This window comes from Talpa occidentalis, unplaced genomic scaffold (genome assembly GCF_014898055.3).
Source record: "Talpa occidentalis isolate TD23 unplaced genomic scaffold, MPIMG_talOcc4v2.1 talOcc4.4, whole genome shotgun sequence".
Taxonomy (NCBI): Eukaryota; Metazoa; Chordata; class Mammalia; order Eulipotyphla; family Talpidae; genus Talpa; species Talpa occidentalis.
In genome coordinates this window covers 11,679,405-11,751,493 of record NW_023604295.1, presented here as the reverse complement: position 1 = coordinate 11,751,493, position 72,089 = coordinate 11,679,405, and the positions used below count along the sequence as shown (strand labels likewise).

At 39.9% G+C, this 72,089-nt stretch overlaps 1 protein-coding gene across 1 annotated transcript; it reads right to left on the bottom strand.

Annotated features, from left to right (window-relative positions):
- Positions 1-17,649: 17,649 nt before the first annotated feature.
- ADAMTS5 (ADAM metallopeptidase with thrombospondin type 1 motif 5) lies at positions 17,650-68,179 on the bottom strand. The gene is made up of 8 exons (XM_037525056.2): positions 66,633-68,179; positions 55,358-55,490; positions 43,412-43,579; positions 34,727-35,010; positions 32,119-32,302; positions 31,591-31,766; positions 29,860-30,035; positions 17,650-24,625 (listed from the first exon to the last, which is right to left on the bottom strand). Exons 1-8 carry the CDS (start codon positions 67,740-67,742, stop codon positions 24,058-24,060), a joined length of 2,799 nt encoding a protein of 932 aa, XP_037380953.1. The 5' UTR covers positions 67,743-68,179; the 3' UTR covers positions 17,650-24,057.
- Positions 68,180-72,089: the final 3,910 nt, after the last annotated feature.

Genomic DNA, 72,089 nt, shown 5'->3' with positions numbered 1-72,089 from the left:
ACATGCCATCATTAAAACACTTTATTGCCAAAAAGTGCTAACCATTGTCTGAACCCGCAGTGAGTCTTAATCTTTTTGCTGGTAGAGGGTTTTCTAGAAAACAGTATGTGCAAAGAACAATAAATCAAAATCAAATGAGGTATACCTTTTTAATACCCATCCCCAATCTAGACAACTTTGAAGTGAGGTTAAGTGTTAGCATGATGGCCTGAGTTATTCCCGTCCGAGGGAGCTAACCCACACTGTTCCCCTCAGCAGTGTATTTCAGTAGATCTGCCTGTTCTGCTCCCCACTCTGTCTCTGGTGATTCCTCTCACCCTCTGCACCTCTGGCCTACACCTCAGATCTCCTATGCAAAAAAAAAAAAAAAAAAACAGTCAGAGTTGTGAGCTTAGGTTACACTCTGTGGGGCTGTTTCGAGACCACATCCTTCCATCACCTCCTTTTTCTGGTCCCAACTCCTCACTCCTCTACTTATATTCAAGAAATACATCAAATACGCCACTTTCTCAAACATCCTCATCTAAGGATTTCAACCATATGTCAGTAATCTTAAATACTGAAATTGGTTCTAGGAAGTGGACCCTTAGCCTGAAATTCTGGAATTTGATCACTCAATGGCCAGATGGCAACAGAGATCCTGTTGTGTGTGTTACATTAAGGGGTGATCCTTTAGTTTGCTGTAGCATTCCAGTTATTCTTTTACCTATGGTGAATTGGGCTGAAATACAAGTGAAAATGGATGGACTAAATTCACAACATCTATAGAATGGGATATTATGGTTATTATAAGAAAGATGGAGTTATTTGATTGATGCTAACTGATGAACCACAGAAAGACAATACTGCGCTTTGGTTGGCCAGTCACCACTTCATAGTGGAGGAGATCAAGAGTCCTATCTCACAGATGTTCAGTTTGTATCCAAGAGAGGATTTTAATGTGTCTACAGATGAGGTTCAAACTATGGGTATGAAATTCTACCCTTATATACATAGTATTTTACACAATTTATGTTAATCAGAGTTCTCAGTTACAAATAACAAAACATAGCAGGGAACATTTCAAGAAGAAAAGACTATTGAATGGATGTTGAGTAATTATTACCTAGTCTCAGAATGAGGCTCTGGAAATTCTTATAGACAAAGGAGGTTGATTGACAGCCAGAACTGCACAATTTTAGCGCCACGGATCCTATCCCAAGAGGACTCTGCTACTTAAGTATGACAAAACGTGGTGTCTCAGCTTATACAACTTCCACACCCAGCTCTGATTGCTGGAGGCCACTGTAGTCATTCCTGCTACTAGTGTCTGGGAAATGGATGTGGCTACAGTCAGCATTAGGAAGGATTCTCCCTGCTGTTTCCTCATCTCACAAGCTCCGAGTTTGAATATTGGTGCATTATTGTGACTGCACAAGACCACACTAGGTGACCATGTACCAGCTGCTAGTGAGACTATACCTTCTGAATCTTAGGACAATTAGACATTCAAACTTGTTGCTGTGGGTATCATGAAAGTTCATTCCTTTTTGTTGCTGAATAGTATTCCATTATGTGGCTATGCAACAAGTTATGTCTTAAAATACTCTTGCCATCATCAAGTTCTCAAAGGATTTTTCCTATTTTTCTTAATTTTTTGAGGAAGGTTTATAGCTTTGTCTGTTACAGTTAGGTTTATGATCCATTTGAGAAACATTTCTGTATGTATGAAGCAAGTGTTGAGTTTCCTTATTTTCCCCACAGAGATATCCAATTCTTCCTTCATCATTTTTGAACAAACTTCCTTCCCATTTATATTTTGTTAGCACATTTACTAAACATAAAAATGACCATATATGTGATTTCTGTTATAAGTTTTATAGGTTTGAAAATATTAAACTGTCTTGATTACTCCAGCTTTTTGGTAAGTCTTGAACTCCAAATTATAAGAAACTCCAAGCTGATTTCCAAATTCAATCTTTTTAAAATTTAATTTTAGTTATTCTGATAATTGAAATTTCAGTTTTTTTATTTTTATTAAAAAAAAAGAACCCTATTGAAATTTTGTATGTGATTATCCATACATCAATTTGAGTAAACTGATATTTCATTATTGCCTCTAATCCATGAGCACAGCTTGTCAGTCCATTTATCTTTTCTAATTATTCAGTAATGTTTTACAGTTCTTCCTATAGAAGCCTTGCATGCCTATATATTTGTATCTATATCTAAGTATTTTTTGCTTTTATGCTAGTGAAGATAGCATTTAAAGATTTATTATTTCACAGCTGCTAGTAAACAGAATTATAGATTTCTAAATATTGATTTTCAATTTTGTACCCTTTTACATCACATTATTATAAATTTATAAATGTTAATAGGTAATAATTTTGTAGATTTCTCAAGATTTTGTTTATATGTGGTATCATAATATCTTCAAGTAATATTGCTATATATTCATTGTTTGTTAAGACCATTTATCTTGAATAGATGTTGAATTTTGTCAAATGCTTTTCCACGTTTATTAAGGCAATACACTATTTCTCTTTTTATTCTATTAATAGGATGAATCACCTAGATTATTACTGAGTTATTAACTAAATTTGCATTGCTGTGTTATATGCCCAACTAGTTATGGTGTGTTAGTTTTTTAATCATTGTACTTGATTTATGAAACTTTTGCATGGATTTGTTTGTTTATGTTTATAGATAAATTGGTAACTTTCTTTTCTTATAATATCTCTGTCTACATTTTGGTATGTGATCAAAACTGAGCTCACACGAAAAATTGGAAATTGTCCTCTCCTCTAATTTCTGAGTTTGTGTAAGATTATTTTTCCTTCTTTCAATGCTTAATGGAATTCAACAAGTGATGACATTTGAACAAATTACATTCTTTTTTCTTGGATGATCCTTTTTTTCACTGGCTTTCAAGAATGTGATTAAGATATGCTTTCTTGTGGTTTTCTTTGATTTTTTCCTGTTTGTTGAGTTTCTTGGTTCTATGGATACATAGAGGTGTTAGCCAACGAGTATAAAGTTTCAATTATGTAAGAGGAATAAGTTTTTTACTGTACATCATCATGCCTTTAGTTAATAATACTGTAGTAGAATCTTGAAAACTTGCTATTAAGGCAGATCTTATGTGTTCCTATCACAAAAATAATAATAAATAACTAAGGTGGGAGAAATCTTTCCCAGGTAATGGATATGTTTATGGTATATTTTGTGGGATGGTTTCACGGTGCATACTTACTTTCAAAATCATCAGGTTGTATACATTAAATATGTACAAATCTTTGTTGGCCAATCATATCTCAAAGTAGTTTAAAATACTTTTTGAGAAATTTGGACTTTTTTTTAAATCTGCCTTCTGTTTCTTTTTTTCTGTCCATCCACTTATTCCATAGGCAATAGTATACACTATTGGTTACTATCAACCTTTTTCCCCTTAATAACTTAATTTACATTTCCATTCCATAATGAAAAAAAATCATTTATCTTTTATGGTGCAATTTCTGATCTGTTATTAAGTCCATTTAGTTCATTTTTCCTCCCAGATATTATATTTGTTGACTATATAAGTCACATTGAAAAGACTTCTATTTCCTTGTCATGTTCTTGTTTTCAGTTAAATCAGTGAGAATATTTATAATCTTGTTTTAATGAACTTGTCTGTTAATTCATGATCTCACTTTATTTCTCAGTTTATTTTCTCCCATTTTCCTGCTTACTACATTTTCCTGCTTCTCTTTATGTTCATCTACTTATATATGATTATAAATATTGTGAATGTTGTGGTGATGTGTATGGATTTTGTTGTTTTTATTTAAAGAATATATTTTGGCAGGAAATTTACCTGTGGATTAGTTTGAACTTGTCCTTCAACTTTTCTAGGGGGCATAGATTAGTTCTATGAGGAAGACCCTTCCGAGTTCTCTAGTGAATGCCTCCAGCATTCAACAAGGTTTTTCAGCTTGACTGATAAATACAAAATAGTTTCTCAACTGTGGAGTCTTGGATTATTACACTTATAACTCCCTAGTTGTTTTTATTTTTTTTTTATGCATTGCTGATTTTTTTCTCAGTTAAGGTCATATAAAGTCAGATGATCTTAAGAAGAATTAGTAATAGAAGTTTTATTTTGGAAATCCTTTGATATACTGATTAAATCATAATGTGCCTTCAATTTTGATGACCTTAAGGAATAAAGTATCTTAAAAAACAAATACCCCAAAACAGCCTCAAAGCAACCAAACATTTTGTCTATTTCAGTTGTTCATTTATAGTTTTCAGAGTAAAATTCATATTCCTTGGAATGAATTAGAACTGCTGAAATTTCATTATTCCTTAATTTTATTTTACATATTGGCATCATATTTTTTCATCAAAATCCAAACCAAAAAAACAGAAACGAGAAAATGTTAGAATATCAGCATGCAAACACCCACACACAATCTTGTATTGAATGTAAACATTTTTGCTATTTTTTCTTGAATCATTTTGCTGGTTAAGTAACCACACATAAAAGGGTGAACTAAACATTAGTGTCCCTGGCATATACTATATAAAGAGAGTATCAATATTGGATACTACAAGTAGTACTGCGTCCCCAAATACAACTTTGAAGAGGTCCCTATCTGTTCATAGTCATAACCAATAATCAACAGAGATATATATATAACCAATGTGTCTAACATCATCTTCCTTTATTCATTTATCTGCTTTCACATCTTTTGTCCCATCTACTCTTCCCCTACACCAGACTGGCACATTCCAAAGGCAGCACAGAAATTTCTTGTAGATGAGACAATTCTAGTGAGAACTAGGAGTCTTTATGTCCTTGCAGATTTTCTGATGCTCAAAGAGGTGTTGATTTTGGACAGTGTTTGCAGTGGGAAAGAAGGCAGCAAGAGAAGCTGGGCATGGCACCACACTTGCCACCGAAGACTATGCTGAAGCCACGTGGAAATGTGAAGTGTTGTGAGGACACGGACATGGACTGGGTGCCTTTGAATCAACAGATGAAAGGCTGCTGTTTACAGCACTGGCAGGTAATTTGACTTCTAGTCATGAATTATTGATCCCTTCTCATAAAAATGGAACAGGGCAGGTGACCACACATTTCTAATTAGCTTTGGCATCATTGGCCTTTGGTCATCTCTGTGTGTATGTGTTTTCTTTCACAGGTAAATAAACTGACTCTAGTTCTTCTGTTGTGCCCAACTCTTCCAATAAGTTTGGCACTTAGCTCTGAGTTGGCTTACTAAAAACCAAGCACTGTCTCTAACCTAGCATTTAGTGGCCCCAAGTCCATAATACTCATGGGAGTATCTCACATGCTTTCAATAAGTTTTTATCTAATTGAATAAGCATCAAGTCAGCAGCTAGAATGAATCAGTCAGACAAAATACCATGCAGTATTTGAAAACATTTGTTTAAAAAATACATGGTATATGTTTATATGGAAGAAATGATTATCATTTATCTGCTAATGAGGCTTTAGGAGTATCTTAAGGTATTAGTTGATATCATTGTCCAAGCTCAGGGCATATACCTGAATCATCTTCTTAAGCCTTCCCAGACTCAATGAAATTCAGAAAAATTTAACGAAAGTCAGTGAAATTAATGTAAGTGTTGGCAGGTTGAGCCAAGATGTGAAATTGGAGTTTAGAGGATGGAGAGGTGACCATTTTCCAGTTGTTCTACTTTGAAGACAGTATTTCTGTTTGGCTGTTTATTTTCCAATTGCTATGAAGTTATTCATCTTAGTTCAAAAATCTAACAGGTTGGTACATTTTGAAAAGTTCATAAGAAAGACACAGAGAAATTCAATTAAAAAAGGTTAAATGAAAGGACAGAGTGCAAGACCAGAGCTAAAGGAGTGAGTGTAGCTGAAGCTCAGGAATGTTTTAGAAGTAAGAAAGTCTCCACTCCATTTTGATTGATGTTTCGGGTAAGGTGGTGTCACAGTGTTGACACACCTGGATGTGTCTACTTAGAATTGAATTCAATTAATTGTAGTCGCATATTCATTTGTGACTTTTAGCACTACATTAGCAAAACATCAATTTGAAGCCATCAGAGGGGATCAATAGTTATGGAACAGACATACATGGAAATAAAATAAGAGCTTAACTTCTTAAATTAATTACCATGGATTTTTTTACACATTCATATTAAATTCATGGAAAACAATATTTTTGATTTTTTTTCCCCCACAGTCATCACAGAAGTCAACAGTCACTCTTGCTCCCAGTTTCTCCTTCTCACATTCTTTCTGTTTTACTCCCTGTCTCTCTGGCTCTCTGCATTCTTACTTACAGCTTGAATTTGTTGGTATATTCAGTTTGTCATTCATTCATTAAATGTGACTGGAAATGAAGTTCCATTAGACGTTTAATACAAACATGACTGGTTTATTTCAGTGTAAGCCCATCAACCAGAAGTGGAAAAAATTCCAAAACTTTCTATTTGCTGGAAAATTTGCTAATAAGTTTTTGGTTACTCAAAGGCTTGCTCACAATGTGGGGTTTAAGAGTGGGGGCCTGGGTGGGGAGAAGACAAAATAGAATAAACACAACAGAAACTCACTGGCATCAAACTGATTGGAGAGCATTAGGAAAACAAGTTATGAGAGAACTATGAAAACAGGCTTTGTAGTTTGGAGAGTAGAACATTTCAGACATGCTGATTATAAGATTGGAACTTATGGCAGTGCTCCCCAAGGGGGCTGCTCTTTCAGGCCTGCGTGTATGCACATTTTGTTCTTCATTCATAAAGAAACTTTAGCTTGCAAACAGGTTATATACCAGACCTCTCAAGGATCTAAGAAATTCACCAACACAGAAAATTACTGTAAATACATGGCCATCTTTTGAGTGAGAAAAGGTTAAACTAAAATGAAACCAGTGGTGTTCTGCTTATCTGAGTTTTTAAAATTAGAAAGACAAATGTATGAACGAGGATTTATATTTCTTATTACAAACATGTTTTAGAAGGTTTTCTTTTTTCAGGCATATTTATTTTCTTCCATTTGTTGACTCCACTGAATTTAAGTAAGTTCTTCGTGTGTTCTTGGTTTATTTGGCTTTTGATTTTAAAAAGCAAGAGATGCATTGTAATGTCTCAATTTGAAAGAATTGCTGTGAAGTGAGACCCTCCTAGCCCCCAGGAGGAAAGGACAATTAAATTGGACCTTAACAAAAGGACATAATTTCAATATCAAAAGCATGGAGCAGACACACTGCCCTCACAGAGGGTGTGGGCTCTTGAATCCTAGGATATGGGGAGAAAGCACTGTCATTCTCTATGTCTATGAGTGGCCTCCTGGTGTAAGGCATAGGCAAAGGGGCAGATTAATCAGGAAATGTCTTGAAATGTCAGAACAAGGAATAATATTTGAGGAATTGGCTCTTGGTAGACGTAGACAATTTAAAGCAGAGCTCCATGAAAAGAGAGTGGGTAAGTTAAAAAGGATAAATGAAGACCAAACATTTGCAGAGCTAGTCATTCTCCTGTGCTCTAGATTGTTGAATCTCAGTTCCCTCCATAAGCATTTCAAATTCCCTATTATGCAAGTGGGGAGACAAGGACCCAGATGTTGAAAACTTGCTGAGGTCTACTGATAAATGTCTGTTCAGATTCAGGTTTGTTGAATGAAGAAAACCTCAGCTTCAAAAGTCACTAAGAGCTAGAGATGCTTCAAGAACAGTATCTGGTATATGGAATAAAACCTGGAGGCTAGGAGACTGGATGGAAACCTCTACCTGAATCCAGGTTTAGCCTATAAAATTATCTACTTTTACAGAATGTAGGGAAACACCAGGATTGTAGTTTCAGGATCTTTTTCTGATGATAAAAGTTGATAGAATTCTGGACTAGCCTACTAGACATACTTAATAGTATACCTCATCTTAAGTTCCCACAATGATACTCAGGCACAGCAGAAACACCACTACAAAATTGACACAAGAGGGGAATAAAGGTAGAGTTTCTCTAACTGCATCTCTGTTGTGGCAGATTTTTAAAGTATATTCTTGGACAACATGTTTTAGGCTCTAAGCTCTGTACTTGAACAAGAAGCCACCCAAGCAAGTAGGGAAACATGTTTACCTCTTCTTTACAGGTGCAGAATATTAGGTCCAAGATCAAAGATCAAAGGCGCTACTCTTTGAACACAGGCATCTACGTCTCAGTTGCGAGTACACTCAGATCCAAACTAACCAAATCCTGAGCCCAGTTCTTTTCCTCATTTCTTCTCCTTGCATCAGTTTCTCACTTGATATTCATTCAGAGATGACAAGCCTTGGTGTACAAAAGGGCAAGAAGTAGAGGGGTTAAAGGCAGCTAGAGACGGAGAAATCTTTCTAGTAGTACACTGAAGGTCTTAAGAAGAGCTACAGGCTGCATCTGATGCCAGGGCTGTCAGGGAAACCTACTGTCAATGTCAAGAAGATCCGAACCCAAACAGTCCACCAGGAGCGCACAAGACAGATCTTGGCCACAAGATGAGCAAGGGAAGATGAGCCTCCCCTAGGTTTTTAGGTTCACAGAAGAAAACTCCCCAATTCACATGGATCATGAGGGAGGCTAGTTATCTTCTTTATATGAAATCGTGCATAGACTTCAAAGATGGATAACTAACAACCAAACCAAAGCAAAGCATATGGCGTATCAGAAGAAGATACAGAATAAATTGCAGAAATACTTTATTCCCCTGGCTGCAAAATCAATGTCTTGAGTATATTTAAAAAGAAACACCCACACCTGGGCCTCAAGTCCAGCACTTTTGATGTAATTGGCATGGTACCACGTTAGGCCTGGGCCTGGGTATCGTTTCAAGTGTCCCCAGGTGACTCTAATACAGAAAGTTGGAGAACCACTGACAGAGCAAGAACGTCTCTCAACAAATATTTACCTCTTAGTCTTAGTTTCCTTATCTGATAGAAGCTTTCATAAGGTGATGAATCACGCTGTTCTCCTACCTTCTTGGAAATGCTATTACTTTTTTATAATGTTTATATTATAAAATCTTCCCAGGAAATTCATATCTATATTAAAGCATGAGAGCCAAATAGCAAATGAGATAAACTGAAATAGCAAATGTGATAACTGCATGTGATCTTTGCTTGGAACTTGTCCTTCCAAGATTGATAGAGAACAGTAATAATAAAGACAGGGAGCCTGACTTGGGGCCAGTGCATGGGAAAGCCTATTAGATTCTCAGATGTTTCACCTCTAGAAAAGAAGAGGGCAGGTGGATGATATGATTAAAATTTCCTTCATTCTCAATCAACATATTATGCCATTATTATTCTTTTATTCTTATTATTGAATTCTATTATATACTAATGAGTCCTGTGATTTCATCAGCATTGAGGACAATAAATAAAACAAGTCTTTTTCCGCTCACTTCTCAGTGGTTACATTAGATGCCAGGGATATTCCAGCATCAGATGTTCAATGAGGTGAGTGAAGAATGTGCCTGTGGCATCAAATTCAAGGAGAATGCCATAAAAATCAATAAACAAGAAAAAGACTATCTAGTCCCTATCTTTAAAAATCAAAGTTAGTGCAAAAAGTCCATGATGAATAAAACATCACCCATCTAAAGACATTGAACTGTGAGATTTGTATAGTATTATAATGTCTATGTTTTTCCAAGATAATAGGCAAAAACATGTTCATGCAATCAATCATACAATAAACTTGTAAGTGGTGCAAATATAAGTATCTGAACACATGGGCTTTGCCTTCAAAGAACCAGTGCTAGGTGTGGTGGCGTTGTGCAACCATCCCACACTTGGCAGCTTCATTGCTGATTAGGGTAAGAGGAAAGAGAATTTTGGAGACTTCAATATCTCTCACATGCCTCTAATGCTGTATCAGGGGATGAGACTCACAGGCAGACCAGCAGTCGGGGAGACAGGCAGGCGGCAACTGAGCCCTAGCCCTCGTGCATCTCCCCTTTAGTCCCTGCTCCTCAGCCCAGGGTCTGTATTTACATAGGTGTAGGTCCCATGTGCTCTGGCTTCTCAACCCATAATCATAGGTGTTTGTGCCTGAGCTTCCGCTCCCAAGCGCTATTTGCAATAATAAATATTTTTATTTGTAATGAAACCTGGGTGGCAAGAAAAACCAAGATGGTGGCCTGATTACTGCATGTTCCTCACAGCTGGTGAGGTCAGTGAGGTGAGAAAAACTGACTTAGGCAAGTAGTTTTGAGAAGGCAAAAATAGAAGATTCTAATGAAATAGGTAATGATAATTGGACATTTAAAAGATGAGATAATTGATTTTGACTGAATGTGTGTGTGTGTGTAGTAGATCTACGCAATCATCAGGAAAAAATGTGGGAAGTTTTATTAGAAGGGATGATGGAAAGTCAACCCGTGCTGAAGGAACAACGTGGAAAAGGCCGAGACCCAGACTCGTGGAGGAGAGTCAGGAAAGAAGCAGCTTTTGTGGCAGAGTGTAGGGCCAGGACAGGACACAGTGCAGGGTTTCTAGGATCCCATGCAGACCGGGTAAAGGAGGAGTCAGAGTCCTCAGTGGCTTTTTGCAGGTCTTTTATTGGGATTTACCCAGTACACAGCAGGCAGGGGTGCTGGGGGGCCGGGAGGCTGGCAGCCCTCCCAGCCCCCAGCAAATCCTCACTCTATCTGGGCTCTCTGGTGTTCGTTCTGCTGCTTCTTCTTGGTTTCTCTTTCGGCTTCTTTTGGCTTCTTTCTCGGCTTCTCTTTCGGCTTCTACTGGTGTCCCCGTGACGCCGCCCTTAGCCCAGGTGAATCCCATCTACCTGTGCCCACACCCTACTCCAGGTGCCCGCCATCAGGCATGCATTCAGGACCGCAAGGATCCATCCTCTATCCTGATGGCGGGAGGGCAGAAAAGCCTGACATTTTCCTTACCCTACACAGAGTCCAGACTCTACGGTCAGATATGACAGTTGAGTGTGTGGTTGGAGAAGGGAATAGGAATTTGAACGTTATGAGTAGCTATTATCAGCTGGACTGAATTCAGAGTTAGGCCCTATAGGGTAAGAGAAATAGTCAGGTTTTTATGCCACTAGCCTCTGTGGCTATCACCTGTGGCCTTGAATGCTTGGCTGCTTAGAGGCTTTTGGAAGTGGGGGCTCAGTGTGCGCGTGTCCGATGGTGGGCACCTGGAGTGTGGTGCGGGCATGCGTCGGTGGGCACACCTGAGCCCAGAGACTGAGGCTATGAGGCAGCCTCACACAGGGGATAGTATGCAGTGGAGAATGATGGAGAGAGAGCTACGAGAGGAAGAACCATGAGAGAAGGCCAGAGAGCCCAGAGTAAAGATTCGCCAGGGGCTGGGAGGCCTGCCAGCCTCCCGGCCCCCTGCCTGCCTGCACCTGGTTGCCTCACTACAAGTGGTGTAGAAAGAGCATTAAAGGCCTGAAAAAGCCACTGAGGGCTCTGGACTCTCCTTTACGTGTCTGCCAGAATTGATAAAGAAACTGCCCCGTCCTTGCTGGTACAACAGGCCCTCTTGGGTGAAGTGGGGAGTTGTAAATACTCTTCCAATTGTGGAATCTCCACAAGTGAGAGCCAACGGTGTCTCTAAATGCAGCATGTCTTGGAAGTCTGTAGCTCTGCCCTAGTAAACATAGCCATGAAGATTTAGTTAAATATTCAGAAAAACACACTGTCTCCACAATTTAGCTTTGAGCTGACAAAAGGAATTATTCACTCCTCCATTTATTGCACATGCCATGAATCAGAACCAAAGGAGCACATTTTGCAGACATGGCACTCAGTTTGGATGAATTCTTTGTGCTAACATACCTGTCATTTTGTGTCAGGTTTGAACTGAGCCTAGGTTGACACTTATGATTTGAAAATCATTTCTGTGAGAGAAAACAAACACATCAAAGCGCAATCATTTTTCAAGTTGTGCACTTGCTTCTGGAGATGTAATGTCCTCAGTCTTGACCTGAAAGCTGTGGTGTTGATCTTTGAGGAGGTGGAAGCCAATGGCTTTGGACAGCAGAAATAAACGAGGACCTCAGGCATCGTTCTGGTTTGACAAGATGGAATCCAGTGGTAAGTACATTGCATACACCTAAAAATAATGTAATAACACAATAACCTCTTGAAAATATAAGTGTGAAAATGTGGGCTCTGACCCTACTGGCTCTTAACCACAAACCTTATCTTCTCCTTAAATCTGTAAAATATTGTATATAATTTTAGTTTTGGACCAAATTTTCACCTATTGTGTGATTGGCCATTTAATTTCCACAGTAACCAATTGTCAAGAGAAAACCTCTTTTCCCTCTCTTTAGTCATTTAAAATGTCATTAGGACTATTTTAAATGGCCCAGTTTGAGAATCCATATTTTGGCATAAATGTATAACTTTATATTGCTATTACTTAATAATTTTTTAAATTGAGGCAATATTAAAATTCTCCCCATTAGTTATTCCCACCATAGTACCTTTCTACACCAAGTGTAGAAAGCCCAGTCACCCATAGGCCTCCACAATAGTCCAGGATGCTCCCTCTGTTTTAACCCCTCCTCTGGCCCTCCCTCCTCTGGATGCCTCATTTCTGCAGTTTTCCAGGGTTTTTAAATTTGGCTTTATCTAACGCTGAGCTTAATTTCTCTATATTCCACATATTTGTGATGCTACCTGGCATTAATCTTTCCCCTCGTGACTTATTCTTTAAGAAATTCTCATATAACAAAACAAAACAAATATCTATAGCTAATGACTCCCTGAAAACTGACTTGGGATTATTTGTTGTATCACATATGTCTGTATTTCCCAGGGTTGTGTTTCCTGAATTCCCTTGAAATTAAAAAATGCACATTTGTGCCAGTTACTATTTAAAAATATATGCTATTTGCACCTAAAATAAAATAATGTTTAAAAATGCCCTGGAAGGAACAAAACTTTCATTCTTCTGTTTTCTTTTCATTTGGTTATATGGAAAACATTCCAGTTAGCTCATTTAGAAAATGTGCAAACCTGGCTTTAGGCACAATCCTAATTTTCTGAAATGGATGGGCCAGAGCTGCTTTCCATAGATTTCTTGCAATCAGCTGCGTGTGTCTGGAAGTAAGACTGAGCGTGATTTATAGTAATTGCCTGTCATCAGTCTATGTTGTGTTCACCTGCATAATCCATCAATTGTCCCCAAAATGCCCAGGGCTCCAAACCTACCTGAGGTTGTTTCTTGTGTGAGGAAATACACACCAAAGGCCAGTGTTCCAGAACCAACTCTGGCCCCCAGATCCCGAGGCTCTAAATTTCATAGGTGCAAGGAGAGAAAAGTCATGGGTGTGTTGACTCGCATCTAATTAAAAGGGAAAAAGTGCCCCCCCCCCGGGAGTTTATCAAACAGGGGTAGATCTTCCAGGGTTATGCTTCTGAAGCTCAACACTATGAATATTTTGGGTGGAGTAATTTTTCTGTGTTGGGCTATCCTGTGCACTGCAGGGTTGCTTGATTCTATATACTAGATGCCAACACCATCTTTCCCACTGCATTATAACCATCAAAAGTATCTCCAAACATTGTGGAATATCCTGGGAGAAGGGAATTCTCCCTGAATGGAAAGCAGTGTTTCCAAAGAAAAGAAAACTAAGCTTTTGTAATTGGTCAGCTTTGCATACTGGATACATGAAGTATATAGAAGCCGCTTGTATGAAAGTTAATAAATAATAAGACAAACTTTTTAAGGATAACTAAAAGTAAAGTATATATACAGAAAACCAGTTGGCAATTTCAGAAAATTTTTCACATTTCTTTCTCACCTTGGATTTTGGAATTGCACTTTTGGAGTTTGTTTAGATTCTCAGAAATATAGAGAGTGGTATAGATCAAGGTCCTATCAACTTCACTCTTAATTTTATAGTTTTGAAGAAGACATTGGCTTCGATGTAATGGATAGCTTCATCTACAATATCTGTCTTTCCTCTCTCTAGAGGAGGCTCTTTAACTGACATCTGGCAACAATGCCATGTTCCCAGTCTGGTTTCAGGATTCATGAGAGGAGAATGCTACAACCTGGTTTTAACTGGAAGGATGATCCAGTTTCCTTGCTGGCTCATCAACGGGATGAGTTGTCCTTGACATCTAGACAATGTCTTCATTCCTTGGCTTGAGACTCCTCTCCATCTTCAATGTGATTGAGCGTGAATGGTATCCTGATAGCCTGATACTTAGAAGTCTCTGACTTCCCCTCTGCCTTTCTGTTCTGTTTTTGAGTTCCTGTGATTGCCTTACCCCTGCCAATTAATTTAGTATGATCTTCCTATTTTAAGGTTTGTTGGTTTAGCATGAATTCCATCTACAAAATACTTTCCTATCATTACCCAGATTAATGTTTCAAAGAATAATCAAGGAATGGTAACTAGGGAGTGATATTTCTGCCCCCACAATATGGAATCCTAAGATTTAAAGACCTGCCTTATAATCAAGAAGATATTCTTGCTGTCACCCACTTATCGTTGCTCCTGTGCTTCCCTGGTCTTACCCTGGCCTCCCTCCTTTTCTAAAATATCAGTATTAACTTCTTGAAAATATTTTCTTGAACATGTTTTTCTCACTTACTGAGACACCATCAACCACTTCCTGGATTCTTAATGATGATTAACTGTCTGGATTGCCATTCATTCTTGCATTCATTCACTCAACAAGTACTTATTGATTACTATATGCTTGGCCCCTTCCTAGGAGCTGGTGACATGACTGAAAAAAAAAAAGATTGCACCTTCAAAATATGTGCATCTGTGCTTGTGGGTGTTGGGGGCGGGGGGGTGGAGGAGGTGTACCAGACTTAAACAAATGAGGATTAATGAAATATCAGGTGTTAATAAATGCCATTGAGTTGGGGCTATTGTTCATTCTTGCCTCAGTGAGGAAAGAATTCACTGAAGAGAGTCCAGTGAGACAGCAAAACTTGAGATTTATTGACAGATAAGGAGGACAGGAAAGCTCTCTGAGCAAGGAGGGTCCCTGAGTGGGTGGCTTCTGAGGGTCCAAGAGTGTATGTGGGTACAGCAGGCAAGGAATGGGGGTTCAGTCATTGTGTGCCTCAGAGTTATGTCTCTTGCTGATTGGTTGGTCTCTGTGGGGTCTGTTAGCTTACCTGCCTGCCTTCCTGAAACTAGCTTTCGTCCATTGGTTTGGCATTGTATTATTGTGTGGAGGTCATGAACATTCCATTTTTAAATGGTTGGGGGGCACCCTCACTCCCATCAATTGTCTCCTATTACTTTGATAAATGGGTTTGAGATGTCTGGGTTTGCAAGGGGAGAGACACCTCCTGGTTGGTTCTCACTGATTGTTCCTTATTCACATTGATAAATGGGCAGCTTGATAAATGGGCTTGAGGCACCCTGTTCCTAACTGACTGCCTGGATCCCTTTTCTGACTTCTTCATTCACCGTGAAGAAAAATTAAGAGGGCATGGGTATTTGGTTTAGAGATTTTGGGTGGTCAAGGATTAACATCCCTGAGAGATAGCATTAAAACAGAGACTTGAAGGGAGAGAAGACTCAATTGTCTAAGTAGGAAGAACATTCTAGGGCAAAGGGATCTGGACAGGGTTCATGTTTGCTATAGTGAAGAACAAGCAGGAAAATAAAGCAATTGATGCAGTAGACCAGGAGGATGGAGACAGAAGAGGAAGTCAGAGAGGAGGTGAGGCCAGATCCCGGGGCTTTGAAGGCTGTGGAGAGGACACTGATTTTTAACTTTGAGTAAAAGAAAACATCTTTGAAAAGCCAAAGAGATAGTGAAAGCATTGAAGAGCATAGATGCATCTAGGTGAATTCTGTAGACAAAGAATTAATTTCTTTTTCACTTAAAACTAACTCAGCTGCTATGTTTCAGAGACTTTTAATAATAAATAATAGCAACAAAAAAAGATCTATCAGGGCCTCCCCTGGTGGCGCAGCAGTTGAGCACTGGGCTGTGAGGCTGCCCGCAGCCTCTGCAGCGTTAGTTCGATCCCCGGCCACTGGCGAGGGGCCACAAAAAAAAAAAAAAAAAAAAGGATCTATCAAACTGCAATGAAAGTTGAACCAGGGAGACAAATTGCTATGGGCATCTAGAAGTGGAAAGGGAAATGCGTGAGCAAAGGTGAAATCCCGTTCCAGGAAAGGACAGAGACTGCTTGTCTGCCTCCTTGCCTGGACCGGCCGCAGACGGCTAATCATTCTGGGATTTGATGTTCTTTACCCAAATCATATAGACATGGGCGGGGGAGGTGGTGGTTGCTGCTTGTGTTTATATTACAGCATATGTCTTCATGGTTGGGGAATACATGAGTATAGCTGAACAGATAAAACAATATATCGAGAAAACCTCCATGTAATCTAGGAATTAGCGATGGTTTGGATTTTTCAAACATTGGTAGTTCCATTTCTGACCATCTTTGTTCATTCTACCCCCCCCTCTAAAAGCTGCCCTGGGATCATTTTCACACCTTTGACCTTGTCTCAACCAGCTCATTATTAGCTGTGAAGGAGTTTGTAAGGTTAAATACCACAACTGTTTTTTTTTTTTTTTTAACTGCAGCAATTTACTAGTTTTCTGTCAAATTCTTTCTCTTCAGACAACACTCCTTTGTGACTGAGCGCTGGCCTTTGCTTCTGCTGCCTTTCTCACTATCCCTAATTTCCTTGTCATAGTCATTGGAATTTCAGGAGTTTTCTTGCTTTTACTCAAGGGGCACCCACATCCGGGCTTCTGAGCAGTCCCCCTATTTCACCCATCTCCCACAGTCTTCCATCCAGCCCACTACCCCTCCCTCAGACTCACAGTGCATGAGGAGTTAAGAGTCAGAGCTTCAATGGCAGCATTGGTAACAGCTACCTGCGTGCTTGTCTTGTTATGGAGTCTGGCAGTGCTGATAACTAGAAGGCCGTGAACAGTTATGGTGATCTGACAGTCATTAGAATAATGGGCTCTTCAGATCAAGCCCACAGAGGTCACTTAAGGAAACATGGGTGATTGTTTGTGAGGTGTTTGCTACAGGGCCTGACCCAAGGAGGTGTTCAAAAATCTCTGCCATGTTATCATGGCCAAGTTTATATATGGACTTTTTATTTTTTTTAACATTTTATGCATACAAGAACTGGGGTACAGACCAGAGGTGTGGGGGCTGAGAGGATTCACCAGAGACAGAGCGGGGAGCAGAACAGGTGGATTGACTGAAATCCACTGCTGAGGGGAGCAGCGGGTGAGACAGGAGAGGTCTGCTGTGCCTTGAGGGTCACCTCCCTTGCCAGGGATTGAACTTGTGCTGCAGTGGCTGCGGACAGCCTCACAGTGCTGTGCTTAACCTCTTGTGCCACCAGGGAGGCCCCTATATTATCTTGTTAAACGTAAGGTGTTTTTACTGATTTCTTTAGAGGGTACAAACTGGGAGAGGGCGCCCGCTGAGGCATAAGGGGCTGTGGGTGTATTGGCGGTGGGTGAGGTGTGCTGGTGTATATTCTGAAGAACTGAGAACCTACTTCCCTAAGTCATATATCGTGTTTTAAGCCAATGTTACTTCAATTAAAAAAAAAAGTGTACACCTTGCTAAGAAAAAGTTGTAAGTACAATTTTAATATACTGTTTTATGACAAATTCAACAGGTTTAGAAGGAATTGCTAACCTTAGAAACCTTTATGCCATATATTTTGTTAGCAAATAAATTGGCTTTTTTAGTGACTTTCAATTTTTTTAATTCCTACTCACTTTAATTTTATATCTAGAACACATTTGTCTTTAAAAAATAAAAAATGAACCAGCAAGATAATGTAGCTGTTTCTAATTTAACAGCAGAATTTTTATTCTAGAAAGATTAGTAGGTGATAGTCTGGTAAGAAGTTGCAGCAATAAATCCATAATACATTAAGCTAGAGTATTAATCATCTTTGAGGAATAGGATGAAGGATAATGCAAATGAGAGAAGGCCTAGGGCTTCCACAAGACCCGCAGCCCTTCACTGTTATCAGAAAATTCAAAAGAAAAAGACAATATTTTCCAACTCTAAAACATATTATATGCAGTGCAAACTCTGACATAGTTTGCAATTTACATTTATTATGCCCAATGAAACCACAAGACCAATGCTTCACTTTACAGTTTAAAGTCACACATCAGGAAATGCTTTACAAAAGAGGATACTGTTCCTCAGTGAAAACTATTACAGTGCTGCCCCCTAATTACTCAGTTCGAGAGGTGAACCTGGTTAACAGAGCTGCTGTAGGCTGCAGGCAACAAGACATGGCAACGCTTTCAATAGTTGATTCAGGTTTGAAATTTGCCAAAGATGTGGAGACATTTTAAACAGGACCCATCTTAATTTTCCACAATTTTTGGTTTTCGACTACATTATACCTACTGAAAAATGTTATCCCTGTTGGAAAATGGAAGGTAATCAATAGCCTACATTTTACTGCTTATATATAACATGCAAATCCTCCGTCTTCTACTTTACCTTGAAAACATTTCAATTTTACCTACTTAGGCTTATTACCTGACTTTAATTACAGATTAGTGCTGAACTCATTTGTTTGTGCTACTGCTTACGTTCAGTTGAACAAGTTTCTGCAATCTGTTTAGTTACCTGCAGTCTATTTACAAAGCATCAATATGATTTCCTCTGATGTATTAGTCATACTAAACTGTGAGCAGTATTTGTCAACTCTAGCTAGTTATGTCATGCCTGAGTGCATAATGCGAAAATAACCATCCAGAGACAATATATATATTTATTCATCAAAAGTCTAGTCTCACAAACACACACACAATATGAGCTTCTAACTAAACATACTCAGAATGGGAAACAGTGATTCTCATATGATGTGAATTGTTAACGACTGAGATACAGTTGCCAAATGCTTACTGTGGATATAAAATATTGCAAAGTTTAAAAAATGGCAGATCAAATATACACAGGAGTTTGTGTAGAGAAAAAAAAAAAAGCTTGAGAGATATTTGAAAAAAATGGTGATGGCTTAGCAAGTGATGAACATGATTTCATATCCGTCTACTACTCCAGCCTGGTGTTCTTCAAGTTTTGATGTTGGATGTGCAGAGAATTTAAATCATTATTCACTGCTGACCACAATGTCCATTAGATGCAATTTTCCAACTTGGAATATCAAGTTGTGCCCAGCCTTGACTAAATACTTAAGTTGTTTTTTTTTTTTTTTTTGCAAGCTAAAAAATCATGTGGAATAAAATAGTCACTCAGAAACACCGCATTGACAGTTGGTCACTGAAGATGGTAGCACCTTGATGAAAATTACAATTGTTCATTGGATGTGCCAAAGGAAAATGAAGAAAAGGGAGAATGCCCTGTTTTATTTACAAATCACAGTTTTGCTCACAGTGTTAGACTTTGGGTCACTTGGAAGTGGCAGTGCCTTGTAGGATGATGGGCCAATATTTATTTTTTCAATTGACCCTTGGCAGTCTACATGGACTGACTGGTGGACAATGGGATTAAAAGGACCACAGAGAGCAAACATACTGCTAAAGTGCTATATAGTAAGTGAGTACAGTGAACTGGTTTAACTAATATGTATATTTCAGTCCTATTCTCTTTTAAAACCAATATCTTGTAACAACATAGTCCTTTATTTCTTCCACACAACCTGCACTGAGAATTATGATACATCTGCCAGATTGAATTCTTTGCCAATCAGAACACTAAGTATCAATATATTCCCATTTTTGACTGCCTAATGCATGGGTTCATCTTTTAACATGTGCCCATGCATTCATTGAACAGAACACAATTATCCATTGGACTTTAGTGTTTCATGATATAACTTGAGAATTCATTTCTGTAGTTCATGCTCACAGAAACTATAAGGAAGATACTTTTTTTCCAGTGAACTATAGAGTTAAATTGACCTACCTGTTTAACAGTCTAAAACTACATGTTATTGGCAAATGAGAAAAAAATAGAAAATATACAAGTTCTTTTTCTGTGTGTCTAAATGATAGATCACCCTGGCATGGCAACTGATTCTATTGTCGCTTTGAGTGACTGTTATTATACTAATGGTCACTTCGTTTATTTTGTAGAGTTGAATTGTTTGAAAATATAAGGCATTGTATGACCTCAAGTTAGACTAGTAATATTTACCAATCATGCCAATAAAATTTCACACTCAGTCATTAACTATTAGCAAGAATTGGTCATTATTAAATTCAACATTATGTTATAAACAGTGAACTCTAAGTCATAGTACAAGCCCCAGACTTGGAATCTGGTTGCTGTTCTCACTGAAACTATTACAATGACCTTGTTAACAACACAGTGGGAGAAATATCAAATCCAGAGATGGATCTGGTCAATTGCACATCCAAGCATGCTTTTCCCTATTGCTGTAACCAGACTGTGAAGTCTTAGTCAGAGGCAAGTTGATGCTATCAGAAGTGTCCTCACCTGTCCCAAGTCCTATTATCATTTGTGAGATTCACTAGTGGTGATAGAAAGTCACACTCTATCTATCAACAGGAAAATCCCATGTTTGTAGAATTGGTTATGACTACTGACATTTGAATCATTTAAAACCAATTGTTTACTCTTAATTATAACATCCTACAAACACTACAGACTAAATGATAATTTTAAGGAGTGTTTCTAAAGCAGCAAATAACAATATTTGGGTTTATTTACATTGATGCCATTAACAACATTATATGAACGTATGCAACTTTCATATAATACATCAACAGCTTCTTGTCCAAGTTTATCAGTAAAGTGAATGGACCTGATTTTTTTTTACTGTGTTTTCACTTCTATGTGACGCGTCCAGACTATCCATGTACCCAATTTTAAAACTTGAACTTAATTCACTTGAATAAGTGTTTTCTTAGCTGTGACTCAGAGAAATGACTATTCATGGAACTGAAAAGACATAGGTACAGTAATGAACACTGCTAGTCATAGAAGATTAAATTTAAAAGCTTCCTTAGAAAGTAAAATGAAAGTATCAGAATAAGGATACATGAGGAATATATACATGTACACCTGTTTTACACAGAAAGCTTTCTGTAAAAAAAAAAAAAAATACAAAAGCAACCAGTGCTGTATATTATGTAAACTCACAAAGTGTACTTTATACACAAACATGAAGCATAAATTAAAAAGTCAGACAACAGCAAAACATTTTAAATATAGAAGAATTTGCACATATTTTTGTTAAATAAGAATAAATAATTTTATCACACAAATTCACATACCAGTTGCAAAAACAATAAATTACTTTTTTCTCAGTGCTGCAACTTTTTTTTATTGTGATTAATCCCTTAATTCTTAGTTAATGGGATAAAACTGTTTCCACAGGAAGGCAAAGGAAGTTGAAATTATTGAATAAATTCAACAATGCCCATATGCCACTGAACAACAAAGTGGGGTTTAATTTGACTTTTCTGTTCTAAAAGAAAGAAACGCTATTCCCTACTGGGGTCCCTTTGCACTTAGTGATACTTAACTTGGAGTGCTTAGTTTTGTAAGTAAGATTAGATCCTTACTAATGTGAGCATTTGCAGACACATTCTTGAGGAAATAATCCCCAGCATCCTGACTCTTAGGGTCTTTTTATTCAAGATGCAACTGTGCAAAGATGAAAAGCAGAGACCCCCATTACACTGGGTGCATTCGATTGTATTATGGAGGAGTTTCCCTTCGCTCACATTCTTTATATCTAATGGGTGCTCCATTTATCTGATTTTCAGCTTCCAGTCTATGTCATTTTTCATAGGAATTCAGACATACATTCCTCAGTCAGTCTATTGATACTTAAACAACAAACTAAAGCACTTTCTCTTGAAAGCATGGAATAGTGGTTTATTTGTTCTAAACTGTCTAGGGTTGCTTCCATGAGAAATGTAAACTTCATTATTTGGGGGGAAGGGATAATGAATCATTGATAAATCATATTAATAATCAATGGATACAGTATAGGAAAGCAGAGTAAGAGACAATCATGTTGGCTTTTAATTATGTTTTAATGTTGCAGTCCATTATAACCACAAAAGATAAAAATAATTTGTGAGAGTTGAATTACTTGTTACTTTGACAATTGGGAAAAAGAATATTGGCCTTACCTATTTATTCTCTCTGCATAGTCAAATAGTGTGACTTTTCATATTTCTGCCTGATTGGAATAGCTTTGTTCTCTGCCTGTGATAGCTGGTGACCTCCATTCAAAGGCAGGTTACCGGTGTGTCGGCTTTGTTTCTTTCATTGATAATTTATTAAGGAAAAATGACCCCATCTAAACTCAAGTCAGTCTATGAGAATCCAAAGGATGATGATCACTTTTATAAAATAGTAATTATTTGTTTTATCAGATAAATTTGTAATACTTAAATCAGTGAGATATCCATTCTCCTGGCCTACTGAAATGACTGATAGAGCAAGATCAATTACATAATTCTTTTATATTAAAAAAAACCTTAAAAACAAACTCGTAGGAGCTTAAGGGAACTCGAACAATAGTCCCCTAACATCCTCATATGCAAATCTTTAACAATAGGCACATTTGGTATGATTATTATAAAACTTTATAAAAAACAATTGGTTCTGTGATGTTTCACAAAGGAAAACAAATTCCAATGAAAAGAACCATGTTAGATTTTCTGAGCTATGGGATAGACGGAAGCAGTCTACTGTCTAAAACCAGATTTGTGTGCATGTGATTGCAAGAAATTTCCAAGTCTAACTATTAAAACTTAGAACCTACTTAGATTATGGAGATAAAAGCAATCAACTTCACAAAAATCACATTTCTTCACTCCAACACTTACTGGTACAGCTAAATCTTTCCAACTGGCAAAAATCTTAAGCACAGTATCAGTAAACTTGGGTTAAAAAAACAAGGCATAATTGCCTGTAGTGTGGAAACAGTCTTATTGGTGTTAACCACTTTTTTTTTTTTTTACTAGCCACATGAATGTCACCACTCGAGATGTGGCTAACGACGAAGCAATCTTTAATAGTCCTATTAAACTAGGTCAACCAGAAGTACAGAACATTTAGGTCTTACAGAATGCTTGAACAAAACAAACAAACAAGCAAAACAAGTACATTTTAAAGGCTTGCTGGTAAGAGGTATACCAGTGTTGAGTGTGATAGAAATTGGCTGTGTGTTTACTATGTATTTTACTCATACCCCTTGAGAGGTATGAGATACCAGCCACAGGAAGGGAAAACAGTCATGAACATACAAATGGAAAACATGGTTTTTAAAATCCAACATAAGGAAACTAATTTTTAGACTCTTGAATACTGATCACACACACATGCCAACTCTACTTCTACAGCCAAATAATGCATGGATTTGGTTTCCTGCTTGAACAAATTCAGGCAGTCAAAGATTTAAAGAAATGGACCTGGCGTAGGTATTGAAAGGATGAAATACACTGAGATCCTTCTTGTTTTCAGAATTTCTCAGAAGATGCTTGTGGTCAAAATGGTTTCTGACTAAAGTGTCATCTCCTGTAGTCTGAAAGTGTACTAAATCTTATTAAAACAGCAGCGAGTTCTTAATTTCCAGTAAAACATCCACAGCTCTTTCTGGAAAACTGGAAGGAGTTGAAATAGCTGCAGACCTACTTTGGTCAAACATTTTTTTTTATAGAAATATATATATATTTAATAGAACCAAGTGATATAAAGTGACATACCAAGGGACAATGTATTTACAAACAGTAAAAATAAGCTACTGTGTATTATGGGTGAAAATGATTACAATGCCTTTGAAGGCATTCTATAAGAGGTAGATGACAAGGAGAGACTGTACTGCCATCTTCAAATGTCCCCGGCTTCTACATTCCTCATGGTTTTTTGATTCTTGTGGGCTGGGGGATGTTCAATGGCTTCCAAGTCCTTCTGTACTCCAAGGTCACCACTGTCACATGAAGCAGCTCATCTTCATTTGGTCACAGGGAGAAGATTCTGCCCAGAATTGGACTCCTGTTGACAATGACACCGAAGTGTGACTTTCTTTGCTTGGGTGGACTTCTCTTTCACCACCATGGTGACGAATCCTCCAGTTATCTCTGCATCCGCTCATAACTACTGGCTAACATTTCTTCAGCAAACATTGCTTAAACGCTGAAGGCCTCTGAGAGAGAAGACAACCCTTGGCTAACTTCCGGTTTCCGTCCTGACACTGCACTGTCCTGGTGTGCCAGCCCGTGTCACAGGTCCTGGAGCAGGCCAGCCAGGGGCCTGTCACCCACTGCAGCTGTGCAGGGTGGGAACCCACCTTATTGCTGCCGTGGCCAGTGATGGAGTTGACTTTTTGAGTGTACTTATTGGGAACAAAAAAACTATAACGGACATCTAATGCCTTTGTCGGGTCTGTCGCAAGAATCTGCACGATTAGGATTTCCTTCGTGGCCGAGTAGCCCATGCCATGCAAGAAATCATCCCGGTGGCTCCAGCCGCTGTAGTTCATGACCGTCCCATTGATGTCCACGATTGTTTCTGAGGTGGAGATCATATACTTTCCATTGATCAGGTACTCACCGTTTTTCTTCTTCAGGGCCAAGTAGGCAGTGAATCGTGTCTGGTCTTTGGCTTTGAACTGTCGGACTTTTATGTGGGTTGCCCCTTCGGGAATCTTTACGACGTCAGTGTAACCCTTGCTAGAGGCAGGAATATCCATAGGGGTGTGGAAGGAAGGAGAGAGGAAAAGAGAAGGGGGTATGGGGCAGAGGGGAGTCAGAGGTAGAGGTAGAAGCAAGAAGAAAGAAAAGGAGGAGGAGAGAAGAGGAAATAAGTAAACATTTAAATAGAGAAACACACAGAAGTCCTCTAAAAGTCTTATTGCAACACAGTTATTATTTCAGAGATTCGTTTAAAATTGACTTTGGAAGTTGATTTTCTCAACGTAATAAAGTTGAGTGGTTACACTGTCATTCCACACATTTTTATTAGGATATTCAAAATGAGTGTGATATTAGCCACCTGTCTTTGATTGAAAAATGGATATAACTTTAATGATTTATACAAACACTGCCATCCTTATTAAATCCTGCCATCATTACAAAGTGACTTTATGTTCTTTCTGGCACAAAAATGGGATACGAAACATAAACACAAATGAACAAAAGTTTGCACTCAATCTTACAGAAATCTTTAAATTGTTTCTCAAGCGTTTTTACCTACTACAATCACACAGCGGGATTTAAAACATCAAAATCCCCGATTTCAGGCCAATTAAATCCCCATCTTTCAAGATGGGACCTAGACAGCTATACTTGTTTGTTTGTTTTTTTTTTTTTTAAAGATTTATCTATTTATTTATACAAGCGCTGGGTACAGTCAGAAGCGCGGGAGGGTGAGAGAATTCACCAGAGCCAGAGCGGGGAGCAGAGCAGGCAGAAGGACCGAAGTACACTGCTGAGGTGAGCAGCGGGCGGCAGGAGAGGTCTGCGCACCATGCGGGACCCTCCTCCGGTTGATGCTCCCCATGTTGTTCCAATCTGCAGACTACTGTCACACTGAATTAAATGTGGAGAGACTCAGATTTAACTACTATACTTGAGAGAGAGGCTCTGTTCTAATGTCTACGAGAATGTTGAATTTCCTGGGCATAGCACAAAATGGAACACAAATTCTATATTCAGGGAGCCATAGCTTACAACTCATATCTTTTTTTTTTTCATTTTCAAAAGATTAAAAAAATGTGTCTTTAATGCTGTAGCAAAATTCCCCGAGTGCTTAATATCTATGAAACATTAAGATGGATAGAGTGAGGATTGGTGGTAAATAACAAGTACGATAGGTCTAGTGATTCTTTATCTCTTCAGTAAAATGGGCAGAGACAAATATCCACAGCTTTCTGAAAATGCTAAGACAGAAATGCTAATTAAGCCCCAAGGGTCTAAACCAGAGAGTTTAGGAGTTATTTTAGCCAAAACCTTTGCCTCTATAAGAAATTTCCTAATAAGGTCCCCAATATGTATTACTTTTCTGGCTATTTAAATAGAAATAATTTGTCTGTACAGCTTGACTGATGTGAGTCAATTTTTATTATCTAATCTCAAAATTTTACTCAGGTTTGGAATTTATATGGCCACTGATTTGTACACTGAAAATCCAAGAGTGTTTCACTTGTGCAAGCATTTCCTCTGCATCCGAGAGGGAGCTGCTCCCCAAGGAAGCCCCTTGTCTATGGGATACCCGTTGTTCAGTGACTGCTGGACAACCTTAGCGCTTCCTACTGGACTGAAGTCAAATGATGCCACCCTCACCACGTGGCCTATGCATTCAATTGAATTAATTATACTTTTGTACTACATCTAGAATTAGATTCTGTTACAGGACCCTTTAGTTTGAAAAGTGAGGGGTCAAGGTTCCAGGCAGGAGAGTCTTTTCAACTTTTTAGTCCTTAATGCCTTACCCATATTCATGAGAATCTGGGCGTTTGCACATAGTCAGCAGATTTTCAAACTGAGGATTAGGGCATGGCTTTCTTAGTGCCTTTGTAAAATATGATTCCTTTTGTACTCCTTATCCATTTTTTTTTACACATTTCTTGGTATCATTTAAACTGTACATCAACCAGTTTCCCTGGCTGTCATGATGCAGGGAGGGAGGGAGCCTCATATTCATTTCATGTGCTGCTCTCCTGGGAGGTGACACTGGACAGGCATCTACAGGAATTCTAGAGAGAGCATTGCTTATGATTTGGCGAGACGAAGGCACATACACTACACTCCTATTTGCCGTGTTTGAAGAGCCTTGAGGAGTGGGGTGTGTGTGGAGCAGAGTGATAAGGGACAGTGGGGAAGGCCTGCAAAGCAGGGACAGGCCAAATCTCTGAACATGTTACAAGACAGCCTTAGACATGGACTCTGAGCAAGACAGAGGCTTTGCAGGGAGTTGAGTCAGGGAATGCCACCTTCTGACCTAGGTAATAAGATGACTGTCTGGCTTGGGTAAAAGAGCATTGGCTCCTTGTTTTATGAAGAAAACACTGAGTGGGGCAAGGGACTTGGGTGGCCAGTGGAATGGTGGCTGGGCTGGTCCACTCAGGAGATGACAACATGTGTGTGCGGGAGTGAAAGCGATTGTGGTGTTGAGGGACAACCGGATTCTGCCTGTATCTTGGCAGCAGGTCTGACAGGCTTTGCTGGAAGGTGGATGTGTGAGAAAATGGGAGTGGAAGATGACTGCAGTTTGCGTCTAAGCTGAAAAAGGATTGAGCTGCTACTTACTGGCATGAGGGACATGGAGGGAGTGATGACAAAGGCAGGGTCATAATTTGTGAATAGGTTCCAACTTGAAATTTTTTTTTTGACTTGAACACTTAGTTTTATTTTTCAATGCAATGTGATGTGTGTTTTTTTGATTTTTTATTTTTTAATTATTTTTTTAATTTTATATATTTTTTACATAATTTTTCATTTTTGCATAATATATGCATTTTCATCTTGGTTATAGTCCCCATACAATTCCCACCCCATTCTTGTTTTGATCCTACTCCTTCCTCAATCTCCTGTAGGGTGTCTCTGGTTTATAATTGCCTGTTGATTTTGAGTTTTACTTTATTATAATTAGTCTTTTTCTTGGTCCCTTATTTAGGTTTTCTAAATTCCTGCTATGAGTGAGACCATCTGGTATTTTTCTTTTTCTTTCTGGCTTATTTCGCTGAGCATGATCCCCTCCAGCACCATCCATGTTGCTGCAAACTGCATGAGTTCATCTTTTTTGATTGCTGAGTAATATTCCATTGTGTATATGTACCACATCTTTTTGTGGTCATCTATTTTTGGGTGTTTGGGTTGTTTCCATAGCTTAGCTTTTGTAAATAGTGCTGCTATAAACATAGGGGTGCAGGTGCCCTTTTGAATTAATGTTTCTGTGTCCTCTGGGTAAATACCTAGGAGTAGAATTGCTGGATTATATGGAAGCTCTTGATGAAATATTTTAATATGTATTATCTCCTTTGATCCTCACACCAGGATTAATTTGCAAGAGTTACAATTATTTCCATTCTACTCTGAAGAATGCTGAGAGGAAAGATATAGTGACTCTTCAACAATAACGTGGCTAGTGAATTACTGAGTCAGAATTTGCTGGAGAATATTTCAGCTCTAAGATCATGTGTTTTTTATAAATCTTACCAGGCCATGGTAATGTATTTGAAATAGTTAAACAGGTCATTTGTACCACATTATCAAATCTTGGTCAGATCAATCTGTAAGTGGTTATGCTGCTCCCCACTTGCTGAAATCATGTATTTCTTCATCTTTTCATGTGAGATCTAGTAAGCAGATATTTGGATCTCAACACAAAAACTTAAAATCTAAATAGAATTTTAAAAAAGTAACTGATAAGCTCATATAGGAAGTATACATAGCCTGTAAACATAAGGTATCAGGTTTAGAAAAAATTATTTTTCATTGGACTCCTAAATTATTTCTTTCCTTCCTTTTTATTTTTCCCCTTCTTTTAATTATCTATTTATCCTCTGGCCTCAGTTAGAGTCTTTGTTTTGGCACTCAGTCACTAGCTGTGTACAATTCAATGAAGTACTAAATTTTCGGACTCCTTTTGCAAACAAATACCGGGCCCTGATATACCTTTGGAACATACATAAGTGCTGAAATAATTATACATAAAGATTTTCGATGTATATGTTCCTATACAGTTCAATGAATAATTATCACATCACTAGCAAAAAAGCTTAGTAATACATTTTCTAACTCAAAATAAATTCTGCAGCCATATCATTTTGTTTATCATATCAAAGAAAATTTCCAGTTTTTCACATTATCATGGCATGCAATCATTTTCTTTCTTATTTTTTTCTTTAAATATTTTTATTAGAAGAACTGGGGTGTAGGCCAGAGGTGTGGTAGGTGAGAGGATTCACCAGAGACAGAGTGGGGAGCAGAACAGCAGACTGACTGAAATACACTGCTGAGGGGAGCAGCGGGCAGACAGGAGGGGTCTGCTGTGCCAGGTGGGTCAGCTTCCTGGCTGGGGATCCAACTCAGGCTGCAGTGGTGACAGCTCTGAGACTTAACCCGTAGGGCACAGGGAGGGCCACAAATGTTTTCATTATTAACGTAGTAGTGCTAAGTTTGATAATGTTATTTTACAGTTAAATACAACACAGTACTGTATATATATATCAAGAATACAGGTGCCCGGGACCAAAACTTCTCAGCCTGAGTAGTCTGGTAAAGAAGAAAAGCAACCTTACTTCCAACCACACTCGTCAGTAAGCTCAGTCATCATGGCTGACAGTAGAGTATTTTACGCCAGAAACTGGTACTTTATAGACTTATATATTTAAAGCAAAAGTGTAATCAAGGAATAGGAGAGGAAGCAGGAAGCAGACATTACTGCGTATATTTCTTTATAGAGTAAATGTAAACCAGGAGTGTTCACCTCAAAATGGATTGTGGTCTACACCCACTGCAATTAACTTACTTTTGCAAAGAGAAATGTTTTCTTAAGAAAAATACAGCCTAATGAGAATTCATTTGTGAAAAAACAAAAAGAAAAAAAAAAGAAGTTAGGAGGATGGAAATCAGCCATCATTTTCTAAAGTACTTTTCAGGAATAATGGATCTGCAGAGCACCATTCAAAGGAATGTCACAGGCTTTGTCTTTTCAGTTGCTGCACTTTGCAAGGTCTGGACCCTTAGCCATTGAAGTTTATCTGCTTCTAGAAGTTCCACTGCACAATCAGAGCTTTTTACTCTCCTGCCCTCCCCTTATCATATTCGTAATGTGTCACTAGAGTCCTGCTAGACCTCCTCCAGCAGATCCTTACAATGTAACACGAGACTCCCTTTATCAATTCTGTGAGAGTTTGAAGCTTTGTTCAATTCATGTAAGGGTGAATGTTCTATCACATTACCTTTTTTTATTGAAGGTTCCAACAACCTTTGTACAACTGGAGTTGTCTCCTCCACAGATTCCACACTTGTCGTACTGCAGCTTGGAGCCAATGATACCATCACAGCCAGTGCGCACACACCTCCCCCGGACACAGACCGAATTACTGTAGGGTCTACACTCGGTTCCATCAGTCACCTGTATGAGGAGAAACTCATTAGCAGTGTGAAATGCTTGTGCTTAGCTACTTGGTTTCTTTGGTTAAAAAAAAAAAAGCAAGTTCCAATTTGTAGTTTTGAGTTTGATTGGAATAACTAGTACACTGAAAAATAATCAACCAATTATAGTTTCCAGGCATAGCTAACTAAAGCATAACCTCGACACATGGACAGGAAGATCTGGGATAAATGTGGGTAAGGCACTTTCTCGATTAAGCATAATTCCAAACATGCTAGGACACCCATGGTCCTCATCTGTGTCACCATACGTGTAATACATGCCTGTGGTAGGTATAGTTCCACCTTTTTCCTTTAATGGAAAAGATCTTTCCACTGAATGTGTGAGACTTGTGTGGAGAGCAGGCTCAAGAACAGAGATCCTTCTTTGTTGCTTAAATGCTATTACAGAAATAAATTAGAAAATCTAAACCTGACATTCCAAACCTTGCAGAGGTTGGAAAGCATTCTCTATTGTGCATCAGACTGTCAGATGCTGAAATAGCCATGAATTAGGAATCTGCAAAAGTAATCTGGGAGAGTCAGACAAATGTACTTCCTGGAAGAGACTGAATATATTTTGAGCAAAGGAACTAGTATATATTTAAAAATCTAATTTTAAAATAGTATATATTGGACTGTTTGTAGTTTGCGCAGGTGAATATATATAAATCATATGAACAGTTAGATATATGCAAACTTTTCATATATGTGTGTATGGGAGTGTATGCATGTGTGTAAACTGAGCTAAGATATACTTCAACATATAACAACTCTTCAGATGCTTATATTTCCAAATGCCCTTTTTGTTTTTATTTCTCTGTACATTTAAAGAATGAAAAAGTATTATTTTACTATAAAGTATTTAAAAATATTATAAGTCAAACATTAACTTGTTTTTCAACAATGTATCATAAATATCTGAAGGCTAGTTCCAGAGGTGGTTTTGCAAATTTGCAGACTGAATTGACATATGCAAATTAGATGACAAGCCTTTTAAACAGCAGCATAGCGTTCATTGTGAGAAATAAAAGTTTATGGTAGAAAATGCCCTTCTGTGATAAACAAGGAATAATTTCATATGCATGTTTTATAATGCAAATAACTTATGAGATGTTGAGTCATATTAAAGGTGCATTTATCAGAGGTGATTATCTTGAAAACTATCTTCATGAATCACCAAAGGAATTCTTAAATAAATGACAGAAAAGTGGAAAACTGTCTAGCTTTGCAAATATGCCTAGGAAATACAAGCTGTTTTAAGAGTTATTTTGAAGCAAAGGTCATACCCCACCTCTCATGACAGAGTTAGACTTTTCAAAAATAGCTTTTAAAACATATACTGTGTTTACAAGATAATTTTCACATTGAATAGTTTGAAAATATAGAAATTAGAGTGATGAAACTCAAAACCCTCCAAAATCTAACCACCCCCCAAATAATGTCTGTTTACAGTTGGTATCTGCAGGCTCCATTCTCCCAAACACTCCCCACCAAGGACTCCTACTGCTTCTGGATCTCAGTAGGCAGTTAGTTACCTTTGGAGAAAACACCACATAGTAGCCGGTGCCCTTAGCTCGGCAGGTCAGTTTGCACACATCCCCCGGCAGGACGCCTGCATATTTAGGAACCCATTCCACAAATGTTTTGACTCCTTTTGTATCAGACTGATATCCATTTTTAGCCTCACATTGCTCATGACGAAAAGATTTGCCTAGAAAACAAGTTATTTTACATTATTTCATCTGTTCTGAAATTTAGATATATTGTGCATTATAATTAATTTTTGGAAGATGGTTTTTATTGACCATCTCTTTCCACACAAGTGTTGAGGAATTTTATTATCAGTGTTGAAAGCAGTCATTACTTTCTTCCGACTCCCCAACTACTCAATTGCTATGTATTATAATTTAAATATCACTCATGTATTTATTATTGATTTGCACATTGGTTTAACTGTGAAGCACAAGAGGAATGGGCTACTTCTCTAGTCTGCCCTATTTATTGCTGCTGGAATACAAATCACACATGCAACACAATGTTGCTGACACTTGGGAGCAGCGTACCGTTGGGCGGGCAGGGAACGACACTACAGGAGCGGTAGATTGCTCTCTTTCCTGTGCAGTAGCGGCCATTGTTTCTGGGTGCCGGGTTATTGCAGTGACGATAGGCGAACTGGACTCCTCCCCCACATGAGCGAGAACACTGCCCCCAAGACCCCCAGGACCCCCAGTTGCCGTGACTTGATGTCTGAAATAGAAAACAGAAGCGATTTTTAACACAGAAGGAAGGAGAATTTTCAAAAGGTACAATTAGAAATCACAGTGGAAAGTTCATTATGGACAGTTAAATTTTCACTGAATTTGTGAATTAGAATGTGCTTCCAGTTCTAAGAAATTCATTTCTCCACCCCCTGACTACAGGCAGCACTATAAGAATTGACCCCCCTGCTTTCCTTGGACCTTCTGATATTGTACATTTCAGTGAATAAGCACTGAACCGTGGCTACATCTTTGTTCAAACTGACCTTCTGATGTTAACTAAATGTATGGGGTAAAAAGGCTTGCACGTTCCAGGCATCACTGTGCTTATCCTTGCAACTTTTTCTCCCCGCTTTGCACTCACGTTGTGCCGGCCATTTGATGACATCACATACCATGTGTGCACTAGCCCCCTCGGCCACATGCAGAGATGTACTTGACCTGGGCGTCACTTCATGCCTCATCAAGCTAAAGTCTCACTCAGTAGATAGGAAGAGTGACAAATACTGAGGTGTGCCTTCCCACCACAGGGAATGAAGAGCCCCATTACATATAATAGCCTCAGTCTGTTATTTGAAAACTACATAGCAGGGAGTTGAGAGACTCCAACAGGAAGAGCATCATAAACTCCTTTGCAGAGGGAGTGTGTGGAGAACTTCCTCTGGCGGTGATGAGAGGGTATCTGAGAAGCATGGTCCTGAAGACAGTTAATGTGCACGTGGCAACGCTCTTCTAGGGACTTTCAAACTCTCCCACGTGAATGAACAAATACGTCTCTGGGTCTTGAAAATTAAGGTGTCAGCTGTTGGTGGGAGTGCAAACCGGTCCAACCACTATGGAAAGCTGTGTGGAGATTTCTGGACCTACTAAACATAGAGCTTCCATATGATCCAGCAATTCCACTCCTAGGTATTTACCCAAAGGACACAGAAACATTAATTCCAAAGGGCACCTGCACCCCTATGTTTATAGCAGCACTATTTACAATAGCTAAGCTATGGAAACAATCCAAATGCCCAAAAATAGATGACTGGATCAAGAAGATGTGGTCCATATACACCATGGAATATTACTCAGCAATCAAAAAAGATAAACACATGCCATTTGCAGCAACATGGATGGCCTGGAAGGGATCATGGTCAGCGAAATAAGCCAGAAAGAAAAAGAAAAATACCGGATGGTCTCACTCATAGCAGGAATCTAGAAAACTTAAATAAGGGACCAGGAAAAAGAATAACTATAAGAAAGTATAAATCAAAATCAACAAACAACTATGAACCAGAGACACTCGATGGGAGGTGGTGGGCGGGGAGGGGAAGGATTGGGGTCAAAATAAGGGGGTCGCAATGTATGGGGAATATAAAAATAAAATTTATAATAAATAAATAAAAAGAAAATTAAGGTGTCAGTTGCCAATATGAAGGTGGCCTGGGTATATGCCAAAGGAGGAAGTGTTTCCCGGGAGTGGATGTGAGTGACTTCATTAACTTGGTCTGAGGAGGAAAACCTCCACTTTGGAGATCAGCTACATGAGGGCCATGTGTCAACTTTACTGTTACTATCCTACTGAATTTAAATCAGTGTATTCTCACAGTGGAAATTACTCAGCAATCAAACAAAGATAAACTCATGTCATTCATAGCAACATGGATAGAGCTGGAAGGGATTATGCTCAGTGAAATAAGCCAGAAAGATAAAGAAAAATATCGGATGGTTTCACTTATAGGAGGAATGTAGAGGAACCAAATAAGGGATCAGGGAAAAAAAGCATAATAAATTAATAAATCAACATCAATAGGCGACTATAAATCTTAGATATTCTGCAGGGGAGGAGTAGAGAGAAAGATCAAAATGGGAGGGAAGAGCACAAGGGACTATGGTGATGGCACAGGTGTGAATGGGTGGTGAGAATTTCACTGGGACGACACCTGAGAGGAGAAAGCATTACAATGTACAAAAATGAAGAATGATGTAAAAAAAATATATATATAAAATAAAAAATAAATCAATGTATTCTGATAATTGAACTTAGAGAAATTAGAAAGTAAATACTGAAGCATGATGGGGGCAGGAGGGCAGCTTGGAGGCTCAAGGAAACAGGTCTGGTTTACACACTTATTTGTGAAAGCACTTGTACCACTGGGTGGGCCGGCCTGGCGCCGTGGTCCTTCTGAAGTGTCAGACCTGCCCGCCCAGTGGTAGCTGCTTCCAAATGTAGCGTGATCTGCATTTCCCCCAGTATGTGATGACTGAGAATCACCTTCCAGGATAAAGGAGGAAGCTGTAAATAGATCTTTAAAGGAAAACCATTTTATCTAAAAAAAGTCTCCCAGTGAGAGTCTCCGTCCTGGTCACAAGCAGGTATTTCAGATCTTGGGACTGCAGGCGTCTTAATGATAAAAGCATCACTTACTGAATAATACTTTTTCTTCGTTTTGTCCACACACTTGCCCTGCAGGCAGATCCTCCCTTTTCCACACGGGGTCCCCTCAACGGCGGGCAGCTTCTTGGTCAGACACACCATCTGGCCCTGGCGCACCACAGCGCACCACAGGCGCGCGCACACGTCCATGCCAGGGCACACCGAGTACTCAGGCCCGAACGTCAGGTTGCACTGCTGGGTGGCATCGTAGGTCTGTCCCGGCAGCTCTTCAGGGCCCAGAATCTGCTTTCTTGGTAGATCCAGCAAACAGTTCCCTAGAAAGATAACCATGATTGACCACTGAGCTATGTTTAGGTTTCAAATCAAGGATCTAAAAGTGCACTGCTGCAGCTGGTGCTAAGTTACAGTGCACCCCAAGTCTGCGGTGTGAGGTTCTGGAGAAGGGGCTTCAGGGGAGGTGAGGCTAGGCCCCTCTTCTCACTCAACAATGCCCTTCTGGATGGACAGTGGGAAATGCATTGCTCTGGGGTGTCTAGAATGCTGGAGGTGTGGCTGGCAGGGATCTAATTCATTACAATTATTGTATTTTGTAAAATTTAGTTGTGAAAATAGCCATGTGTCAAGGCACCGAAAGAAATCAGGATGGACCTAGAGGAAATCAGATAATGGAAAAGAAACAAAAATGACAACAAGCATTTACAACTTTAAGAAATAGTTTGCCCTTGGCACTCTGTTTACACTGCACTCTATACCTCCAACTTACCTCTTCCTCAAATGCCTACCCACGTCCCCTTTCCACTAATTCCATCAGGAGTAAATAAGGTGACACCTTATTCATTCTCACATTCATCAATAAGCACTTGCTTAGCACTTGTAATGTCTTTTTTTTTTATTTAAAGATTTTTATTTATTTATACAAGCACTGAGTACAGTCAGAGGCGCGGGAGGGTGAAAGAATTCACCAGAGCCAGAGCGGAGAGTAGAACAGGCAGAGTGACAAAGTACACTGCTGAGGGGAGCAGCAGGCGCAGCAGGAGAGGTCTGCGTGCCATGTGGGACCCTCGCTTGGCGGCCGGGGATCGAACCGGCACTGCAGAGGCTGCGGGCAGCTTCGCAACCCAGTGCTCAACCGCAGTGCCACCGGGGGGGCCCTGCAATGTCATAGCAAGTAAACCTGCTAGGGGGAAATACAGAAAAATTGTCCAGAGCATCCCCCAGAGCCTTCCAATTAAGTGAAAGAAGTACAGTAAGTATTTCTTATAGACTGTAAGAATTTTAACAATAAGTTTTCAAGAATAAAAGCTAAAGAAACAGCAGGAGAAAAGAAATAATTGTTCATAGTTGGGACCAGGGCCATCTTTTCACTCTTCTGCTTTTTCTACCCTTTGTACCAGTTATTTCATGCAACTGATATTTGCGAGGGGTTGGAATCGAGTCTACCACAAAAAAGTTTCTACTGACGCTGCTTTGTAATATGAGGAATAAAATGGGTGGGGATCAATAGCAGTTGGTACAAGGACGATGCAAATTCAGAAGCTGAAACACATGTTCCTCCCGCCCCCCCAAAATTCCCTAATAATCCCTGCACAGTGAGTTCACACTATTATTTTTCTCCATATGTGGCATGCATAATGCCCATTGGTTTCTGTATTTTTCTGTTTATTTTATTTATTTGATTTGATTTGAATAATAGGTATTTGTTGGATACTTATACCAGTCTCAGTTCTATGTTTATTTAATCCCCAGAAGAACTTTATGAGATCATCTTTAATTTTTTCTTAAATATATTCATAAGAAAACTAAGGCACATAAGGATAAATCTTTTACCCAGGTCACTGAGGGTTACATGATCATAACCTGTCCTTCTCATCATATACCATCCTTTCTCAGCTTACAAACGATAGATTCCTGCTTTATTGCTAAAGGGCAAGAGTGAACAGGGATCATTTAAATGGTGGATACGGTACCTCGTGGTAGAATCACCCAGTTGAAAATTCTAATTCTGGCAAAACACTAAATGGTTGAGTATTCGTGGCCAAGTTAGCTGACCTCTCCCAAATTTATTTTCAAGATCTGTGAAACGTTCCTCTTCACTGTGACACTGTGAGGGTAAAATGAGCTCACACAACTATAAGGAACAACCAGAAAATTATGAAACAATGAGACCGGCACTATACCCAACATCTTTGGCGCGATCTTTTAGATGTATTTGAGTTCTTCTTTCTATTCAAGAGAGGAAAATCATATTTAAATCCTTTCCACCGAAATAGTGAATATTCAGCATGTTTTAAATATCTGTAAATGTTTTTACAACTACACTCAAGCTTTTTCAAAGTGAATACCTTGGAATTTGTCAATCTGTGATGGAGGCATTATATTAAAATGAATAAGGAGCAAAGTTCCTATTTAACTTCTGAGCCAGAACGTTTGAAGAGGTAAAGCTTCTTAAGGCAAGCCAGAGAAAGCATTAAAAATACGTCCCTAGGGGGGTGGGGGGCGGGAGGGGAAGGATTGGGGTCAGAATGGGGCGTTTGCAATTGTATGGGGGAATATAAAAATAAAATTTAATATTTAAAAAAATAAATAAATAAAAGTAACCAAATGCAAAAAAAAAAATAAATTTCCTTGATGATGAAAAAAAAAAAAAAAAAAAAAAAAAAAAATACGTCCCTAGCCAAAGAGAACTTTGGGAGAAAAACATCAAGTTAAAAGAAAAACATCAACATCAAGTCAATGGGAAAGAATGATAGTAAAACCTCACTAAGCTTTGTTTAGAAGACAGAGCTGAGATTGGGCACTCAGACTCCTGGGGAGTGCTATCTATACACGCCACATAAAAAGCAGCATTGTGCAACCCGGTGAGTGAGCAGATGCTGATGTTCGAACACAGTCAACAAATCTCTGAGACAGCAAGAATGCTTTCCAATTCTCCAAAAGTGCTGTTTTAAGAAAATTTATTTTACTGAAAAGCACTGAGCATAAGACGAGGTCACTGAATAAATCGTGCCTGAGAAGTATTTAACATGGGGTGGGGGACACATGTATCATGTGTCTGCTGTGTTCACCTTGAGCCCAAATAACTTGCCACATCTCTCTGAACACTCAGCCACCGACATCCTTTCTACCTCACTCAGTAACAGATCAGCAAAAAGAACTGTATTATGCAAGCAATTTGAAATCAGCTCCCAACACGGAGACTCGGAGGTGTGACATCTCTTTACAAAGCTCAGTGCCATATTGCATTTCAAAAATGAGGAACACATTTGCTTCCGTATTAAAAACTATATCTCAGCTCAATGGTTTTCCATTGGAGGTCATCCTAGGTTATCCCTTTCTTGCTTAATACAACGTAACTCAGAATCACCATTAATTTATTACCCCAGTGTTCTCAGTATTAGGATTTGTGGTGGCATTAGTTTCTGTTTACCCTGAAAGGTACAGTCTATTGATTTCATCTATCCGTTGAATTATCTCATTTTGCCAAAAAAAAGACATATATAGATATCTATCAAATAGCAGTCTGCAGCCAAGGAACAATAAAGAAATCAATATATAGCCTGATTCTCAATCTCACAGTATAAAATATTTAAAATTGAAGTCGTAGTGATTGGCTCTACATTTCCCCACATTAAGAACTGTGTAGAGTTTGGATGAGGGGTAAAAGAGGAAACTGATTGATCTTTTCTTATCATTTATCCTGACCTCTAATAGCACCCATTCAATGGCTGCTTTTCTTAATCAGTTTTACTGTCATACCAACTGCTCTTCACCTCCACTGCATCTATCTTCTAATTTACCCTGTTGTGAAATTCCATCTGGGCTTTGCTGCCGACATTTTGTCTTTTCTGTTCCATATATTGCCAAATCGCTTTCCTTTCTTCCTCTCTCTCTCCTTCCCTTCTTTTTACTATTTTGTGTACATAAATGGTTAGCTTCCAAAAGAGAGACAATTGACAAGTGAACAAATTATATACTTGTTTTTACCACCCATGTTAAGCTAAATGCTTAGAATCAGGTGAAAATTGACGGAGTAAAACTCAACGATTTGTGATGGACAAAGAAAAGAATGTGCTCCCCTCTCCATGTCCACAAGCACAGGAGGAGTGAGGGTGGTGGATGGAACAGAAGTATATTCCATTTTTTATATATGACGTACAACACTGTCTTCCATGGTAATGATTAATGGAATTAATGAATTAAGGTTGGTTGTTCTTTATTCTTTGCGTCTTTCTCCCATTTCTAGTGCTGTTCTTATTTCCATCTTCTTTCCTTTTCAGTATTGAAAAGCCATGAAATTAAGCATTAGACCCACTATCCATGGCCTAGGAGAATCCATCAACACTCCTAGTAAAACTCATCCCGAGAAGTCTAACACAGCAATCTCTCCCCTTTTATGTCCCATCATCATCATCATTCTGGCCCCACAACTCTTCTCTTAGGTCATTGTTTGAATATCTAAAATTCAAAGAGAAACTAGTGCATTTGCCTGCTCTTGATGACTCACTATGGGCCCAGTGATTGAGGAAGTTACAAGAGCACAACAATGGCGCATGAAATTATTGCTGATCTAAAGTAATCAAGGGGCCTTTTTGTGAAGCCATCAGAGGCACTAGGGACATTGTTTAGCAAATGTAATGCCAAGGAAATTATGCCAAAGAAGAGTTTTTTGTTTTTTTTTTAAGGTATGTGCATTGCCACAGTCTTAAAATGTATGTCTGATATGCAGACTCTCTTAAAGAATCTATTTATTGTAAAAATCAAAATGACAACCATAAAGGGCTTTGCATTTTATGACTATGACCTTCAAAATAGAATGTTAAGATCACATTGTCAGCTATAGAGTCTGTATTTACAAAGGATTCAGACTGTTTCTATTATCTGCTACGTTCTAGGTTCTGAAGCAGTTATACCCTTTGCCCTTTAAATATGCTACATGTTAGTTTTTCAAAGCTGTCTATAGATCTTCCTTAGCAGCTGCGTTGAGCTGTCTCTAGTTAGATGGTGGCCTTCCTCACCCCTTGGCTTTGTGGACTTAGGGATACAGCAGACACAGCTATCTCTTTTGACTTCAAGGTTATTAAACACTTGAGAGAGGTAATTCAATAACTTGCTTTCACTGCACAATTTCTCTGCCAATGCTTACCTTTATTTTCAAGGATCACACTCTTCGCCAGCTTGCCTAGAGCTAACTTGTATAAACACTGCAGAATGTCTACAAGTATCTTGGCCAGGCCTGCAGTAGGGAAAGTTGGCGGGGTGGGTGGGGGTGGTCCCTACAAGACATAGCTTCTCCCTTTCTGAATCACAAGTCTGCAGGCATAGTAATTTTAGATTGACCTTTCAACCATAACCTAATTCTTCCATATTTCTTGTTGGAACTAAATCAGGAAACACTCAGTACTAATGAATTTAAATTTGGCAGTGGTTGAGTGCTACAAATGTTCAGCTACTTATGGCTACTAATTTTAAAAACAAATCAACTGATTTGAATTTACTTGTGCTTCTAAACCCTCATTTCTCCAGTATTGCTGGGGCTGAGAGAGAGACAATTTGAGATCTGAATGAGGAATGGAATTTTCAGATAACACATTTTAGGGTCCACCTAAAAATTATTAGATTTAAAAATATCAATTATTTTGCTGCTTTTATATTTGTGTCACTATGTGTCACCTAAATAACTAAACATCGAGAATCACTGTGATTTTAATGTTTTAGGGCTACATTTAAGCATTTTTACTATCTCCTTCATTGCCTAATGATGTCACTTCTTGATCTCAGTTTACCTATCTGAAGGCCCCCTGCACCCTAATCATGACTCCTTTAATGCTTACTATTACTGGTGATCTACAAATCTACCATGGGGCCTCCTTGGTGGCACAAGGGGTTAAGACACAGCCTATGAAGTTATCCACAGCCACTGAAGCATGAGTTCGATCCCCAACCAGGGAGCTATCCACATTATGTAGCAGACCTCTCCCGTCTCGCCCTCTGCTCCCCTCAGCAGTGCATTTCAGTCAGTCTGCCTGTTCTGTTCCCCACTCTGTCTCTGGTGAATCCTCTAACACCCCCCCCCCACACCTCTGGCCTGTACCCCAGTTCTTGTATGCATAAATAAATCTTTTAAAAAATAGAAATTTACCATGGAAAAACAGAAGAATTCTAAAATATGACTAAGCGGTCTGTAAATGGAGGTCTGAGAAGCTCTCTAGCAGCAGTGAAAATGGTATACCTTGGTTCCATCCTATCAGTTTTGTCTTCCAACAAAGATGAGCTATTTCTGTTAATGTGCTCATTTTCCCATCATCTTGGATTTGGACTTTCCTCTTGGTCGGAATTGTCAGTATCTCAAACATCTCTAGCTCCTATGGACACACTTTCACTGAAACTGATTTAAGTCAGTATTTTTGGCCCCAATTTAAAAGCAATTAAATTATTTGAACTCATATATAAATGACAGTGTAATAGAGAGTAATCTGTCTCCACCCCATATCTGTGCACACTATTTTGCAATGAATGTAACTGAGCTATGTCTTTATATCACAGAACCATTGTTTCATTCTTATTCTCCTGAATTTACTTTATATACCCATAGGCTACTGATTAAGTTTGCTATATTGTTTTTTTAGAAATCTGAGTATGGACTTTACTGAATCTAGAAATAATATTTTAAAAAAGGAAGACAATACTGAAAGACTGTTTACTATACAGAAAGTAGGATCATGAATTCCACAAACATGCGGTGAATCATTCCAAAATTATGGCAATGAGGAAAAAAAAATTGCACAGCATTGTAATTAGCTGACCTAATACTTGCACAGGAAAAAATCTGGTCCCATTTTAGCCCTAAGTATTTGCTGCCTTAGCAACTAACTCTGTTCAGTTAGTGATTCAAAGTTTAGATCAACATTTTGGAATGTGTAACATGTGATTTTGAAATAAAATATTACTATTATTTCATTTTCAGACAACCTGAAAAAAAATATTATTAATAATGGGAACTAAGATTCCACCAGAGGGGCTCCTTTCTAGACACTGTCTTGATCAATGGAGAAATTCAGATAATTAGGTAAACATTCATTTCAGGAACTTTACTGGCATTTAATCAGCATTGTAAACTGAGCTAACCAGAAAATTGCCACTTTATTATTAACATAAAGGAAAAACCTAAAACACTGACTTTTAGCATGGTTTTTAAATCTTAATAAATTGGGATGTTCTTTCAACTAACAAAAAACATTCATTTTTGTATTGAGGGAAATTTTATTTTTTACTTATATTTTTTAGTGAGTTATTGTTGGTTTACAAAACATGTATGATTTTGGTTTACAAAACATGTATGATTTTGGGGTCTAGATTGACACCTTGTCAGATGTATGCCCCATACCATACCTACTAGGTATAGGCTGTTTACATGAATAGGAATTTTAAGTAGTTACGAATAGCTAAAATATTACTGATTCATCATTATTAGCAAAAATGAGTTAATGAAACAGAACTGGTTATAAGATACAAGGAACCATGCAATGGAATTTATTTTCATCTGAAAAGAATTGAATTTATCAATTATTTCTGACAACCTTTTGCCACAGTTTAATGGCCGACTCACTAAGAAATTACAGAAATATCACACCAGGATCTTTATGGAAGTAGGAAAAAATATTTATCACAGATTTTCTTTATTGGACTTTGAGATACCTTATGGATAAGTATTATAATTAAGAATCTCTGTCACAATCAATTCAACCACCAATCTTAGAAAGAGGTAATATTCACAGGGCAAAAAGGGAATTTCTGGAATACGAAAAACTTGAACTACTTGATCTGATCATCTCTTTCAGTTGAAATGAGTTTGATGAGTCTATTCTCCTGTGTTTAAAGTTCAGGAGTATCAGGAATGCTAGTATTTAAAAGGAATTTAAGGAGCACCTCAGCTTCACCTTGAAAGGCCCAAGAGTGTGCCTCCATTTTTCTTTTCACACAGTGTGGCAAGGCATGTAATTTTGAAATAACTTGTTTCAAAGATTACTTAAGGGTGAGAATTTATTATTTCTAAAAACTGTGACTTCCTTTGTAGTTTTACAATTTACAGCACTAACCCTGGGCTTATAGAACTTAAATACACTCTCCTCCTGAATTGTATCTAAAGGATATGCCAAAGATTTTCTTTTGAAGTTCTTGCAGTGTTTTCTCACCATTCAAATGCTGTTCTATTTCTGTTCTGCAGTTTTGACTCCACTTTCAGCAGGAGAACCTGCTGTCTGGATGAAACCAAATTCATCCAGGGAATGCACACCCTTTCCTGCCTTTATGTTGCCATAAAGGGAATCTGACAGAACTGTCACCTCTGTGCTAACCACACCCCTATAATAAGCATGAAACAAATAATTCTGAGAGTCATATTAATAGCAGGGAAACAAAATGTCTGCCAGTTTCTCACAGGAAGCTAGTGGTGAAAAAGGGAGTAAGAGCCAGACTTCCAGGGCACTGACTACACATTCTGTGTGGTCTCCCACACTGCTTCTCTTTTGAACTTTTCAATTCAAAAGCAAAAATACCATGGCTATAATGCCACCAAGGACGCTGGCAATACACACCCACTGCCGGGCTAAACAACCATTGTCATGCAGGGCAAGGGGCACACCATGAGGATATAATAAAGCAGAAAAACAATAAACCCAAGTTGTGTTTCTGACTAATGTCCTCGCTGATACCTACCATGGCCATCATCCAGGAATTCTGTGATGGTGGCTGAGGTGCATTTAGACCAGGGCTTAGATGCATCGATGCTGGTTAGGATGGAAGACATTAAACGTTTATCTTCAGTGGAACCAAAGTTCTCTTCACAGAATTTGGAGTCATCATGGGAGAGACCAAGTAGATGTCCTAAGAGAGAGAATATAGGAAATGCATATAATGAGTGATTTGGTATTTCTACTCTTCCATGACAATTACGCTAGCTCTTGATTTCCAACCCACCACCCCACCCCACCGCCCCGGACTCAAGATTATTTTCACTGCCTTCTCATGCAGTGACTGGCCTCTAGAGAAATTAAAGCTGCATGTGGTTAGAGCAGTCACTCCTGGTCAATAGAAAAAAACTGAAAATTACCCAAGGCAATGGATGCTCCCCTAATCCATCTGGATCACACATGCTCACTGATACGTAGAAAAAAAGCCTTTTTTTAGAATCTAGAATGTGCAGGGCAATTGTGGGATTATGTCACAGCCCTCCCTCCATATTATTTTGATAACTTGTCTAATTTTCATTTCTCTGATCAGCCATGAGTCCCAACAAATCATAGATCCTCTCTCCTCACCCCCTTCCACTGTTGAAAACTCTGTATTATAATCAATGTTCTGCAAGTTGCAAACACTTAATACATGGTTTTTGAATGTCAGTTGTTTCTAATTTCTTGGACAAGCAAGTAGGTAGCTATCCAAGAGATGACTAGGGGAGAAAAACAATAAGTGAAGCTATGCAATGTAAACTTGCTTCACCCCTACATGTCTTTTATTTAGTGACTTAGGACCTTCCCTAGACTCACAATGGGTATCATTTTCATGTAAGAAATGTCTCAAAAAGCAAGATACTTTCATGGAATATTAGAGCTTGAAGACCAAACAAATACTGAGAAGGTAAATAATTGTACAAAACCACTCAGCTCGGTGGGTGGGGCTTGTGCTTAAGTCATCAACCATGTTCCTCGTAACTTACACACCCATTCTGCAAGCTAGGAATTATTTCACAGAGTGCATAACCACATTCTTATCATCGGACTAAATTGTTTTTACTATATAAGATTCATTTTCCTGTAGTCTAAGGTTCAAATGATATTCCCCAGTAAATCTAAAATGCTGCTTTAAAAAATCTAGTAGTGTAAAAATACTAAAGAGTCGGCAAGTCATCCTAGTAGTGTGCTCTGTAAAACTTTATAGAATAGAATACAAACCACCAAAAAGGAATGTAGCAAATTCAATAGAAAAGTGGTAGCTATAGTCTCTGGAGGGTTGAGAACCAGAGGCAGGAATGCTGGCCACATTGCCCAGGCTCTGTGTGCACGAGCAATCTTTTTCACGATGCATTCCAACTACTTTTGGTCAACTTATTAAATCACTGACACCTCATAACAAAATTGTCCACTGAGCTGTTGTTTGCTGTTGTGGCTGAAATTAAGTGGCTAGGACTCAGGGGCCTTCCAATGTTCCACACTTTTAGCCTAGTTTTGCAGATATTTATTCCAATAGTCTTTACTAGGCTAACAGGTCGTCTATGGGACACCCTCGCACGCTCCATTTGGTCAGTAGCTAGAACATACACAAAGTATGTCCCAAATGACATGCAAAAGAAAGTGGGCAGAAGCCTGTCCATTTTGGGGTGGTATGTTTTGATCCTTTTGCAGAACCCACAGCTCACAGAAAAGCAGACCCTCTTTTGAAGTCTGATTTGAAAATACCTAAATTCATTTTGTGCAAATGCTTGTTGAGAATGCACTCTGTGCTTTGTGAATTTTCCTAAGGCAGACTCTTTATCAGCTAACACCATGGGATTTGTGACTTGTGCTACTTCAGTAACGTGCTAGTCATTGGAATCCAGGTCCTATGTTTTTAAAAACTGGATTTTTACATTCTAGTCCATAAGATATCCATCCATTTAACAGAGTAACAGTCTTTCCTTCCACATTGATATAAAGAAATATCACTATCCATGTGCCAATGTGTGATTGCGTCAAGAGATTTTCACTGCATTTGCAGGAGTGCACTTAGATTCTTGATTTAAAATACAAGCTAAGTGGGCCGCCCGTGGTGGCGCAGCGGTTGAGTGCTGGGCTGAGAAGCTGCCCGCAGCCTCTGCAGTGCCAGTTCGATCCCCGGCCACCAGCGAGGGTCCCACATGGTGCACAGACCTCTCCTGCAGCGCCCACTGCTCCCCTCAGCAGTGTACTTCGTCAGTCTGTCTGTTCTGTTCCCCGCGCTGGCTCTGGTGAATTCTCTCACCCTCCTGCGCTTCTGACTGTACCCAGTGCTTGTATAAATGAATAAATAAATAAATAAATATTCAAAACAAAACAAAACAAAAAACAAGCTAAGTGGCAAACACCAAATTTTCTGAGGGACCTGGAACGGTGCCTCCATTTTTTCGTAACTTCAGAGTGGCAAGGCATGTAATTTTAAAAGATTTCAAATATGTCAACCAAGCAGTTTACTTTAAAACATGTTGGTATGCTTTTAAGACTCTCAGCATGTTAGTTGGCATAGCACTGAATTTTATGCTCCCCAAATTTACTAATTTATTAGTGTAACTTAATTATGGCTGAAGACATACGAAACATTCTTACATGGTAATAAAAAATGATTGCCATTCTAAGCATGAGCGAATTATAGTTGCACTTCAGCAAGAGCTAAAAAGTGATGTGAATTCTGTAAGATTTCCATGAGTCAGTCAGAAATGGATGGCCTGAGAGTCACCGAAAGAGACGGGCTTTTAAGAGGAGAGTGGAGTATTCTGTCCTGGAAGGAATTCCTGGCTGTAGAAGCAGGCGCTCTCAAGAGCGATGAGATTGTGAGCAATGTGAAGGGCACTAAGGCGCCCACAGACCAGACAGCCAGCTCCACAGCAGCAGGTTGCAGTGACAGACCCATGTGACTTCTCTTCAGGAGTTGGACAGGAATTGAAATGGAAGAGCGATGTGAGGAGTGCTGGATGCTCTTCAAGAAAGATGTGACAGACATACTAAAGACTGTGACCAGCACAAGGAATGGTATTTTCAAATGTGGGTGCCTAATCATTCTTGTAAAGACATCCCCGGTCAGTCTCAAATTTACCCATATTGTTTTTTTTTTTTAATTTGCTTCTTTCCACTTCTTTTTTTATTTGTTTGTTTTAACATTTTATTTTATATAATTCTTACATCATTTTTCATTTTTGCACAATGTATGCATTTTCATTTTGGTTATATTCGCCATACAATTGCACCCCCCCTTATTTTGACCCTAGTCCCTCCTCTCCCCGCAACCCCCCCATGCCCATATTGTTGGGTCCCTAATGGCAAGATATGATCACAGCATAAGGCATTTTAAAGGGGCACTCATAGCAGATGATACTATGATACTAAAAGTTAACTAATAGAGAAAAATTCAGACTCCAGGAAATTAAAATAGAATTTCACAGCTGACAGCAATGTATTTCAAGTAGATGCTGTGAAGGGGAATCAGAATTTATCATCTCATCATTGATTACCTACTACAAGCCTATGCTTTTCCATCAGTCACCTTTTCCAGTGAAAGTTTGTTCATAAATCACCCACAGAGATAGTTAAGTTTATAGATGTGGCTTGGGGGTTAAGCTTTTCTCTAAAATGCAGCCTTTTGCAGGATTAGCACAGCTTGGATTTACAAATATGTGCTTCAGAGAGTAAGGTAACAAAAAATATTAAAAAAAAAATGTAGACTATGTTTACCGAGTCCTAGACTTGGTGATCTCTTTCTGTTTTCATCAAAAGGTGTTTTTAGATGAGTTTTTAGACCAAAGCAGAGTTTGTTAAGGAGTGAAATTTTGGAGGAGGCAAGGGATGGAATCAAGAAACCCACAGAGAAAGGTAATTCTTACCCTTGGAAGGACAGAAAGCCCATTTCTATATCAAGTCAAAGTATAAGAAAAGAAGGATGCAGAGGAGTCAAAGGAATTTGGAAAGTAACTGAAGAGATCTGAAGAAGCTCAACCAATTCCTTTTGTGAAACAACCTGAAAACTTACAGTGAGGATTTGGGGTAACCATTTACTGTCAGGGTTTAAGTAAGAAGCCCTGGAGTATCAAGTAAAAGAAGAATTAATGCTTGTATTTTGAACCATTTGCAATCAGTAAACATGCAAAAGAATGGAGTGCAGTTTGTTTGCTTTAATTTAGTTAAAATATCTTGTTTATAATACTAGAATTGTTAGTGAATCTTAAATGATTGTTGTCAGTGGAAACTTCTCACCTAAAATCCAGAGGCAATTAAGGAACAAAACACACCTGTGTTGTGGGTGCACTTGTTAATAGATTTTGTATTTATAAACTCAATAAACAGAAAAGGGAAAACACATAAGTCAGAGTGAAATTTTGAGGATAACCCAACTGTCTATTATTTTCCCAAACCATGCAGATTACAGAGCTGCATTTTGATGTTTGAAATCATAAAAATCAAGGTTCAAAAACTGTATTTTTTGTATAAAATACTGATCTGTTCTTAATAGATATTAAATCCTGTTGTAAATATAATTGTCCTGCTAATGTAACATCAGGAAGAAGTTGATGTGAATGATGCTAAGGAAAGAGTTTCTTGATCAAATTATGTCCAAGTAAAACCCATTGACTTGGAGTCTTAACTATATTTTAGGCCAAATGTTATTGCAGAAATAGCAATCATCTGATAATTTTTCTAGTATTATAATCTTTTAAAATGACAAATGGATGATATTTCATGAAATAAATTTCTGACATTCATAATATAGTTTAAAAAGCATCTTATCTCTTTAAATTCACAAGGGAACTTTGGGGAAGATATGTTGGTTTAAAGGAAAATGTTGATTGAGCTTCTCTTTCAACTCAGGTATTACTGTACAACTAGGATTGAGTTATAATATTAACCTCAGGAAGGGAAGTGTCTGTTTTTCTAAACTTAGGTCGGCAAAATTTTCAAGCTCCTGTCTCCCGACTCCAAACTGACCACTGTAGAAGGGGACACAGACTACATTCTAAAAAAATGTCACCAGAAGCTTTGTAATGTGTTTATTCAAGAAGCACAGCTCAGATGAAGCATGTTTCTTAATGAGGTCATGTTTATATTTTACCTAATTTTCCAGCTGGGATTATTGAGGTACAAGAAGGTCTGGCCAGGGGTTGACTAGTGAGTCAAGAGTTCTTAAGGGATCAGAATCTAGAATCCAGGAAGAAGGAGATCCAAGAATTGCATCATAGATGTCTACACCAGTGCAAATCCTTATGTAGAAGTGATAAAATTCTTAAACTACCTTTTCAAAACATTCAATGTAAATCATAAATGTTGTAGCAACTATGTAATTTGAAGGAAGGAAGAAAAACATTTTAATTGAACTATCTGCATTATAACAAAACTCTCAGGTATGAAGCATTGAAAATCAATATGTGTTTAGTCATATTATATTCACTGCTGAAAGTGCAAATCTATTCTTCACCCAGGAAAATAACATTTTTTTCACCTTGCATTAGCTGTTTCAATGTCCTTTAGAATCAAATTCAGGATTATCTCCTTCAAAAGAAGAGTAACCGTTATCAAAATCCTGAGTTTGCAACCAGATGATGAAGTTTGAATTTCACCCTGGTAGAATACTAGTTGTTGACCTTAGAAAGGTTTAGAAACTTCTCTATGTGCTAGTCTCTTCCTCTCTTGAGTGACCTATCGATAGTTATTGTCTCATGACATTTAATGAGGATTAAATGATATAAAAGTTGCAAAGTTCTTGGAATATACACTTGACAAATATCAAATGCCCAGGAGCTGTAAATCAAACTTATTATTCTCATGACTATTCTGGATTTGTTATACTTTACTTACAGGCATCCTAATCTCTAGCAGTTTTAATACATTTTGATATTACTACATACCTGTTTAGGGAGAGAAAGGGAGATTGTCTAATCTTAAGAGGAAAAACAATCACATTCAGTGTGTGATATATTTATTTTCTTCTGCCACCTTCAACTTATTGGACTTTCATACCTGTGCAGACAATCTATAGGCCTCTGCTAAAGAATTAGTATTTGATCTAAACAACAAACCCCCTAACACTAAATACTAAGCCTCTTAGTGTCACTGGGTGATTAGCAAAGCTCTATTCACACCTTTCATCTGGGGGCCAGGAAAGAAACTGTGACATTGCTTCACACTGGACTGCAAAAATGCTCCGTTCATGTTGATTAAAGCTATGGGTTTGGGAGTAAATACCAAGTTTAATCCTAGCTTCCTTTTGCTTCACATCTCATGGCCGGTCCTGACATCTGATTCCCTGCACTTGGCTTTGGTCTATGGTGTTTCAAGGGCCTCTGCAGCTTTTCAAAACATAGCCTGTTTAATCTAATCATCTATGGGAGCAGAGTCACACGCACATCAGCATAACCAGAGAACTCCCTTAACCACAGCAAAACACGGCAGCCATGCTGTTGTGTCTCAACCGCTTCCTAAGCCTCCAGCTGAATGTTTGGCTTTGACTTTGTAAGTTGACTGACTTTAGCTTAGGAAGCATTTTGGAGTCTTTCATGGTAGAGAGGTTCACTTAACACATTTTATAATTAACTACCATAAAGCAAAGCTTCAGCATGTTTGCAAATTATGGATTTCATTAGTCTAAATAAAATCAGATTGTGCCCCCTAGCATATTAGAAGCTGGCTCAACATCAATAAAATTATTATGTCGAAGAACCATGTGTGCAGCAGGTGATGTCTTTATTATTGAAAGCTGATAATAAAAATTTGACAAGTTCAAAATATAAACTCAAAATGTAAACTTACATTCACTTGAAACTTTCTACAATTCACATTTGGGTTGTAAAATGGCTATAACCACATTTTTGCCTCCACTCAAGGCACAGGAATGGGGACTGTGTTCTTGACAGTTTAAAGCAACTTTCTTAAATATCCTAACAATTTAGTCAGTGTTTACACGTACATAACATAGCAAGGAGGAAGGCAATTTACTACTCTCTATGCAGGGTCTATGCTCATCAAAATCTATTTTCCAGAAACCTGTCTTGGCATCAGTTGACTATGTACCTCTAAAATCTAGCCATCTTATGGGAAGGAGTTAGCAGGAAAAAAGAAGTGTTGTAATTAACATCTGGCACATGAAAAGAGTGCCTTTTCAGAATTATTCATTTAACCCACTTCCTTTGGAATTTTATGCCATGGATAGAAAAGGTATGAGAGAGTGGGCCTCCCTGGTGGCTCAAGGGGTTAAGTCTCAGCATTACAAAGCTATCCACAGCCACTGAAACATGAGTTCCATCCCTGGCCAGGGAGCTGACCCACACGGCACAGCAGACCTCTACTGGCTTGCCCACTGTTCTCCTTAGCAGTGTATTTCAGTAGAACTGCTTGTTCTTCCCACTCTGTCTCTGGTGAATCCTCTTACCTCCCTGTACCTCTGGCCCAGCTCTTGTATGCATAAATTAAAAAAAAAATCTTTAAAAAATATATAGTAATTACTAAAAAATAAAAAAAGAAAAGGTATGAGATAGCAACTTCAGGTTTGCCTCCATGTATTTTACATGTTAATTCTCAATGTAGGCATTTTTTCAGCTGGAAGGGATAAAAGAACAAGGGAAATTTTGACTCAAAGTACACTTTATATTTTTCATCAGAATGTATAGAAAGAGATAAGGTTGGGACGTTCCATTCAGTCATCCACTGGAAGGCTATTCTTAATCAAAGGTATCCTTTTATAGCTTCGAGAATAAATAAAGTAGAAAAACTATGGGAATGAACTGGAAATTTTCTCCATACTTATGTTTTGAGCACAGTGACAAATTTACACTGAGCATGAAGCAAGCTGCACATTTTGAAATGGGCTCAAGCAAATTGAAAACACTCCAGTAAACCTGAAGTTTCACAGCATGATTTTTATCATCATAGAAAGCCTGTAGCGATAATCTCCAAATCTGAGAGTAGTAAATGTACAATAAAAGAGAAAGGAAAATATTACATAAGAGTGGAGTGGAATTAGAATCCAAAGCATGGTTAGAGCAAACTGATGACTTAATGCAATAATCTAAAAATAAAGAATTGGAAAGAGATCAGCGAACTACATTACCCAAGATCACACGGGCTGCAGAGGCAAAAGACTCCATAATCATATACAGATGATATGGGAATATTTTGTAAGATTATCTTCTCTAAATTTCTAATGGCTCATACTTTATAACACATGTTCACAACATTCAGACAAAAAATGAAATTAAAGAATAATAAAGCAATTAGAAATAAAGTAAATGAAATCCAGATCCCTTTATAAAAAGGGAATTAAACCCATATTCCCCTATCCTCAGATCTTAAATTTCTCAGATTAAGCCAGATGTAATACAAAAAGGGAAATTAAGTAGGCAGTAAGTGATATGAGACCTAATTATAGAGAATTTTGAAGAAGTAAATAGTGATGACTTGCCCAGGAAATTAAAGGGGACCCCAGACTATGGTCATATACCAAAGATTCAGGTGTGATTTTTCCCATAGATGCCTACATTTCTCCTACATTTTTCTCTTAATGCTTCTATTATTAAGAATGGCTCTTACTGTACAATCTAGTTTTAAAAATTCTTATCAGTATCTGGCTTCTTCCTTCTCACTGCTGAGTGTACCTGTGTGACCCCAAACCCTTGGTTTAGCAGTTCTGGAGGACCAGGAAAGGTAAGGCTGGAAGGTTCCTTATTTCAGCCAAGTTGACTTCAGAAGCAATGAAACCCCAAAGAAGCTTCATTTCTTTCCACAATGGTTCTCACTGGGAAACCCCCCAGATGCCAGCTGTGTGAGAAAGGGTCACCTCAGCGCTGAAGGAAGTCTAAGGCGCCACAACTGGTCCAGGGATGCACAAGCTTGCTTTCCCCTCTGGCTCCCGGCCACATCTGTGCAGTTCTTGTGCCCCAGAGGAATTCGGGGGGAACTTTCTGGGTCTGTGCCAAGAGTTAGGTCCCAGGTGCTGCCCACTCACTTCTGTTTAGTTGACAGCCTAATGGCTGCAATGTGGTGAGGCATGAAGCACCTACCTCCAAAGCACACCTATGTGCACGTTCTCCCCTTGCATCTGGAAGCAGCTCTGTGAAGGCCATTCAGGCTACGAGTCTCTAAGGGAAGCTCTACTTCAAGTCCGCCTGACTAACTGCCTCAACCCTCCTTTTGGCTGGCTTTCCCTCCAGATACAACTCTCCACAGAATATGTGTGCTTGCAGTGGTGGGGAAGGGTGCTGACCCTTTCCACTGTAAAGAAGAAAGCTCTGGAATAGCCTCTTTCTGCCCGTATAACAGGCCTCAAGTCCCGTAAAAAGAATTGAAGCAGGGCAGCACATCATCACAAATGGCTACCACAATAGCTGTTACCTCATTTTTTTTTTTTTTTTTTTGTGGGACCCTCGCCGGTGGCTGGGGATCGAACTGGTGCTGCAGAGGCTGCGGGCAGCCTCGCAACCCAGCGCTTGACTGCTGTGCCACCAGGGGAGGCCCAGCTGTTACCTTATTTTTAAACTGGAAAACTCAACAGGCAGAATCAGAGAGGATGGATGACAAGCCCAAAGTCATAGACTAGGAAACCACAGATGGATTTGAATCCAGAACCCAGAACCGCCTCTGGAAAGCCACCTTTGCCTCCTTTCTTAAAAAAAATGGGGGTGGGGAGGTTGAGGGGAAGGGGGGGGTTAAAGTGAAGAAGAAATAGTACTTCTTTTAAGGAATTTTTAATCTCACCTTTAGGAGTTAGGGTCTATAATCTTTTGAATGGATGATGCCGACATTCAGCTCTGTTGCTTATTCCTCACTAATTTTTCAGCCTCAAATGAACCAGCTTCAGGCTGCCCAGGGATTTAGAATCTTTCCTAAGACTTCTCTCCATCTGAATAATGGTGATTAGTTTTTGATGTACTTTCTAAATCTCCCCTGCTTAACTACAATCCTCTCAAGTATTTGGACTAATTCCCCTTAGCTTCCACTGCAAAATCAGAAAGTTGCCTTGGGCAGCTCTCGTGTATACACTCGTGCACACAGATTTGTAATAAATATTGACTATTTTATAAGGATCTCTTTTGGCCGCACTTAGTTTAATAGTTTAATAGGCAGGAATAAGAGATCTGAAGTTCAAGTGGCCTATGTATTTTTTTTTTTTAGATTTATTTATTTATTTATACAAGCACTGGATATAGTCAGAAGCGCGGGAGGGTGAGAGAATTCACCAGAGCCAGAGCGGGGAAAAGAACAGGCAGAAGGACCAAAGTACACTGCTGAGGGGAGCAGCGGGCGGCAGGAGAGGTCTGCGTGGAGTGGCCTATGTATTTTAAAAACACTTTCCACTCTCCTAGTACAGATGCCAGAGATCCATGCCTCATTATTAGTTCTCCTGATAGGGAAGAGATAGAGACTCAGAGAGGGCAAGTCACTCTCCTAAGATAAAACGGAGAACACAGACACACAGTTGCGACCCTATCTCAGATGTTGGCTACACATGCCTAGTTCATGGGGTATTCAACTGGACTGCTGTTGGATGGTATTTATATTAAGGATTAATGTTTGTGTTATTTTGCTTAGATGTAAGAAGAGTGTCAGTTAAGAAAATTCAAGTCATGACTAACACTCAAGATTTAATATTTAATGACTGATTTCTATTTTATTGTTGCAATACGCTGATATACAATTACATCTATGAAGTTATTCGAACTTCCCAGAGAAAATGGCAGTTAGAAATGGACACCTTGGGAATGGTTCTCTGCTTTCTAAGGTGAAAAAGGAGTTTTCACTGTTATGTAAAAAATATGTTTTTTTCTTTGAAAACCTAAATCTGTTAAATAAAGGACAGGGAAAATGTAAAATAATAATAAAACCGTACTTTGACCCCCAAAAGATTATGCTAAAGGTGATATATACATAGTAAAATAAATGAATAGCTAAAAAGCAAAACAGAAAGAGGTTGGTATCCATAACCTGTTGAATTTGGACCCTACGCTGACTCCACGAATAGCCGTTCTTCTTCTTATGTGTCTGATATGAAAGCAATCTTAGAGAGTTCGGGGAAGACAGGTCGAAAGTTCTTTAGTAAGAACTGAGCCCAGATGATCTAATTCTAATCTCTAAACCTGAGTACAAACTAACTTCTCAGCATCCTAGTAGCCAAGATCAGTGATTGGGAAACACAAATTCCCAATTGCTAGGGTAGTTTTCAACAATTAACTCCGCTCTACATTTCTAGCTGGAGGAGACAGCTGTGTTTCTGACGACAAGCAAATTGAGCCTGAGGTGTGTGCAAACACAGCCGCTGGCCTTTGCTGGGGTTTCATTGCCTTGGTTTTTAGAAACTTGGCAGGTTGGTGGGTATGGTGTGACAGCAGATATCTCACAAGGCGGGACCCTGTATTTCTGAATCCTATGCAGTATTTAGATCAATGTTACCTTAATAAAATAATTGTTAAAAAAAAAAAAAGAATGTTCTAAAGCAAGGCATGGATGTTTACCATAAGCACCACGATTACCTCTGACAGGAAGCGGCGGGGATCACTCACAAGCGAATAAAACATGACAAATTTCTGTGAAAACTGATTAGCCCTGGATGCGTCAATACTGTTTTGAAGAACATCGAAGAGGAACATCTCCACATTCCAGAGCCCACTGTGACCAATTTCGTCTAATTCATGGACGCTTTAAGGGACAGTAGCAGTAGCGGATTTCTCTTAAATGTTTCAAGGCCACCATCAGGCAGGAAACATCTACTGTGTGACTGACTTTGCCTTCCCTCTCCTTTATGAGTTAACCCTAAAAGTGCAAATATAAACAAATTTAATCCCCCAGGGAACATCTGAACCAGGAGAAATCTGGAATTAATTGCCAAGTATGTTGGTTCCTGTTGCAGCTGTTACAAGTGTTTGATTTGGCGAGGGAAAAGAAAGGCACTGCATACCAATTTCGTGAGCCACGGTGAAAGCTGCGTGCAGGCCATCATCTTCAATAACAGCACAGCTGCGCTCCGGAGAACATATGGTCCCCACGTCTGCCATTCCCAAGGTGTCACATGAATGATGCCCGCATAAATCCTGCCCGGGAGAAAGAAAGAAATCATTCAAATCAATTTACATCCAGAAGGAGCCACCTTGTCGAGCCACTTGCTTGCTCCAAATGGCAAGAACGGGGTATGTTTATGGTGTCACCTGTTCGGCTCTGGAAATGTTCCAAAGACTAACGAATGGCATCGACTCGCTAAGCTGGTCTGGCCCCCAGAAGCACAGAAGGCTGATGGGACTCATTACGTTTAAAGAGATGTAGGATCAGAGCGTGTCTGTTACAATTGCTGGGGCCCTCACCAGGCTGCATGCAGCGATGCAGGCCCATCCCACATGGATCCCTTTCACATATGGTCATGCTAAGGAAAGCCCTAAGACTGACATAAATTCATGCTAAATTTATCAGAAGCCTGGCCTCCTAATTCATTTTCCATCACAAAGGCAACTGTACCCACATATTTGTGGCAGAATACAAATTTCTCAGTATTTTGGATTGGAAATGATATTTTAATCCATAAGTCTAATTACTTGGAAGATGGTCTCTTCATTTTCAAATAGAATTAGAAATTCATAGGTTGTGTCTTTGGAAATATGTGCACTTTTTTATTCATAGCATTTAATATTGGGTTTCTCAACCTGATTAGTCCTCAGGAGATATATGTCATCTGTTGCATTTCTGTGTGATTGTATGTATCTTTCTGGGAAGAAGTTGCATAACTTTTGAGAGATTCTCAAACTGGATTGTGATCACACTCTGGTAAAAATGATCCATCTAGATGAAAGAGACATCAACAAGAATTTAAAGATAAGAAGCATGAAATTCTTTCTCCTTGTCTCAAAAGTCAAAATTATTAACATACAATTGCAATGATATACTTTTACCTGAATGCTATTTGAATATTAGCAGACATTAGAATTTCTTGTTCCTGCATCTGTCTTCAGTGAAAATGAACAGTATACACATTTATTGTGAAGTAAGATGGAGAAGAAATTTATTTTTAATTTTTAAAGAAAGTAATTATTTTATATTGAGGTACCTTGGTTCACACTGTTGTTTGTACTTGGAAGTATAAGACCACCCCCCGACACCCCCCCCTCATGTTACCGTAGAGCTTCCACCAACAAAGTACCCAGAGTCCATTGTGCTTCCTCCCTAGGTTGTCTCACCTTCTCATTCCCCTCCTCTGGATGTCTCACTAGAATTCTATAGTCTGCTTTCAAGGGCTACTTTTGAGTCAGGCTTTATCTGACCCTTTGTCTTGTTTCTCTAGATTCCACACATAAGTGACACCATCTAGTACATTTATATTCCCCAAAACAGGACAGTATTTTAGTAAACCATAACCAAATAACTGTAGAACAAAATGACTTTTAAAAAATATTTATTACTATAAAAGGAGACTATTTACTAGATGAAATAATGAATCATTTCTACTATAGCTACCATCTTTGTAGCTGCAACAAACACATCGTCTGGCTTATGACAGCAACACAACAAACATTTTTACTTATGGTGAAGTTTGACAGATAGGTGGTCGGACATAATGTAGACCTCATATGGCTTTAACACGCTGTGTGCAAACAGGACCTCAATAGACTCCAGGAAGCCAGGCAAGATGTTACTTGATCATAACCAGTACTACCCACGCCATGCCAGTATACTTTTCAATATACACAATGTCAGTGTCATTTTATTTTGCTGTATAAAAATCCAACTAAGGTGAAGAATATTTAAAAGATAAACCCCATGATCTTCTCTCTAGTACATTTTCAGATCCTTATTGTATTCCATTTTATGAGATCCCAGCTGTGATGAACTGCATTGTGGCCACCATGTTATTATAACTTCACACAGTGGAAATCTGGGCCCAGCAGCCCTAGTGAATGAAGTCATCAGACCAACAATATCCTCCCAAAGCTTCCTGTGTATCCTCATGTGTCATGCCGTGGGATCTTAAATTACAGTTGCTGAAAACAAACTAGTAGTTTTTAAAATTGAAACTGGAACACACTTTTGCATAATAGACTTTCAGATAATAATATAGTACAAAACATTTTTAATCCGTTTTCCTCCAATCATTTTAGTAACTTAAGACCAAATTAGGAGTTCACTCCTAGTTTGAGAGAACTGCTAGAGACTGAAGGTTATTTTTGCACACTTATTTTTTTTTAACCAAGAATTATGTCTATCCTCGCAATTTGAGATTCATTATCTTCAAATAATAAAATCCAAAAAATTGTTTTTCTTTCTTACCCCTTCCTTCATTAATAAGCTTGAAGAACCACAGCAAATGGAAATGGCCCTGCAGATGAGAAGGGAGTGGAAATTGGATTCTTAATCTCTCTCTGCTTACTGGTAATCAATTGCTCATTAGAGACCATCCATCTTCCTTGTCATCCTTGAATTGCATTAAATGCATCTGGCCCATTGCCATGGAAATGCGTGCAGTGTGAATGTCACAAAATTATGAACAGAAGCACTTGTTATATATTTTTAACCACACTGATTAAAACCCAGGGCTACACAGCCTCTCTCTATAAATTTCTTTAACTACAATTATGTAAACTGACAACTTTTTCCTTTTCATTCACTCCTTTTCAAACCTTTGTAACCCAGTTATAGTTTCATCTTCAAGATTTACAATGAACACATGAATTTCTTTGTGACCTGATGTTTATTCCCATCTATTAACACTCAAATTGTGCATCAAATTATTAAGAACACAGCAAATCGTGTTCATGTTTATTTTCTGGGGGTAATTTATAACATTTATAGGTATAAACATTATTTGAAGTTTATAGTATTTCTTTTTAATTCAGCTCAGGAAGAAGAATACTATTGATTAAGAATACTACAGAATCTAACTTTCTACCTAAGTATCTATCTTATCTACCTACCATTTATCCATCCATCCATCCATCCATCCATCCATCCATCCATCCATCCATACATACATACATACATCTATCAAATTCCAGGTCTGGAGACAAGGGATGTGAATCACCCAGAGTTCATAGGCCAGATAAATTAAAAATATTGACAAGAGTTTTCTGCTTGATCAGTGGGAAGGAAAGTTCTATATCTGTTTTATTAAAGATGATTCTTTTCACACAGGATCATTATCTTATCACCATGCCATAAACAGCAATGCAAAGGATTATTTAGTAAAACTTTAGGCTTTTAAGATTATACAGAGATTGAATTGGTGGACTTGTGGGTATTGGCCAGTAGACATGACTGGACATTGTATTTCATTCAAAAATAGAGCCGAAATGGTCAGCAAGACCGATGGCAAGTCACTGACAGGGTGATGCTTCAGTGTGGCCATTTAGCAAATTATGAATATGGCAAAATATAATTTATCATGGAATTTAGAATGATTAGTAGTGCTCATTCCATTCCAGTGTATTAACACTCCAATTGTGCATCAAATAATTGAGAATACAGCATATCACATTCATGTCTGGTAGTAATTTATAACACAGCCCTAGTCATGTGGATGGAGTTGGGAGCTAAGGATAAAAGGCCAGCAACGTATGTTACCCTGAGAAGTAAATGCCTGGAACGTAATATAACTTGGAAATCCCAGTGACAGTCTCTAGTGGGTGGGGAAACAAACCAAACAGACATGAATGTATGAAATGGAACAAATAACAGGAGCTGCGGGATTTCTCCGCTTTACTGGGAGACTTGTCTCATATAGCATAATTGTGCTGAGGGTAGGAACTAACAGAAACACAAATGCTGATAAGGGCGGATAGCATCACCACTGCAGCAATAGCAGCCAACATTAGGAAGAATGCACTGTAGAGCAGAATCTGGAGTTAAATAATAGCATCATTTATTTCTATTAATATTATCACCTGGTAAGGGCAAGAATGGAGCTCATGAAAAGGACACAGAGAGGATTTAAGTAGTCTCGGATGCCTGTGTATTCAATTCCAAAGAGGAGGGATACTTGATAGAAGGATTAATCTGCTGTGGCACATATTTTAGTTGTAAGCATTCCACAAACATCTATTTATACACAATAATGCATCTGTCTTGCAGCTCCGATTCTTGGCTATCCATATGATAATCCTCAATCAACGATTCTTGATTGGGATCTCAGCAGAGACTATATTAAGTGGGTGTATTAGGCCAATGATTGCAATGGCCATGTTAAACAATCCCTATGCAAGATTCTGGAAACAAGTAGGGGGTGTCCAATGTTCAGTGCCCAGCCAAGTCTAGGGGCTAAGGGATTCCAGGGGCATTCATTCTTAAACAATTAGTGTGTGTCCACAATCTGCCATTAGACACTGTGCTAAGTGAGGACACTGTAGTAAGTAAATAAAATAAGATGTAATATTAACAGTTATACATCTAAGATCTGGAAGACAAAGCAGATATATCAAGAGTGGAGAAGACTGGGATACACTATCATGAACAGACTAGGGAGGAAGGGCAGAAGTGGAATTGATGAGCTCTCCAGGGGGAATCAATAAAGGTGTCTCAGAGGAGGTGACTGGATCTTGAAGGATTCATGGGATCCTGACAGTCTTAGAGGAAATGGATCCTAACAAGGAAAGACTCATGCGGCTCTCAGGTAATGGGAAATGTGAATGGCAAGAAGTTCATTGTGGCTGTATTGAATAGACTACAGGATTTGCTGGGTAGAGGGTAGCTGGGGAACAAGAAAGATAGGCTGGGCCCAGAGTTCCAAGACAGGGAATTTTCTCTGATGAATGTAAAGTAAAATGGTCCAGTAGAAGCGATGGAGAAAGTTGAAATGGAGGGGAGTAGGTGCTCAGAAGAGAATGGGGATGGAAGCTGATTAGACATAGTGAAGGGAGGGTAGATTTCCTTTTAATTTTGCCTCTATTAGTAAGACTCATTGCTTCATTATATATGATTTTAGGCAAATTCCTTCAGCATTAACATAAGGACTTTGGACCAGGTGATCTAAAGGGCTTATTCAAGCTGTATAGTAGTATTAAATGAAGACATTTCAGCTGATAGATGGAGAAATAAAAGGACAGTGTCATTGTGCCTGAAGCTGCAAGCTTCACACTTGTCAAACTGAAATTCACACCTATGCCTGAACAGTCGCCCTGCTGCATTTAATTCACCATGTCTTACTACGTCATCACATGTTTATCTTGATGTTATTCTTATCTTTTTCATTCATAATCTGTACTTGGTCAAGCAAATTCCTTTTCTGCAACAAATAATGCAGTATGGTCTTTATGGTCTGCACAGTAAAACTTCATAATTTAGAGGCATACTGAATATACAAAATACACTGAAGAGGTTATTCCAGCCAAGAAAATGGAAGTGCTGGGTAAGAAACTTGCAAACTTCATTAACATGCCCCTTTTTCTCTATGGTATCACAACTGATGCGTCACTGTGTCCCACAGCAGTCCTCAAATTCATTCCTTCTTTAATCCCTTCCTGCCTGAATTATTGCCTGAGACTTTGAACTGGTTCCTTTGTCTCCTGTGACTTCCCAGTCTACATACTGTAATTAGGTACCTTCCTACACCCCAGATCTTAAAAGATTTTCCTCCATTCCTCCAAAATTTAAAAGTCACACTGTGGTCAACCTTGGCCTGACATTCAAAACCTTGCATAAAGCAATCCAGGCTTCCTCTCCATCTCTACTCCACCTTCAGGTTCCATTATCTGCTATTCCTACACATCTCATCAACAGGTGGGTCCCTTGCACTGGAAAGGATTAATGAACTTGTATCCACTTCATTTGAACAATTCTTGATTCAATCCCTGCCTCTCAATAGCTAATGCCACTGCTTTAGTTTAGACCATCTCAAGTCTCCTCTTGAAAATTACTGAAATATCCTGCAAAGTTTCCCTGGATACAGTCCAACTATTTAGGCTAGCAGACTCATTCCAGAACACACCTGCTATTTTCTTTCATTAGATTCACACTGAATTTATTTTATAATTGAAGATCTTCAGCGCAGTGTCTATTGACTGAATTCTCCCCAACCTCCCACCCTCTGCCCCCCATTCATATGTTTAATTCCCAGTGTATATTGGGAGACAAGGCCCACGGTGGGGCAATTAAGGTTAAAAGAGATTTTAACAGTGAAATGAGAGGATTAGTGTCCTTGAAAGAGAGACTGGGAGCTCTCCTTTCTCCACTGTCCCTTCCCCAGAATTCACAGAGCAAAGGTCCTATGAGCACAGAGCAAAAAGGACAGCAACCTACAAGCCAGCAAGAGAGATCCACCAGAAATCAAAAAGGCCTCAACCCTAATATTGAAATTTCCAGTCTGGAAAATTGTGAGAAAATATATTCCTGTTTTTAAAGCACGCAGTCTATGGTGTTATGGTGGCCCAAGCTGAAACACACAAGGCATCCAATTTCTTTTATAATCTGGTTGTTATTTTCTCTAGAAAAATATATCACCCTCTCACTCTTATTTACATTATAATTTCTAACCACCTATCACCATGCTCCCTCTGGGCCTTTGCACATGATGGTTTGGTGTGTCTACAACGCCTCATTCTTTCAGATCTGACGAATCCTGCTTTTTCTTCCAAATTGAGCTCAGATGGGTTAGGCAACCTTGCTGTATAATTCCATGATAGCTAATAATTGCATCTCCCATAAATCATCAAAGTATCCATTTCCTTGTCTGTTTCTTGGGCTAGATTCTTAGGAAAGGAGTAGCTTTTCAAACCTCTGCATCCCTTTCTGTCAGCAACACTCAGAGAGGACTAACTTCTTTCTACTATTTCTCAGCTGCTCCTCTGAGAGTACCTTTGTTTCTCTTTCCATGAAAGTTTTATCTGTCAAATTATAATATCATTTTGGCTACAGATTATTGAATGGAACAATTGTAAAACGGTTTATGACTATGTGCAATGCATTAAACATGCTCACTAAAAGCTGCATGAATCCAAATTAAATCTATCTTTGGTCTTTAAGGACCAGTTAAATTACACATTTATAATAAATCATATATAAAGATTATAGGCAGAATCAAGTGATTCCTTCCCTATTCTTTCCCAACTTTTGTTTATAATTCAACTAAGGCATTTATCAGAATTTTCCTAACATTAGAATGATTTACGTAAATATCAACTTCCTCTCCCCTGGTGATAAGCCCAAGTGGGCAGGGACCAGGGATTTCTTCCAAGCTGCTGTCTTCACCTGCCTACACGAGAGTCTCGCACACAGCGGGCACGGGCGCTCACAGACACATGCGGAATCTAAGAAATACAGCAATGAGACAGTCCGGGTGATGTTCTACATCTTCTCTAGCAGACCTTGCCTTTCTAAAATCTTCCTTACAATTCATTTTTATTTTTTTAAAGATTTATTTATTTATGCATACAAAAGCTGGGGTACAGGCCAGAGATGCAGGAGGGTGAGAGAATTCACCAGAGACAGAGTGGGGAACAGAACAGGCAGATTGACTGAAACACACTGCTGAGGGCAGCAGCGGCGAGACAGGAGAGGTCTGCTGCGCCATGTAAGTCACCTTCCTGGCCAGGGATCGAACTCGTGCTGCAGAGGCTTACGGATTGCTTCATAGTGCGGTGCTTAACCCCTTGCGCCACCAGGGAGGCCCTACAATTTATTTTTAAAATGTCAACTAGAGTTGCCTGATTTGCTCCCAATCTGCCCATTTCTGAGTTATTTAACCTTTAACTGATAAGGAATGACCTAGCTATGATGCCTTGATATGGGTCACTTTTGCCTTTAAATGGGATTTGAACTTAAAAATGTGATAGAATTCCTTAACCTAGTCAGCAAGGAAATAATAAGAGCACATCCTCTTCCCTCTTCCTAGCTTTTCTTCTTCCTCTAAGGCCTCTATTGACAGAACCTAACAGGAGTCAAATAGTAAAGGTGAAATGCTGTCTGTGGAGTCTGCCCGGCCCCCCCCTCCAACTCGGCCCCCAGCATTAAGGGCAGAACACAGAAGTGGGGTTTTGCAGCGAATCAATTGCTTACTAATAGGCACATTGATCTTAGTGAAGGTGCATGAACATTTTATATTGCATAGACTCTGAGCTGGCTCAGTTTCAAACCAATGCTTTCAATCCATAAAAGAATCAAATTTTCATTGGTGTTGAGCAGTGGGGAGGGGGCGTTAATTTCCAGTTTTGCCATTCAGTGGGCAGGGCTTTTGTTTATAAAGAAGAGTGCTCTGGTGTCCAAAATGAATTGAAGAGTTTGTCTTTAAAAAACCTCTTTTAAAATAAGAGAGGAAGCCAGGAACAAGGATAGGATTCTGGAAAGCAAAATGAAATGCCCAGGAGATCGGATTTCTACTGTTTGATGGAAAAAGTGGTGTGAATTCCAGCGTAAGTGCCATTTCACAAGGCAAAGCTCTCCTAAGCCAGAAAATCGGCTGTTGCTAAATTTCTCCAATTCCACCAGCACTGAGTGCTGAGGCACAGTCCTGACAGGTAGTGTGCTGGTTTGAGAAATATATTACTAGCACTATTTTGCTGACTTTGAGACACAATGGCTTCAGTCAGTAAACAGGGTTGGAAAACATACCTTCACACATTTGCTTCATGCCTGAAAAACAAGTACATTTAGGAGAATACATCTGGACACACAAAAATTGAATAGTCAGTGCTGGGAGCCCATCAAAGCATGGATTTGATGGCTTGGCGTCTGGTTTCTAAGCAACGTACTTCTTCCATTCAAAACAGAGTTGTAAAAGTAAAATCCTGAGCCCAAATCTGGTTATTTCTCACTGAGAAAAAGAAAAAAAAAGCTACCCATGCAAGTCTGATTTCCATATCTGATTTCCATAGATAGAAGAGCTCAGATTACTTTTCTTCAGCCCTCTTGTTTTCCACATTCTGAAGGATTAGGCAGAGATAAGCATTGCATCTTGAGGTACCCTCAAATGAATACTGCATCAGGGTCTTGGAAATTTTTTCTCAGGCCCTAAATTAATAGCACTCTTTAAAATGAGGTGCATGTATTTGTAATGCACATGCTTTTCAAATATTTCGTTCTCACCAAGTTAGATATATATACCAGAGGGTCAACCGCACACTAAATGAGCTTTGCTTTACTAAAAGTATGCTTCTGCTTGGCAAGAAGGCTAGGGAGTCCTGCGTAAAATATTTGCCATGTGCAAACTGGTATGAAAAAAATTATCATAATACTTATTAAAGTCAAGATATACTGTTCATTTACTTCACCCTTGCTTTTATCTATTTAATTGTGCTGATATGTTTCACAGTTTGGAAAATAGGAATTATTAAGCTACCCAATCAAAAACAAAATCCAGAAAGAGTAATAACTTTTTTTTTTCCTGAGAAGCAATTAGGAAAATTATGGTGCAAGAGGTAGAGAGTAATGGAGTTTTCTATTAATTTTTATTTATTTGAGAAATTATGGAATGTCTATTTGTCTTCAAAATATGAAAGCGGACTATTAAAATGACCTACTCTTTGGAGGAGTATGGCTATAAAAGTATTTTTTCCTCTGTCTTTAGCGAACTTCCTTCCATAAACTCTCTGAAGCCTCTTTCTTGGCAGTCTCCAGTGATGGAGCAAAGCAAGAAATACAGACTTGGAAAGTTACTTACCAAAAAAAAAAAAAAAAAAAAAAAAAGTCTTGGAAGCCAGTAAGAAAGGGATAGTTTTACAGGAGAACTTCACTTCACAGGGAAGGCTACAGAACCAATGTTCTTCCATTTCAAAGATGAATGTTGTGCGGAAAAATTAAAGGATGGTTTCCAGAAGATCACTTAACCAGGAGAGATTTTCCATGCACAGATCTGTGCGTTGCCTGGTTCTGAAACTGCTGCCCTCCCCAGTTTTTGTTTACATGTGGTTTACATTTATGTCCACCCCATGAGCCACAAGTGTTTCTCTGCTCCAAATGTATCAACGCTTTTCCTTCCTACCCAGAGTGCCTTAGTAAAAATAGGAGAATTAGGTGGTAGGGCTGTGTGATTCTGCAAACTTCTGCAAACCATCATTTCCTGTCCTAGCCTCGTCCTGTTGGCTCAATGCGTACCATAATTTTGCATAATATTGCAAAGCTTCTAGGTCTTCAACTCTCCTGGATGGGTCTCAAGCACTTAAAGAATGAGCTTTAAAAGTCGATTCTTACCAGACATCTGAGAGGCATGACTTAAAACTGCCAATCAGAGCAGAGCTGTGAAATGAAAATGAGATCCGTCCGTCCGGCAAGCCAGGCTCAAGTCCAACTCAGCTCTGTGTCTGAATGTCACACTTACGTGGTGGTCTAATGACTGCAAATAGATAACGTGTTCCTCCCAGAACCTCTGGTCCTACAAAGATCCATTTCTTCCCCTTCCTGTCCCATCTTCCTTAAAAGAAAGAAATTCTGGGAAAACATTCCATTCTCAATTTTGATTCTTTGCCCGGATCTTTCTGCACTGGGGTTTCGGAAACATTCATCCCAAATCCAAACATGCAAGTTGGATGTGACCTTCAGTGGCATCTGAAGAGGAGGAGCCGGCGGGCACGGCTGGCAATGCCCTGGTTGACTAGGCAAAGAAGTTGCTAAGGAACTCCGCAAGGTTGGGATCCTATATTCTCCTTACACTCCCACATACCGTCCTTCCCAGGAACTGGGATTCTACCAAAGTGGATGTGTAAAAGCCTCACTAGGAAACCAGATTGGAAAAGGAATTCTTCCTCTACAAAGGCTTCCTTCTGCTCACATTGAGGAATGATTCACAGATTGAGTGAGAAGGTATGGATGTCAATAAAGGAAGGTCCTGGATAAAAAATGACTACAAAGGATGAACCAATAAGCCCTTTCAAGAGGTGGGACAAAGTTTTAAGTTTGGTTCACTAAAAAGGTGAAGCTCCCTGATTGTGAAGACAATCTTGTTTTACCCCTTTACGCATTTAGCTGTGTGCATTTCCCCAAACATTTGACTCCCTTCTCATATGGCTGCACCCATGACACAGTATCTCAGATGGGAGACATCCTGATTGACTATCTAGGAAGTTGGGTCCATTTAAGTTGGGAATTGCTGTTGGGTCTACCTGAAACACAGGGGCAGAGTTGCATGCTGACTAGGTTTCCTGCAAAAGGCAGTTAAGCAAATCAACAGTGGCAGGCAGTTTGGGGCCAAGCAAGGCCTCCAGGAATGCTGTCCCTTCCACTTACCTCCTTCAACCATTGCTTGGACCACCCTCCCAGGCTGCACCTACCTCCCGAGTAAACAGGATGGCCGCATCGTAGTGCTCCTCATGGTCGTCTCCTAGCTGGTTATGCTGATGCTGCCACTTACAAAAGTTCTTGAGTGTCGTGGCCGCGTTCTTGTTTACCTCCAGGCTCTTATCCTTGTCCCCTAGCACCACCACCTTGACCACGGTGAGGCGGATGTGGTTCTCTATGCTGGCATGGCTGTACAGCCGGTTGGCGATGGAGGCCAGGGTCAGCAGGTAATGCTGCAGGCCCCGGCCATACATGCGTGCCATGGACGCATCGGCCACCAGGAGCAGCTCCACCTGGCGGGCCCGGGAGATGGAGCGGCGCCGTCGTCTCCACCACGTCTGTGGTCCCTGGACCCCATCCGAGGAGGGAGCCCTCTGGTCCTGGAAGTACTGGGCCAGCGCCCAGCGTCGATCCGGGCTGCTGCGTGCTGGGGCGCGCTCAGGCGGCCCCGGCGGGGAAGCCGGGGTCTCGCAGCTGGTGCGCGGCGGTAGGGCCTCAAAGCTGAAGCCTTCGCGGGTGTAGACGTGCAGGACCGGCGCGGAACCATCCCCGTACACACGTCCGGTCTCCACCTCCGCCCAGGGTCCGCGCAGCAGCGGCTTTAGGGTGTAGCGTGCATGCTTGACCGCGAAGAAGCCGTCGAGACCCCCACACAGATCGAACACCGCCAGGGAGCGGGGACTGCCGTCCACCGTGCCCCGGTAGAAGCAGTGCCCCTGGTGGCGCCGGCTCGCGCTCAGCCTGCCTTTTGCGGGAACCAAGCCAGCAGCGCCCACCGAATCATCCCGTTCCAAGTCTAGGAGGAACCTCCGGCCGCCCGCGTAGACGAGGTAGCCCACTTTGCCGCCGCCGGAGTAGATTTGGTCGATGTTCTGCACGAGCCCGCGGCTCCTGCGCTGCAGTGCCCAGGGGTGCGGGTGCTGGGGAGGCTCGGCCGGTTCCTGCGCCTCCTCCCCCTGCGGCCGGCGGGGCTGGGCGGCCGCTGCAGCAGCAGCAGCCCGAGGCTGCCCGGCTTTATCCTGGGCAGGTGCCGCGGCGGGACTGGCCGCGACCAGGGGCAGGCGGAGCGCGCACAGCAGCAGGGACGCCCACCCGAGCAGCATAATGCGCTGCCCGCGGGGAGGGGCTGCGCGACGGGGACTTTATGGGTATTTGTTATTCGCTCTGGAAGTTACCGGGGCGGGAGGGGGGGCACACATACACTTGCTTGCAAGGTTGAGTCAAGGGTCGGAGGGAGGGGGACCCGGCCAACTGCGCCAGCCTGTCCCGGCCAAGGTGCCAGCGTGCGAACTTTTCTTTGTTGCTTTGGAAAATGTTTGGATTCGTGGTCCGGAAAGACGAAAAAGAAAAATTAAAAAGCCAAAAAAATAAAAAATAAAAAGCCGGGTCGTGGAGATTCAGCAAATAGAGGAAAAGGTAAAAAAACAAACAAACGCACCCAAAAACAAAAGCGAACCGGCCCCCACGGCCACCGCGATCTCTGGCACCGAGAAAAGTAAGAAAGTGCCGCGCACCCGGCGGGCACCTGGCGCGCCCGCCTCCCGCCCCCTGGCCGCTGGGCACCCGCGCGCAGCCGGGGTTCCAGGCGCCGGAGCCCACTTCGGTTCTAATTTTGTGGATTCCCTCGACTCTACTGGAACCAGGAGGCAGAGAAGGAAGACAGGGAAAAAGCCATAAAAATGAAAACAAAAATGCCAGGGCCGGCCCGCGGCGAGCCAGGGAAGGCGCGTCCGTGGCCCCCGGCTGCAGCGTCCCGCGGCCCGCGGTCACCCCCAGTCGGCCGCTGCGAGCGCGGAGAGCGGCGCGCGCGCTGTGAAGATGCGAGGAGGTGGAACAATGAATTTATAGCGGCATGCCATCCTGCAATGGCAATTTCAACAATTCGTCACTGCAAACTGCCTCTTAAAGGGAGAGCTTCCCCCACCACTCCCACCCTGGCGGGTCCGCGCCTAATCGGGCAGCCGGGGGTGGGTGGGAGGCGGCGTGGGGAGGGGTGGGGACAGGAGCGATCGAGGAACGGGAACCCGGGGTGGGGGTAGGAGGGAGGTGGGAGGGCGCAAGGGCAAAGGCGGGGTGGGGGGGGGGGGATTTTTGGGCAAGAAACCCAGAAGATTTCCTTGGCCTCATTTAAAGCCACAGCGGCTCCGGGTTGGTCTGATATTTCACAACCAAATGGGGGTTGGCTCACCCCCGCTTACCTCATCTCCTGAAGGGGTGTTTTGCTGTGTTTTGAAGTTACTGGGACATTTCAGATCTCTCCTGGCCTTCTTCTCTGCAGCTTTTCTTTCCTTCGGGGAGAAATTCGTCGCTGCAAGTGTTTTTTCCGTGCACGTCGGTGCGCGCTGGACGCGCAGACCTGGGAGCTCCGCGCGCCCACTGAGGGCGTCCAGCTTCCCCGGCGGCCCGGCTCCCCGCGCCCCTTTTGCCTCCTCGCAGCCGTCCCGGTACCCGGGTTTCTCCTTGCAGACTTCCCCAGCCTCTTCGCACTCGGACGTTCGCGAGGGTGACTAACTTCTCACAGCCACCAGCAGAGGGGCCGGCCAGCCTGAGAGCCGCGGGCGCTTCCTGACGCGTCCCGGCGCCCCAAGTGCTGCGGTGGCCCCTGGCAGGGCCTCCAGCGGCCTGGGAATTCCGCGCCTTGGTGTGCGAACCCCCTACCCCCCACTTTTCAAGCGCTGTGAGGCTGCTGCTGCATCTGTCACTTAGTCCCAGATGACTAGAACTTCCTCTGCTTTTTTTTTTTTTTTAAGTTTTATTTATGCATACAAGAACTGGGGTACAGGCCAGAGGTGTGGGAGGTGAGAGGATTCACCAGAGACAGAGTGGGGAACAGAACAGGCAGCTTGACCGAAGTACACTGCTGAGGGGAGCAGTGGGCGAGACAGGAGCTGTCTGCTGCGCCATGTGGGTATCGCCCTGGCCGGGGCTCGAACTCGTGCTGCAGAGGCTGCGGACAGCTTCATAGGTTGTGTCTTAACCCCTTGCGTCACCAGGGAGGGTCCAACTTCCTCTGCTTAAAGAGAGCAGGGCAGGGAAGAGTTAACTATTGGAGGGAATTGAGCTCATTAAAAAAATAATAATTAAAAATTCGTGTGCACATTTTTCTTATGCTAAAAGAATTAAATAACCACACATACATTTGTATTTATTTCTCCTAAAACAACCCCCAACCCCATGCCCTAATGACCTTATGACCTTTCATTGTCAGAAATTTCTTAGAAGAAAAGGACTTTGGGGAGGGGCGTGGGCGCACAGGTTGATATTTATTGTTACTTGTGCCCGACATTGTCACTGCTATTCGGGTTCTCCTTTGCTTCCTCTACTGATCAACTCAAATTAAGAAGGAAACTCTGACAGCTTTCTAACCACTACAATTCTTGCAATGTTTAGAAGGTTTACTGCAGAAGCCAGAGCGACCCTCTCTCCCATCCTACTTCTGGCGGATTCATGAATACGCCAGTGACAAAGTTAGTCCAGTACCATGAACACGTTTCTGTTTTCCCATGCCTAACTTACAGGACTGCGCACACAGGGGCCCCTCAGTCGCTCCTAATTTGCCCGTGGTTTGCTCCTGGGGAAGTGATCTGACAGCTCCTGCTCTTTGCTGCAGGGACCCAGGTGGGTCCTGGAGTGCTTTGAGGTTCTCAGAGTGCCTGACCCTAGGCAGGAATCCCAGAATTGCTCAGCAGGAGGCCCATTGCCCCGGGGCACCCCTGGGAGTTCCTTTGGGAGGCAGAGCACAGCCTGTCCTGAGAGCAGTTGTCTTTTACAAAGGAAGTGATTATTGGGTCTCCTGGATACCCTGAAATAACTCAAGAGATGGGAGAAAATTGCTATTGCTGAAGGTGCATTGCCTTTTAATCCCACAGCCACTCTCAGGGGTCAGCTGCTAAGGCCATGCTATTTTTTTTTTTAAGGAAATAAAGATGTTCAAAAGTTCTGACTATGAAGGAGAAGAATCAGGGTACAGCCTCCTGCCAGCCTTGTGCCAGCCATTCTAACTCCAGGCACCATTGCCTGTGCCTAGAAATAGCAAAATCTATTTTAATTTTTTAAAATCCATTTCAGTAAAACGTCTCTAAACCCCATCTCTAAAACCACTGTGATTCAATCATTTTAACCATTTCATCATTGTTAACCTCAAAAGATCATTTTGATAGGTAGGTACAGTGGCTTAAATTTACTAATTAGAATTATTTGCATTCATAGACAGGGTATTTCTTAGCATTTAAGGAAATTTCAACTGAATTCTCTTCTCAATAAGTTTTTTTCCTCTTTCAATCTCTCATCAATCATACTTCTAAATTGTATGCCTTTAAGTGTAATTACATAATGACATTTGTGCTCAGATTATTCAGTGTTTAGAAAAATGTTGAAAAATAGAATGGAAACAGATAAACTCCAAAAGTGAATATAAAGTACTAAATATTTACTTGAATCACATATTTATAGGAAAATGAATTAATATAGCTTATGAGTATAATGAGTACATTCTCAAATATTCAGAAAATTTCTACTTGGATATCATTTCTTTTTCTGTGAGAATAACTTTGACACTTTAGAAATTCATTTGCTATTACTTCTTAAATATTACCTTAGTGGATTAGGATGAACTCTTATGTTCTAGATAAAATATGGTCTGTCAGCCCAAGAACACAACTTGCTTTGGATGAAAGTAGCTACGGTTTTATTTTTTTTTTCAGAAAGATAAAATATATGAGAAATCGCTTCTAGATAGATTAATTGCTATTTCATGCTTTTTATTATTCCAAATAACTATTTTATTTGTGCATATTTAACAATTTCCACTGCATTTATAGAACATGTGATTGCAAATATACCTATAATTTTGTATTCCCCAAAAGGAGAAGAGACCTGCACCTCCAAAATGTTATAATTGGAATTTATCATGAGGTTGATTTAAGACAACTTCTTCCACTTCAATTAGAAACTGAGAGTAGAGATTAAGGATATTTGGCCTGTGGTTAAAAAGTCCACGTCAGCCCTCCTGAAACCTCGATCTCTTCACTCATTTAATGCTCCATCTGTAAACACCTTTTAAAATCTATCCAGTTTACCAAATATCTGTCAAGGACGCACTGCAAAGTGTTCAGTAAGGTTCTCTGGAGACCTACACAGTTAAATAAGCCATGATTACAGAGGCAGAGCCAATTGTACCAAAAGCTACTAGAGATACAAACTGGAAAATACAATTAAAAAAAAACAAAAACACACAAATTGTGGAAGGGAAGTAAGAGAAAACTCCTGTCTGTACACAGAGCTGTGTATTTCCATAGCATGGTATCTCCTTGTCAATGGTGTTGGCTCAAAATTCCATTTGGTAGTGTGTCTTTCTTCCTCCTCTCACATAGATGATTTAAGAAGAGTGAAGAAGAGACAATAAAATGTCCCCCTCCAGCCAATCATCTGCTCCTTAGCCCCCTTCTTGG

Coding starts and splice junctions, on each gene's coding strand:
- ADAMTS5 (XM_037525056.2), bottom strand. CDS start 67,742: ATGCTGCTCGGGTGGGCGTCCCTGCTGCTGTGCGCGCTCCGCCTGCCC. Junction 43,580..55,357: donor CACCGTGGCTCACGAAATTG/GTATGCAGTGCC, acceptor TCTCTCTCTTAG/GACATCTACTTGGTCTCTCC. Junction 35,011..43,411: donor ATTCCTGGATGATGGCCATG/GTAGGTATCAGC, acceptor TTATCTTTCTAG/GGAACTGTTTGCTGGATCTA.